Source organism: Eubalaena glacialis, chromosome 19, assembly GCF_028564815.1.
Source record: "Eubalaena glacialis isolate mEubGla1 chromosome 19, mEubGla1.1.hap2.+ XY, whole genome shotgun sequence".
NCBI lineage: Eukaryota > Metazoa > Chordata > Mammalia > Artiodactyla > Balaenidae > Eubalaena > Eubalaena glacialis.
In genome coordinates this window covers 59,074,069-59,145,862 of record NC_083734.1, presented here as the reverse complement: position 1 = coordinate 59,145,862, position 71,794 = coordinate 59,074,069, and the positions used below count along the sequence as shown (strand labels likewise).

Sequence of the window (71,794 nt, the reverse complement as noted above, 5' to 3'; positions counted from 1 at the left end):
TCTATTTTGTTGTTAAGTACTGAGGTGCCATGGTTCTGTTCAGCCTTCGCCTTCCTGATGTGCAGGAGGAGTTATAACTGTGGTGAAAAATCACTCAGGGTCTCACCTCAGTATCTGCACCCAAATGGCTTCAGCTATACATTCTCCAAAACACAGCATCAAGGCTAACAGTCAATGGGCTGAAAGTCCTAAAACTCAGCATCTGTCTTTTTAGTGTCCCATAAATCAAAAAAGGGGGAAGCACAGGCCTGGACTGAAAGTCAGGAAGGGAGCACGTGTTCTCATGGGGTTAGGGCAGGGCTGCCCCATCCTCTGTGGTAGCTCAACTCCTAAAAGAGGAAAATGGTATCACCCTTAGGACTAATCCCCGGAGTATTGAACCACATCATGAAAAAAAATTCCATTGTTCTCACTATCTGAGTGAGGGCTGGGGAGGGAAGGGAATCTAGGTCTGCAGCATGGGACGTGGTCTATTACTGATACATCAAGCATCCTCGTTCTAAAATGTAAATCGGATCATATAGGTCTCCAGCTGCATAGCCTTCATTGATTTTGGATAAATTCCAAAGTCCTTAACACTGCATGTAAGACCTTTTCTGATCTGACATCAGCCTATTTTTCCAGATTTATCTCTCACCCCCAGTAACTCTCTACATTTGATCCACCCTGCGTTCCCAGAACCTGCCAGCTTTTCTCTTGATACCTGGGTCTTGCCCATGTTGTTCCCTCTGTCTGGAACTTATTTGCCCCACCTTCTCTTTCTCTGGCTAACATCTACTGGACTAGAAAACATAGGGCAGAAAACAAACAGTACCAGCTCCCAGCTGAGTTTTTACATTATATTAATACTTCGTTTCTCTGAAAGCTCCCAGAACTAAAGAATGTGCAAAGCCACAAATCAAGCAATGCCATATAGGAAATAATTTTTAAGCAATAAATGTTAAATACAGTTTACAAGTACTTGTACAAGCTTGTCAAAAACATGAACATCAATTACTCAAATTTTAAGGTGCATTTGTAAAAAATGATCCATATGTAATTGGTAGATCATCCTTTTTGAAGTCAGATATACATGGCTTTTCGGTTCAGCTCTGCCACTTATTAGCAGTAGGACCTTGGAAAATTATCTACCCCCTTTTGGCTCCGTCCTCTCATCTGCAAAGTGGGGATGACTTTAGCACCTGCCTGATAGACTTGTGGTGAGGCTCAAATGAGATAATAAGGATAAAGTGCCTAGTGCTATTTACCAGGTGCAATGAACTGAATGTTCCTATCTCCCCAAATTCGTATGTTGAAATCCTAACTCCCAATGTGATGGTATTAGGAGGTGGGGCCTTTGGGAGGTGATTAGGTCATCAGGGCAGAGCTCTCACGAATGGGATTAATGCCCTGATAAAATAAAGGAGACCCTAGAGAGACCCCCTCACCCTTCCCATCATGTGAGGACACAGACGAAAGCTATGAGGAAACCAGCCCTCACCCCTGAATCTACCAGTCCCTTGATCTTGGATTTCCAGCTTCCAGAACCGTGAGAAATAAATTTCTGGTATTTAGAAGCCACCCAGTCTACGGTATTTTTGTTTTCGTAGCCTGAGCGGACTAAGACACCAGGCATGCAGTAGCATTCAACCAACTTAATGACAACAGTCCCCATCGTCAACGTTATCGTTTAACATCAAAATGCTAAAACAGCCCTGCCGCATCTCTCTGTGGCAGCTCCTGGTGCTGTAAAACTTGAGTTGGTACCATTTTGCAGCTACCAAAACCATGTAGGGGGTAAACCTAGCCTAGATCACTCCAAAGATCTCCACCCACCACCTTCACGTTTGGAAAAAGGAAAATGCAGGAGTCTTCCCCCGTGGGTATGCCCAGGAGGGGGGAAATCCCTAGGACATTCTGGAGGGTCTAGCCAACCACCGAATTAAAGAGGGAGGCAGCCCCCTTTTGCAATCCCTAAAAAGCACGTTGCCCTTTCCTAAGGCTATCCTCATTCCTTCGTCCAACCTGACGGAGGCAGGGCAGATATCACTCTTATAATTTTAAGTGAGGAAACTGAGTCCCTTAAGGCAAGCTGCCCAAGCTCACAGGAGTAAACTCTTCCCCATCCCCGTCCCCACTGCCCACACGCCCAGGGCAGCAGCCCCTAAACTCAACATCCTCTGCCCTTCTCAGAGGCGCCACCGCGCTCCTTTCCACAGTTTAACTTTCCTGCTCCTGACAATGGCCGTCTGTGAGCGGCCCTCAGCGCCTGGAATTCGAAATTGTTTTTCTTCCCTCGCTTCCTAAGGACCAGATTGTTCCGAAGCCCCAGGCTGCCTGGCCGGGGCAGGCCTGGCAGGCTGGCACTGGAGTTGCATGGAGGACACGGATTTGTTGTCTCAGGATTGCTGACGAGCGATGGAGTGCTGGCCTTGGCTTCCTCGTGAGAGGTGCAAGGCAGTTAGGCATGCATTTGCAGGGAAGTAAACTTCAAGGATAAACAGAAAACACACACACTCCACATCCTGCCAGCCAAGCCCCGCTCTCCTCGTCCTGACAGGTGATCCATTCTGACTTCCTTAGAGATGCACACCCAGCCGACTGCATGCCTTGAAGCATGGCGGGCGGGAAAGAGGACAAACTTGGATTCTCCACTTTCTAGCAGGGTGGGCTTGAAAAAGTTACTTACTCTCTACACCAGAGGCTCCACATTTGAAAGCTAGTCAGCATTCTTTTGGTTCCTCCAACATACCAGAGTCTTCGCCACCCCCAGGGCCTTTGAATGCACTCGTCTCTGCCTGCGATGCTCTCCCCACGTCCCCCGACTCTCATGAATGGCATCCCTAATCCTTCAGGCTTCAGCTTAAACACCATCTTCTCAAAGAGCCTTTCCCCAGCTACCCTGTCTAAAGGAGGTCACCCTCCAACCACCCCACACCAATTATTGCCTATCTTGGGCATTCATTGGTTTTCTTCAAGTATTTGTCACAATATCGAATACCCTTTATTTGCTTTGTCTTCCTGTTCAAACTTGAAGCTCCTTGGGAGCTGCTTTCTGCTGTGCCAGCACAGTACCTGGAATGTGATGAGGACTCAATCAATATCTGTTTAAATCATAATAAATGTCCTTGCTTTGTCCAGGCTTAATTAGTTCAAGGGAAAGATCAATAACAGCCACCAGAACCCAGAATCCCTGATCCTGTGGGCAATTTTATCTTCAACTGAACTCATGTGAATGATAAATAACAGTGGCAGAAAGATGTGTAGCCCAAAAGGCCAAGGAGACTAATGATCTTGTTGCCAGAAAAGACATCACAAACTCTTTGCTGTGTGTTCTATAATTTGGGTACTACACCAATTGTATAACATTTTTCCCACATCTGTTTGGGAATCCTCTCTACCTGCATAAGTATGGAAGTGTGTTTATAAAAATATCTATCAATAAATCATCGAAGAATTTAACAGAAGGCTGGATGAAAAAATATTATCAGTGACAAGCTAATACATGGGAATTTACAATTAAGTTCTATTTATATGATACAGATTTGTGAAGTGTCTGAGTTATAAATAAATGAATGATGCAGTTCTACACTCAATAGCTAATAAACTTGCTCAGAAAATGAAATATATACTTATGAAACTATTCTAGGAGCCTATTTAAAAAGCATAAAATAGTATAATGAAACTATTTAGTTAAATGCTTTGAGTTAGAATTAGGAAAAAATTAAAAGAAAAGGGTTTTGGCTAAAGTCTTGAAGAAAGTGATTGAATAGGGATTGGCACAGAAAAAGTATAAAGTTTTAGAACCAGAAGAAGGATTTGTTTTATTAGTAAATAGAATCCCCTTATTACAAGTGTTTTTTTTAAATTTTTTTATTGGAGTATAGGTGCTTTACAATATTGTGTTAGTTTATACTGTACAGCAAAGTGAATCAGCTTTACGTATACATATATCCCCTCTTTTTTGGATGTCCTTCTCATTTAGGTCACCACAGACTTCCCTGTGCTATACAGTAGGTTCTCATTAGTACAAGTGTTTTTTAAGTGAAATATATTTGACATATAACATAGCGTAAATTTAAGAGGTACAACATGTTGATTTTATAGATTTATATATTGTAATATGACTGCCATTGTAGCAGTAGCACCTCGATCATGTCACATGATTATCATTTCTTTTTTTATGTTGGGAATAATTAAGATCTAGTCTCTTAAGCAAGTCTGACGCTTATAATACAATATTCTCATCTACACTCATTATACTGTGCGTTACAACTCCAGGACTTATTTATCTACTAGTTGCAAGTTGGTAACCTTAAAGAAACATCTCTCCTATCCCCCCACCTCCCAGCCCTTGGTAACCACCACTTTCCTCTGTTTTTACAAATCTGGCTTCTTTAGATTAAACATATAAGTGATATCAAACAGGGTTTGTCCTCTGTCTGACTTATCTCACTTAGCATAATGTCTTCAAGTTCTAACCATGTTGTCACAAATGGCAGGGTTTCCTTCTTTCTTATGGCTGAATAATATTCCATTGTTCAGCCACACACACACACACACACACACACACACACATATATATATATGTATGTGTACATACATCTCACATCTCCTTTATCTGTTCATTCATTGAATGGATGGGTGAGGGCACTGAGATTGTTTCCCTCTCTTGGCTATTATGAATAATGCTGCAGATGTCCTTTCAATATCCTGTTTTCATTTCCTTTGGGAGAACCCCTTATTTACACGTGTAGAAAACGAGGTTCAGTGGGATTTTCCCCCTACCTGGTTCCTGTAGCAGAGGAGGATCAGCAAGTGAGGAGCCCAGGTGCCCAGTCTTTCCACTACATCATTCTGGCCACTTTAGGAGGAGGTGGGGCAAAACCTCGGCTGAGGCACCAAACTGAGTGAGCAGGATGTGGCCGTGGCCATAGCAACAGGACTAGGCTAGGAATGGAGAGACGTGACAGGAAAGGTTTGGAGGTGAACTGGGGGATGGCCAGTGGCTGCTTTCCTCATAGAACATCCTTATTTTGGGCATGTTGACTTGCTAAGTGGCTCCTGAGTCATCCCTCTCGAGGCTAGGAACCAACTCAAATAGAGGAGCTCATACATCACGCCTTTCACCTTGGGCATCGTGGGTACCCACCAAATATTTGTTGATTTGCTTTGACCATGATGCTAGACCTATAAGCGTGCCACGGGAGAGTCTGCGTGTGCCATGACCATAGAGTGTCCTATTTATCTTGGGAAGGTTCAGAGCAGGAAAAAATAAGTCACCTCATTACTGATAGCAGGCATTGCTCCTATTGAATCAAAATGCTCTCGTTGACTTGAAACAAGAAACAGTTGAGCTGGAAGAATGTGGCAGAGAATGGAAATGTAGCAGGAAGGTACCATTTTCACCCTCCCTCTGCTGATTACAACTACACCCAAGCAGGGCCCCATGGGTGTGGTCCCCTTTCTCTAGCTGGAGAAAGAAACTCCCCAGAGAACTGTGGATTCCAGCTCCACTTTTTAATACCTGTAAAATCTGGGGCATGACGTTCACCCCTTTGAGCCACAGTCCCCTCATTTGCTAACACAGGTAAAGCACTCAGCATGATGCATGGCAAAGAGCAGGTGTCCAGGAAATATAAGTTCTCCTTTCCCTCCAGGGAGAGAGAGCGGGCTGCACAGAGAAAGAGAACAAACTTGTGTGGTCTGGTGGCGGAAGGACGGGAGCTTGGGGAAGAGAGAATACTGAGGAATTCTCAAATCATGAGGCAAGCCTTGAACCTTCCAGAGAAAAGGAAGGAATAGAGACATGGTATGAAACAAAGAGAAAGGTTCCGAATACGTGGATTCAAAGTCCACTTTAAGGCAAGAGCATCTTGGGCAAGTTTGATTCACTCTTTGGAAGTCAGCTTCTCAAGTAAAAATAAGGAAGCTTTAATATTAATCTCTGAGGGTCCTTAGAGCTCTATGGTTCAAAGGTTTTAAACACTAAGATGGCAAAAAGCAAGGGCCTGGGCAAGAGAAATCTCCTCCCTGGTTGTCCTCCCCATCACAGAGCAGAAGCTAAGTAGACAAAGAAACAAAGACATCAGGACTATTTCAGGATAGTAACCGAAAGATGAAGGTGAAATACACTTGCTATTTTCAGCCCAGAGGGTCTCCACTTCCCCTGAGTTCCAGTTACTTTTGGGGGCAGTTGCATGGGAGGGTTGCCAAAGGGAACACTCTAATCTATTTCAAAGGGCTGTAAGATTGGTCAAGTAGGTAAGAAAAATCCATGAAAACCGTCTGTGGCTTTAACCATCCTTGACTGTAAAGTGAGCCCCAGTCCTGAGTGTTTATCTCTTGGCTGCCCTTCCAGGGTGAAGGGAGTAATGATACGAGGATGAAGGAGAGATTCAAAGTGGAAATCCATCCTCCCATACGGCCGTCTCAGCTGCATACTGACCCGTTAGTAATGCGGCCTGAGGCTCGCTTCAAGTTGATTCAGTCCCCTGAAACGCAAACACCCTCAAGATAGGCCAGGCACTTCTGAGACGTCAGTCATCACCGACCGAGAACCTCCCACTTCCCAAGTTGGAAAATCAAAGGACGTATGTGTTCTTTGGTCTGGGGAGGCTGACATTTCTATTCCCGTCCGAAGTATTTGGATCTGTAGAAGCTGGGTGTATCAGTTTCCTCGGGCTGCCGTGAAGAAGTGCCACAAACTGGGTGGATTAAAACAACAGAAATGTATTGTCTCGTAGTTCAGGAGGCTAGAAGTCCAAAGTCATTGTCTGAGCAGGGCCATGGTCCCTCTGAATGCACTAGGAAAGGGTATGCTGCATGTCATTCTCCCAGCCTCTGTAGCCTCTGGTGTTCCGTGGCTGACAGATGCATCAATCCAATCCTCTGCTTTCTCCTCCCTGTATCTTCCTTTTGTATATATATGTCTGTGTCCAAATTTTCCCTTTTTAAAAGGACACCCGTCCTATAGGATCTCAGGCCCACCCTACTCCAGTGTGATGTCATCTTAACTAATTACATCTGCAATGACCCTATTTCCAAATAAGGCCACATTCTGAGGTACCAGGGCTTAGGGCTTCCACATCTTTTAGGAGGACCCAATTCAACCCATAACACTAGACTTCTCTAACTTATGACCAAGAGGCCAAGATTTGAAAGTAACTTTCCCCAAAGATTGAAGACCGTGAACATCTGTTCTTTGCGCCCAATACTCCTTCATGAGAAATGATACATTAAAATGGACACCAATGTAGGCAGCTCCAATGGGTAACTGGCCCATAATCTCTCTCTCCCTTCACCCAACCCACATCTTAAACCTCCATGAGCTTCCAGACACTCATAATGCACTTCAGTTACAGAGTAATACACCCCTCAAATAATCCCACGCCAAAGCTGTTTATGTAACACTAAGGAGACTTGATGTAGCTGCATCCAAGTAGAAATAAACATTCTATTCTATTCAGCAAAGGAAGGCTTCCTGGGGGAAGTGGTCACAGAAGGCTGAGAACAGAAACAGGCATCTAGGAAAAGACATGTATGTGAATAAGGCCCAACGCTGAAAAAGTTTCATATCAAATCGTTACCCGTTTCCCCAAATCCCCACAAAGAAACATTCAAGCTAGAATAGTTTCAGGGGGATAAAAAGCGCACAAAACAACAATTTCATTTACTTCTGCCTGGCTTCAGGTACAGAAAGTTTCAGGGGAGGGTCATACAAAAAGGTTCCCTTTCTCCGTGTCTTCTAACATATTATTTCTACATGAGTACTATCAGGCTAGTTACCCAAAGACTGATGCAGAACAAGAAGCCGATCACATTTCCCAATCTTATTTGCAAACAAGCGTTCATTTCCTGCTTATCAAGGCATCATGCGGGCACTTTGTCTGTTCAAATCATTGTCTTAAGCCAGTGATGCAAACCACTGAGCAAGGCTGGCCCCAGCCAGAGCCCGGACGCTCAATGTCATTGAGCTCAAGGAGCAGATAATTAGTATTGAAAGGTGTGATTGCAGCCCACTCAGCCAGGTAATCAGCCCCTGATTTCTCTTCAAGATTCCAGACCAATTGGAAATCTTAGCCCAAGAGGAGGCTGGAGGGAATTATCCTGGAAGTGTAGTATCCCTTTTCAAATATAAACACTGGACAATTATCCCAGCCAGTTAGCCCTTCCTTGCTCGGCACACGGCATCCCAGGCGGTGAGCGGAGGGGACCATGCTCTTCCCAGGCAGGTCTGCCTCCTGGCCCCGGCTCCCATCGCCCCTCCCAAGACTGTCGCAACCTTGGGATGTCTCTGGAGACTGCGTCTCTTCATCCTGCTGCTTGTTTTGCAAACATTTGGCTGCTTCATGGGTACCTGCCCCGACCTGAGGCCCGAACTCCCTCTTGGCTGGGATGGGGAAGACTTCTTGAGAAGGGCTGATCTCTTTTCCCACTCAGATCCGATGGCTTCGAAGTGAGAGATTGGACTGCGTCTTTCTGTTATTCCTTCAAGGACGGAATTCCACTTCTCCGTTCTCCGACGCCAGCAGCCAACTTTGACAGAAAACTTGGTTAAATATTTCAATGGGCGTCGGCATAAAAACAAAACCTCTAAGCAATGAGTTAAAGCCTCAAAAGAGAGCTCTAGTCTCCTTTCTGACGTAGGTGGGCCCTCCTCCGTGGACAGGGATGCCATCTGACAAGGAAGATGCATATAGAAACGCAGTTGCCTCTCTATCAAAGGATGCTTTCTCCATCCCTTTACAGGGCTTTGCTTTAACCAAACTCACAATGGCCAACATAGTTAGCAAAATAAACATGATCGTCCATAAAATACCGACTCTTCCCGGCTCTGATGGAGGCGGTGCAGCCAGCTACCTGCCCCCAGACTCAGAGGGAGGGCCCAGCATATAAACAAAGTTTGCATGCAAGACTCCATGTATTGTCAACATATCATGTTCAGGTTCCTACCAACCTCACAGCAGGCACATAACTCTACATTATGTAATGCGGAGAGCAGCAAGGTTCTGGGAAAAGAGGCTTTTTGTTCCTTAGAACCTATCTACTCACTTGGGCAGATGTCTTCTGAATCAGGCCAAGCAACTCTCAGGAGCTGAGCCCCCAGAAAAGGTGCTCAGAGCTCCAGGTCACTGCTGTTCTTTCTTGCCTCTAGAAAATGCTGAGATTACAGTTTGTATCGCTGGGCAAAGGCCCTTTTGCCTTCTGCACAAAGCTCATCTTGCTTCAAATGCACCCTATTTCCCCCTACATTCTATTATGAAAATCTCAAATATCCAGAAAATTTGAAAGAATCACCCAGTAACAACCCATGAGACATATTTTTAAGTTACTGCCCTTCTCCTTCATGGCTCTTGTATTCCTACCCTCTTCTCCAAGCCACTTTTTTCAAGAGACTTGTCATGGGAAACCTATGACACGGGAAATCAGTACTCCGTGGTTCTTCAAGGTGATCTCCAGGGCTTCTGGCCTTCCTCTTTCAGAAGGGAGAAGAGCCTGGGTTACCGTTATACACAGATCTGGTTTTTGATCTCAACCCTTCCACTTACCAGCTGTGTGAACCTGGATGTGTTATTGTATTGCTCTGAGCCTCAGTTTGCCTTCAATTTATGATGAGCAGAGAGCTCACCCAATGAACCTAGGCTGAGCATTTATTAGACTCCAGGAACCCTTCCACATGACATCCACTAGCTCAGATGCTCATGAGGCCTCGTGAGAGGGGCCCTAGTGTTGCCTCCCTAGTGTTGTAGAGAATCAGGCTGGACATCCAGGTCCTCTACCTTGTGGTGCCCTTGTAAAAGGAGCCATCGTGAGCATGGCATATTTAGTACAAAGTTTTTACTCACTGTGGCTTTTCAATGACTAATTCAAGGATTAGTATTAGCAGACGTAGTATTTTTAGAAAGGGTCCCAAATCAGCACCCAGTTATAGATGAGAACATAGCCAACAATAAGTGCTTCTCATTGCCCTAGATTCCTATACTCCATTCATTTAACAATTGAGGCCGTTACTATTGCCGGAGCACTAGGGATGCTACCCCCCCTAACCCAGGGTCCCCTGGAGAGCTGTTTTCTGTCTAGCTGGCAAAGACCTTTCTGCAAAGCACTGCTTTGAGTGCTCAGATTTTAAATTCAGAAAACTGGACAGTACGGTTGTGATAGGAACCAGAGAACATTAAAATGCCATAGTTGGGTAAGGCCATGCTGTATCAGACAAATAGAATTCAGACACCAGCACTTGTTAAGGTATATCTTTTATTGGCTGGATCACCTTTTTTTCTTTTTTTAAGTGATGGAAATTTATCAAATCTAAACTCTGTCCATATGCCCTGCTGTAAACATGGCTATTTACATTGTGGAAATATTTCCAGGCGGACTCATCCCTCATCTGTTCAGCCCAAAGATATTTTCCGTGGTGGCTGCCATACAAATTTGAAACCCTGAGAGTTCTGAGGCTCATGCCCCGCAGATGATTAGCTCTTCTCTGTTTCTAGGGGAAGGCATGGGATTCCTTAAGCAAATGGATTGCCATCTTTCAGGCCAAAAAGCTCTTGACAGTTTCCACCCCTTCTCTGCTTCTAAGCTCCTTCACACACAACTCTAACCAGATTCCTCCATAAGGGAGCATGTCAGAGATTGCTAAGGTCAGTCTTCTGGCCTTGGGAAAGGCAAAAGAAGAGTGAGTGCATGCTAACTTTTGATGAAGAACTGCCTTCGAGTGAGAGATGCAACTGAAGCCCAGACATGTGGTATAGCTTTTCTAAAGTCACAGAGCAAGTCAATCAAACAAAAAACAAACAAAAAAAAAAAAAAAAAGAGAGAGAGAGAATTTATGAGTTCTGAATCCAGAGTACTGCTGTGCATTAGATAAGGAATAACGCCCATTTGCATAAGTCCAGAGACTCGAGAACTGAAACAAATCCTTGGAGAACAAGCGTTTTGGAAACAATTGAAAGCACGCTAATGACATTGTCTTTCTCAAAGAGTGCAGTTTCAGATGCACCAAGATAGGACACTGTTGATGAATCTGATACATTTTGCATCAGATGAAAAAGAAGGGGCATCTTCTGAGTCTTCGCCATTAGTAGTTGAAGAAGAAAAGTTAGAGTTTGGCTAAGAGATGCCCAGCCCAGGAGAGAGACAAAGGTCCACAGAACAGATGGACATGTTCAGAAGGAAAGGGACCACCAACTGATCAAACCGTGAAATTCTCCCCAAAGTAGAGTCACAAGCAACTCCAGAGCTGTATCTACAACCATACAAGGGTTCTTGCTAAAATCTAAAGAGAAGGAGAAGGAGTGAGGGGGGGGGGAGGAGGGATGAAATGAGGTAGCAGTGTCCATCAGGGGCCTACACACATTTATGAGAATTATATTTAAGAACTTGCTTTGGGAAGGACTCTCCTGACAAGTCATCTGGGCACATTAATCCTTCCTTGGGCCGTGGAAGTTCACCGCCAGCAGCTGACATGGCCTCGTAGAGAAACAATCAAGGACGGGCGAGAGAAAGTGATGCTTTAGGTGGGCTGGCAGAACAACTTCGTGGGCTGCTGTGTTTTTTAACATACTCACAGAACTATGTGAAGCCAAATGTTCTTCAGGCCGGGCCAGACGTTCTTACCCCACCTTGGGGGTCTGCCAGTTTTTGCTGGCTCTCTCTCCACTGTCAAGCCTTCTTGTGAAATGACTGGTACTTCCTGCTTCCCGTCGCACCCCAGACCCAGACACGCTACCTCTGCCTGGGTAGCCGCCCTATGGTTTTGTGAAACGGAGCCAAGGGGCTCTTGAGGACATAGGAGCCCTGTTCAGATGAGAACAAAAAGGAACAAGGTCATTTCCCCTGCTGCTTCCTAGTTTTCTTCTACCTTTTTCTGCTCCCCCTCCTCTCTGACCATGGTCGCTTCTCCCTGGCTCTAATTCAGCGCCACATTCCTGCTTCTTTGTGTCCCAGCCTCCCAGCTACAAGGCCACGAGATGTTCAGAGAGCTCTGGCTCCAAGAAATTCTCATCTCCATAGACCTGTCTACCCACCTCCCACCTGCCTCAGAGAAACAGCCAACATTCCTTCAGTCCCACAGAGAAAGGGTGTGACTTGGATTACTCAATGAAGCCTCCGAGCCAGCATCTTATGCCCCCAAAACAACAGCGTTGTATTTTTCTTGGACTTGCTTCGTTTTATTTGGTTTCTCCTTTGATTAGCAGGAAGAACTCCTCTCCCTCCCCCTCCTTTTTTTTTTTTTAATCCACCAGCCCAGTTCTTCCGTTCTTCCAGTAGGATCCCAACCCCCAACCTCAATAAGGTGAAGCCCTGGATCATGAACTTGAGTGACATCAGTGAGCTTGAGAAACGCCATCCGTTTCTCCCAGGCTGTCTCACACATGGGAATCATCTCTTGGGAGCCTACAGGCCATCTGTTTGTTTTGGATGCTAATCCCAGGACGCTGGGTGAGGTGTTAGTCAGACTGACCTTTCCCATTTTCTGAGTCAGTGATCTTAGATCACTAAGTCAGGCTCTAAGTGTTGAAAATGAAAATCAATGTGTGGGCCCCGCCAGAGGGAGCCGGGAAGGTGGGAACAAAGGGGTGAGAGGGGAAGGTGACACGTTGGTTTTGGTTGAGACAAACAAACACAACCCTCTATCTGCGATCAAATCCATCCTCATCAAAAAGGCTTCTGAGCGTTTGGGATGAGGCTCATATTACAAAGAGTCTTACAGGGACTTGACCCCCTCTAGACAAGTATTGCCTCTGAAAGGGCTAGTATCAGTCGGAAGTCTCTAGAGAGCTTCCATCCATCCCCAAACAACCCAATCTCCTGGTATTCACGGAATTTTCTGTTTAGTTGTCTATTGAGTTGGGAGGTTGGTTGGGCTGCAAGAGATATTTATGGAGTATCTTACCTCTCACCAGGCGAGGGCATTTAGGGCACCCACCAATTCCACCCCAAGCTTCTCTATCAAACAAATAGATCTAATGGAATAACAATGCTTATAATGCCAGGTGCTTGTTTGGATCGGCTTTTTAAATCCAGCTCTTATCTCAGAGGTCAAAGTCCCTAGTAAGCCTGAGGCAACACCGCTTAAATATCAATGGAAACTCAGACAAGGCAACTTCTCATTTTTAACAGGAGAAAACAGGCTCCTTGAGAGGCAAAGTGTTTCTCAAAAGGTCACACAGCATATTTACAGGAACACAGAGGTCACATTTTTGGTCTAAGGAACCCTGGGTTTAGGATTATTAACGGAAAGGTATATGGAGGTTGCATTGTGTTGGCGAAAGTTAGTTTTTAGGTTTAACCGAATATGCTGACCATCCCCTCAAGCTCTGTTGTATTAGAGTCTTCAGAACTCACCTATCTCCCAAATAGTCAGTGAAACATTTTTTCTCCTACCTAACCAATTCCAGCACACAATCTGGACTTCCTTTCACTTAAACATATCAAGCATAGCAGGTGCAATTCCCTTCAACAAATATTTGTTGAGCACCAATTACCTTCAAGGCATTTGCTCAAATCAGATAAAAAATGCTAAACCCGCTTGTGAAGCAAACCATCCCTTATCACACTCTCTCTCTGTTTCCAAAATTCAGCACCTCACTCTTTTCTTTTTTTTTTCTTCTACCATCCTGTTCTCAAGAAGCGACAACTTGATTATAAAAAGAAAGAAACTATCCTTATTTTCTTTTCTCAGAGAACGCGCATACACAGACACACAGACACATAGCCACGCACGCACATCTGTATAAAATAATTATTTGTCAGTAAGATCTCCCCCGACGTCATGGATGAAAATACACTAGGCCCGTGTAAGCTGCGAGTATGCATTTTTTTTTAAGGCTCCACGAAAAGAAAAAGAGAAAAGGCAAAACCCAACAGGACCCTAAAGGAGTCAGATCCCTTTCTATATTGTCAGGTAATTGTTAGCAGAAATCGGCTGTAATAACAAGCCATTTTAAAGGAATGCCAATTCAACTCACTCCTGCTCAAAGAAGATCCAGAGTCTGCCTTTGTTCCTAACCTGGGCAGTTTTGAGAAAATAACAATACCTTCTTTTAGAAACTGTGGGGAATCTGCAAGATAGGGCTTCTGCTCTCCCAGATAAGGGCTGGCAGGAACGGTGAGTGCTACCAAGGGGAGGCTGGTGTCAGTTCTTGCTGGGGGGCAGCCAGGAGCCCCTGGAGGAGAGGGCCATCCTCCTGGGAGGCAGGGAGGTTTGGGGCGGGGCTGGAGGGGTGGGGGAGGCGGGGTGAGGGTTGTGGCAGGAAGAGAGCATCTTGCTTTCAGAAACTTAAAAAAGGATCTCAACTCCTCGGTGTGGACCGGCCAGCCCAGGCCTCCATAGTGGCAGAAACACCAGTCTCTTCGGAAACAGCTCCCTGCTGACGGTATGTTTGCAGTCTGGGACAGTTTTACACCACTGGTTCCTTCCAAGAGTCTGAGGTTTAGGGTTTGGGTGAGCTTGAGGGTTAGTGTTTTTTTTTTCTTCCCCCCTACCTTTTTATTCACAGTTTCCAATACACAAAGCACTTTATACCATCCATGGAAACCCCTGTGGCCACAGACTAGAAAAAGACTATGACGAGTGTCCGACACACGCGGGGAAGGCAGAGGGCAGTGTCCAGTTATGTGGCACGGATGTGTTGCTTTTTTAAAAAAAATCAGGTCCCCAAAGCGGCATTTCTTTGCGAAAGGCTGGACAGGCAAGGGCTTCAGCTAAGAGAGAAGCACAGCCTGACATGATGGATTAAGAAATGAAGTTGCCTTGAGTTGGTCCATTTGGGTAGTTGTGTAGCACAAGCCAGGCCTCTCTTAGACATTCGTGAAATGTTTGTGGAGTGAATGTGTGATGCTTTTTTAAAGGGCTCTGTGTCATTGTTAGAATGTACTGGATGCTTCCCAGAGGCTGGAGTCCTAATGTTTGAATCTGTCATTGTTCTCATCCCCACTAGACTCCCTGGCTCCCCTGAGAAGGATCTGAGCTCAGGAAACATCAATAAAATGTGCTACTAGGGACTTCTCTGGTGGTCCAGCGGTTAAGGGGGTCGGGGTTCGATCCCTGGTCAGGGAACTAGATGCCGCCTGCTGCAACTAAGACCCGGCGCAGCCATATGAATAAATAAATAGACAAATAGATAAATAAATAAATGTTTTTAAAAATAAATAAATAAAATGTGCTACTAAAATAACTGATCTTTGTTCTTCTCTTGAGGTCTTCTGTCCCTTTCTGTATACTCTCTGGAGATAGTCCTGTGCAATCACCTTTACCCACCTTTCCTTTTTTCCAACCAATTATACCGGAATGATTGCCAAAAATGAAGACTGAGCCCAGTTGAATTCTAATCTGGCTCCTCCATAGAGAAAACACTAGAGAATGGTGGAAAGGACATCATCAGGGAATCTGAGCTCCAAGTCTCCGCAGCACCTGCCCACCCCCCTCTTTGGAGCATGAGCTTCCTCTTTCCTTAAACCAGCATCACAACCCTCTCCCCACGTGCTGTACACCATCAAGTCTCAAACGTCAATCTTTGCTGTACAAATGAAATGTCTTCTCATACAGACCAAGTTTGAACCAGAGGATTCTAATCTTGATTCCTCCCCAAAAGAATGCATTCTTCTCTTACACTGTCCTTCTCCAGGGTCTGGGCAGGAGGGGAGAATGGCTATAAGGCAAACAGCGAGTACCAATGGGAAGTGAGATCACCAGGTTACTGAATCAGCCGTGACTTATGCAAAACGCAAGACAGCCATTTGAGAGTCAGAAATCCCAGCAGCCCCTCTTCCCTCCCAAGCCCTTCTCTTCCACTGACAGCCTTGTTTGGGAACTTTTGTCCCCAAATCTGGGTTGCCTCATAAAACACAGAGTCCAAAGGAAATAAGGCAAGGCCAAAAAGAAACAAGGCTATGGGTAAAATTTCCCCCACTGGAGAAGAGAGATGACAATGGCGTAGCCCATCTGGTCTTCTGAGTTTTTACACAATAAGCATCCAAGCGTTGGTGGCTATTGTTTTCTTGTTTCACTGTTGCTGTTAGTGTGGGTTTTTAGCCCTTTGCCCTTAGAGCTGTAAAAGTTTGGACAAGTGACTTAACCATTCTAAACTTTATCTCTCTCATCTATTAAATGGGGGAAAGGAAGAAGTACCATGAAAGGTTTTCTTGGGGGGATACAGGTGACATATCCAGGTAAAGCCCTTAGCAGATTGCCAAGCACATGGTAAGGGCTCTGCAAACACTTCCTCTTATTAATAAATGACCCAATGGAGCAAAAAGGGACAGGGTGATGACACAGGGCCCTGCCTTCCAGAGTGGTGAGGACTTCTCCAGGATTAGGGGGACAGTGACCTCCCATTTCTGCTATGTTGAATGAAATGATTTTGAAAACCTGGACAAGCCTGGATCAAGATGTAAAAAAGCTGCCACCCAACCCAGAGAAGAAAGAAATCCCAACACACGTCAGAGTGAAATGATGGCTGTGAAACGAAGTCAACAAAGGCACCACTTCTGCAAACCCAGAGAGGTTCTCCTGAAAAGGAAATGAAGAGGAGGAAAGACAGGTCAGATGTGCAAGGTTCAAGTCACACTTTGTTCTCTGCTCCTGTGAGACAAAGGTGGCCAAACCCTGATTAGGGGAGAAGGGAGGAGATAAGATCAGAGACACATTTCACAAAAGGGTAGAGCCCCCCGTCTCTCCGCGTGACCCAGAAAAGAGCCAGAGCCCAAGGAGATCTCCGGGGGAACAGTGAGAACGTGGGGGAGTGGTCTGCTTGGACGAGGCGGCCTGCGGGCCTGGGAGCCAGAGTTCCGTGGAAACAGCGGTGTGTGGCACTCTGCGTGTGTGGGACGCGCCAGGGGAGGCAGATGCGACCCTGGCAACACGGGATCCAGGGACCTGCCTCTCCCCTTAACTGCGTGACCTTGAGCAAGCCACACGCTCTTTTCAGGGCTTCTGTTTCCGAACACGAAAAAGCAGGGAGAATAATTTCTTCCCCTCACAGCGTCCTAAACATGTCCAGGGAATACAGCTGATGAGTGGATGTAAGGGCACTTCAAAAGCAGAAGCAGGAAGCAGCCGCAAGCAGTATTCATTAGCGGTGAAATTATTTTTCAGTAACAGGTGAGAAGGCACAAGAGCCGATTCTTTAGAGTGATGCGTGTGTGCGCGTGTGCGCGTGTGCACGTGTACGCGTGTGTGCGCATGTACACGTGCGCGTGGGAGAAAAAGAGAGAGGGGATAGAGTGTGAACCCCCAGGATTCCTGCCCCGGAGCGAGTGATTCCGCAGCGTGTGAATGGGCGTTCGGAGGGAACCGTGTAGAGCTACGATGGGTGAGTCTGGGTAGTTGCTGGTTTTGTGGGGCGGAGTGATGGAAATCACAGTGTGGATGGAAATGGACACAGTGCACTGAGTAGGGAGAATACGGGCTCTAAACAGACTGGAGGCTTCTCTTCCCCAAGCCGGGAACCCCACATTTCCTACACGGGGTGGCCGCCCACTGGCTGGAAGACAATGCCCATCCTCGACCCCTCACTGCATCACCCCACCCGTATGGCACCAAGTTTCACCCAGGAAGAGCAAAGAGCCCTGACACTTTGACACTTAATAGCTAAATAAATACATGTTGAAATTAACTCCTCCCACCCCGCCCCACCCCACCCTCAAGCCAGTGCAATAGTTCCCAAAGCTCCAGTTTCTCTCCTCCTCCTGTTTCTCCTTGCCCTCTACCTCTCCTTCTCCCCTTCTTCTTCCTCCAAGTTAGTCACCGTTTGGAATGAGGGGCAGGAGTGGAGATGGGTGATTTTGTTTTTCAAGTGCCTTTGGTTGGAGAGGATGTAGGGTGTTAGGTCCAAACATTACCGCAAGAGTCCCCCAAGTCCCTAGACATCGTACATCCACGTTACACACACTTTCATTCTCTCTTTCCCTTTAAATCCCCCCCACCCCCAAAGAGGAGTAGGGGAGGGATTTGTGCTTCTGGGGCTCCTGGGACTGATTAGCCTGCAGATTTCAGGTAGCTCCAGCCACATGTGCAGCCCACATGACACCCCTAATTCCATACCCACAGCCCTCCTTCTACAAACAAACAGCAGCGCCCTTGGCAGAGGAAAGAAAATGCCTTTCTTAGGGGAGCTGCAGAGGAAAGCCAGGTCATAACTGTCTACTCTGCTCTGGACCACCCCCCTTCCCCACTATCCCCGCCCACCATTCATTCGACAGGCAGCCACACCGCGCGAGAGGCTCATCCATGAAAGGACTGTACCTCATGCTTAGAAAAGCAAGCAAGAAAACCAGGAAGAGAAAAATATTTATTATCCTTGTATATTTGGGTAGCAAGGTCTGGGGGTTTTAGAGGTTCTGATATGTTAATAATGATTTCAGTTTGTGGTTTGTTTTCTCAGAACCTGTAAATCCAGGCCAGAAATGTACAAAGATTGTAATCTAAAAGCTTTACATCCATCACTCCAAAAATTCTCCAAAGGCATGTCTCCAACACTCTTTCCTATAGGAAGAAGTCAGAGGGTAGGAAATTTAAAAGAGGATTCCAGAACAAGGACAGACTTTCTTGTGAGTGGCATAGGCAGCCGTCTACGGGACACATTTTGGAGGGGAGCCATAAAGATATCTCATCCGACCAGGCAAGGTGTCCCACCACGTGATTAGCAGAAATCTACCATTAGATATTCATTGCTGTGGCTAAATTTTGGTCATTCATTCTCTAAATGAATCTTTATTTGGCAGATTCTTTGTGGCATATAGACTGGGGATACAAAGAGGATAACACTCTGTACTTGTCCTCAAGGAGATCACAGTTTAACAGTAAGCATATCCACACAAAGGACAAATGACAACACAAAGAGGCATGAACAAAATGTTATAAAAACAGAGAGATAAGAGCAAATATCCATTCCTGGGGAGACCTCAAGTCTTCACAGAGGGGTTAGATCTGTGAAGACCTCGGATCTCTATCTCCTGTTAACGTCTGGCTACCTCTGAGACCGAGAATATACTAAGTATATAGTCATTTACTCCATAGTCTGAATAAGGCTCACATCTTTCCCAAGAGAACAGTAGATGAGGGCAGCTTTTATCTGAGAGAGACACCCTTCCCTGAAAAGGGAGAGGTGTGCTGCCGGCAAGCGTAAGGAAGGCTCCCCAGTCCATGAGAAAGGAAACTCCTGAAGATGAGGGATAAGCCAGTACATAAATCCAGGAAGGCTGGGCCGGTTCAATACATGAGTCATTGAGGAACAACCAAAAAACATGGAAAAGACCTGAGGAATTAGGACTACTCTCAGGAATGAGCAAATGAAGGCAAATCAATAATTCTTTCTAAGGAAATTCCAAGGAAGCTTTGCTTGGGATTTCTTAGAATCAAAAGAGAACCTAGTCTTTTCTCTGAACCCATTCTTAAGTCTCAAATGCAGCCTCACCCTCACTTCCTGGTTTGTTTGACTGAAAATCAAAGTGCCCTTGGCAGAAGTGGGCTGGCGAAGCCTGGGGACAAAGGAAGGGGTCGGTGACCGTTCTTGCCATCCTCTGCCTAACCTGTCCGGTCCTCTTGGCTGATACTAACCCAAGACTTGGCTAAAGCAGGTCTCAGGCCTTGCTGAGCTGAGGAAGTGAGCTTGGAGGCAAACACCTCCACCAATATCACTCTGAAACCCCGCTTTCCTCAGATCTAAGCTCCTGGAGGAGAGTCAGAATCAAGAGAGCCTCCTCCGTGCCAGGAAAATAAAAAGCAATTAGTGACTTTTGCTTTAGGCAGAATCGAAAGGGGAAAAAGAAATCTTGGAGCCTCACAAAACCCCACCTTCCTGGGCCTCTCCGGAACCACAACGTTCAGCCCACTCAGCGTTTGGCCAGTGCCACCCTCTCCTCCCTCAGAAGATTTCTTTGCTCCTGGAAAATCATCTGGAAACTGTCATCACCACTGTGCTGGTTGGCAGATGTCCTCCAAAGAGAGAGTGAAGCGTATACCCCACACTACAAGGCATTTCTGGGCTTGGACCAAGAAAGGGGGGGCGGGGCGGGGAAAATGATGGCTGAGGCACAGGGCAGAACAGCATCAGCGGGGACAGAAGGAGAGAGGTGAGCTCTGGGGGCAAGAGGGAGGAGATGGAAAGGGATTGGACACTGAGCCAGGAGCTCAGGACAACTTCTCCCTCAGCACTTTGATGGAGCAGCAAGGATGGGAAGTAGCTCTCTGTGACCCATGCATTCTTTCAGGGCAGGAAGAGGGGAAATCATGGCAGAGGCAGAGAGAGCAGATCTCAGAACATAGTGAGCCCAGAGGACAAAGCAGGGAATGGGTGGAATTCAGAGGCTGAATTCTGATGGAAACCAGACCAGGAGACAACAACAGCAGGCACCCAATCTTGTCCCCTTTGGATGTTCAGGCACATAGCAGGCCCATCAAGCAATGTCCACTGAACTGATTTACGTGGGAGCTGAGGATGACTAAGGTTGGGCTCTCTGGGGCAGAGATGACAAGGGAAAGAATGACCGGAAAGGGTATGGGAATGGAGAGAACAAGATGTCCCCACTGTGCTGTACTTCCTCCACCCAGAACTGTACTCCACTATCTGGGGTCCTGGAGGCAACACTCAGACCTATGGAGCCCATCCCTGCACAGCCGTCCGGGGTCACCCACACCTTGGAAATTTGCAAGCACCAGAGGCACCTGGTTTGCTGCCCATGATACCTCATGTGTTTAGGACAGTTGAGATTCAAACAACAGCTGGATTCGGGGCTCCTTCCCAGGCCAGGCCTCTGGGGGGGGGGAGCAGACCCTGGAGGCAGGGGGTAAAAGCCAGGATAGAGCATGTGAGCCAAGACTACCCACCCTACCTTCCTTTCCTAGTGGAGATAGAACCCTCCTTCCATCAGACACCACTTTTCTGAGGACAACCTCCCAACCTGTGAGACGTCACCACTGCTCCCAGAAAGGGAGTATTTAAGGAAAAGGTGCCTCCGTTTAGGGCTCTCTAGGACTACCTGTCCCTTTTGAAGAATAATAAATGCCCTGAGATCCGAATCTCCAGTAACCCTACCCTTAAATTATACGGAGAACTGCTATTTGTCTCTTCGTTGTGCGTGGTTATGAAGGCAGGTGAGACTAAAAGGACAGTCCTCGTCTGTCAACCGAAGCTGGCAGTTTTGTGAGCTTTAGGGGCACCGGGGAGGGAAGTCGTTTCTGCCACCACTCCTGCCTCGTCCAGGCTGTTGGGACTTCTCTCATGTTTCCTCCCACCAGGAAACTGGGGGAGCGGCAGGTTCCAGCCCAAGAACTCAGTGAGACAGAAGCAATCTGCACTTTCCTATTGGAAGTACACACGTGTTGTTCTAAAGATGGAGACATGGACACTGTGAGAGTTTTCTGGGTCTTAACGATGTAAAGGCGAGGATACAAAAAACAACCACGACAGCACCAACACAGCAAAACCCCTGTTCTTCTCATCGGTGCCAGGCCAAATCTCACGCTCGTCAAAAAGGGCGGGTGGGGGGGGCATTTAAGAGTTTACTTACTCCTTTTACATCAGTGAAAGGACCTTGGGAGAAAAATGTCATGGAGAGAAGAAAAAAAAAAAAAAAGAAAAAGGAAAAGAAAAGAAAGAACCTGCTTTCTCAAAATGCCTCATCTGCCTATTGGAAGCTGGGAGAGAACAAGAGACACCCCTTGCTTCTCCCTTGAAACAACCCCGAGAGGGAATCAGGTAATCATGCTGCCTGTCTTTCCTGCAGGCTTGCAGACAGCGACGCGGACCAAGAAATTAATTTGAAATAAACAATGACAAGGCAGGAAGCCCAGCGGGTCCCCCGGGTTCCCTGTGGCCCCCACTTGGAGAATCCCCAAGGCTGTTTAACCAGGCTCTTGGTCCGCCTACCCTCTACAGTTTTTGCGACGTCACCGCTCTGAGAACCCTCCGCTTTAAGACTTCACTCCGGGGAAACTCGAAAGTTGGGGGCTGACCTCATGGCCTTGGCCTTCCCGGGGCCCTCGGGGCAGAACGCGCTACCGCTGCCGCCTGAGCTCGGACCGGAGGGCAGGCGACCCAGCTGCGCTCTCTGCCCTTGAGCCTCGCTCACGCCGCTCCGAAGCGGGGCCCAAGTCTCGGCAGGAAGGATGTCCGGCTTGGCCCTGAGAACGTAGAGGTGCCAGAAACCCGGGCGATGCGCTCTGCCCCGGGGATAGAAAAGGACTGCGAGAAAGACACAAGATAATTTGTCTTTAATTCTGACAGTTACCTGCGTGATTGTTCAATAACAGCATTTCTCCCTTTTCGTAGTTGGATGGAAACATTTCCCAGATTCATAAAGATCCGAAATAATCGCCCACCCTTGAGGACATCTTAGAGGGAGCGGCTAAGAGTCCCCTCAGGCTGAGATTAAGTCCTCGCTCTAGAACCCGCCGTCCCTTTGGGGAATCGGCACAAAACTGAGAACCTCAGCTCTTTTCTGTCGGTTCCTTCCCTGGGACCGAACACACCCTGAACCGAAAGGGGACCCGAGGGGAGGCAGGTGAGAATCTGATCTACAGAGGAAACTCCTGGGGGCTGAAGTGAGCGCCCTGACCCTGTGGCGCCCTCGGCAACCGAGGCACCGCTGCGTCGAGCGCTTATTTTATTTGTGTTTTTGAAACATCAAGGCAAAAGCACCTTCAGCTGAAAATGCCTGAGAGATTTTTAAAAGAGGAAAATTGTGGAGGGACGGAAAAACAAAAAAACAAAAAAGCAGAAAACACTCGGCCCAGGAAATTTCCCGCAGGCCGTCCTAGGGATGCGTGGAGGCAATCCGAATGACGCGCGGCTCCCTTGTACCTTGACTAAAAACAGATATTTTCGAAAAAGTAAGGTTAAAAAAAGAGAGCACGCTCCCTTTGGAAGCCAAGCCCCTTTGGGACCGGGACTCCCCCACTCCCACCCCTACGTTCCCCCTCGGATAGCCGGCCAGCCCTGGACTGCCCAGCTCATCCAGGCTCTTGCTTTGGCTCGGGTCCGCGCCCCCGGGGCGCCGCGCTGGGTGCCAGCCGCCGCTGCCCCAGGCCCGGCCGGGTCACCGGGGAGCACACTGACGGCTCGTGCCTCCTTCCCCCGACACCTCCTCCCGTCCAGCTCACCCCCTTTTCTCTTCGAAAACAGAGAGGGGAAGAAAACTGAAATGCCCCTCTCGGCCTGCAGTTTTAGGGGCGCTGGAATTATATAGTCTTGGGTGACGCTGGTCGGTTAATCTCCCAGAGTAGGGCGCCCGTTTGGGGAGAAATTTACGTGGAGAAACATACAGTCACATGCGTTTATGGAACGTGTTGCTGGGAGGTCTGGAGGCCTGCGATGTCCAAAGATCACATTTACTTGGCCGGTTAACAGATATTTATTGCGTACCTAACGAAGCGACCTGGGACTTTCCTCTGCCCTCTTGCTGTTGCCGTCCGGCCCAACGCTTGTCCTGGGACAAGCTTACCTGCCGCTCCTTTTCAAAGAGAACTGGTGTCGGGCGCGAAGAGCGACAGGCAGACAGGATCCACGCCCAGTGAAGAGTGCTAATTACCGAGGAGCGGTTGGCAGCGGAGGGAGGGCCAGGGGACCTGAGGGTCCCGCCAGGGACTGGGGTCTTTGACCTCAAGGGAACCAGGCCAGGGGAACTGGCGCAGAGAAGGGGCATCCCTCGTCCTGGGCACTTATGTAGAAAACGTTGCCCGGGGCTGAGATCTTTGGGAGACGCTGCTGCTCTCACCCCGACCAATTTCCTCCAGGACGTGCCTCCCTGCAGAAAACGGATTTAGACACAGTCCCCACTTTTGCTAAGGAATTTTGTAGAGGGAGGTCGTGGTCCTTAATTCCCCAGGCAAAGGGAACCCATCCGCCCACACCGTCCACCCCATCCGAGACGGAACCCCCCCCAGACCCCCGATGTTTGCGCCAGCCCCCCCCTCTCCCCCGAGCCAGGGAAACTTGCTCAGCGCCAGCACCCCTGGGCTCCTGCCTGGGCTCCCGCGTAGACGCGGAGGGAGATTGGCCGCCCGGGCTGGGGAAATTGAGCCCGGCGCCGGCCCCCGACGCCGAGGAGAGAAGCGGGGGTGGGGGTGGGGGGGGGAGGTATCCCAGACCTCGGTTTCCCGAGGTTCCCCTTGGGATCCGCTCGCACCTCCAAGGCTCCGCTCCCGGCGGCAGACCTCGCGGCGCTGGCTGCGGAGCGGGACCCAAGCGCGCGACTCGGGATCCGTGGAGTGCGGTCCATCGCCTGCCCCTTTTCTTGATCTGCGTCCTTTTCCTCCCTCAGCCCCACTAGACTGTTCAGCTCCCAGGCAGAGCGCTCTGGCTGAAACTGGGCCGACAGCCTCAGTTTCCCGATCTATAAGCGGAACATTGTGAAACGGGTTTCTTTCCCTCGGGTTCTCTCTGACTCAGGTGCTCCGGTCGGGGACTGCGAGCGTTCTTCCCTGGGCAGGTTAGGGAGGTCAAGGGCGACGCGGAAGAGCCCTGGCAGAGAGGTGGAGGAGTTGGCACCCGAGCGCTTGCAGAAAGGCAGGATCGCCCCCGCTGGCTAATGGACGGTGCCCACGGGTCAGAATTGGCCTGGTCCCGGCACGCCGAGCAGAGGGCAACGCTTGGCACCTGGGAGCCCGGGGTCATTGTGGTCTCGGTGTCCCCGTTCTGTGCAGAACAGAAACGTCAGGCATCTCGAACGCTTTTTTTTTTTTTTTTTTTTTTGCCCCGTGCCCTATAGACACACACCTCCCAGTTCCCCTAACTGCGATGCCCAGAGGTGGATCCGCACGGGAGGGAATATCGAGTAGGAATTTCTGCCGAGATAAATCTCAGCAGCAACACGCAGTCCTGACTGAATGGAACACACCAACCCCCCTCCACCACCATCTAAGTTTTCCGCAGTTTCTGTGTTAGACAGTTTCTGGGCTTTTGGCGCCCCCTCTGGATACAGCTAAAAATTGCAGTCCGTTTTTAAAGTCAACTGATTGTTTACCATAGGTTTTCAAAAAGATACAAAAATGCTGGCATCAAACGAACAGAAAAGGGATACACCCCGGTAACTTATGATTTAAAATGCGATATATTACGTATCTCCTATTACATAATTGTACTAAAAATATATTATGTGTACGTATTTATCTTGACAAATATTTAGTGAAATCTTCCAAAATATCTTAAAGTCACAGTCGTCTTCACTGCCTTTATGCCAGTAAACATGGGAATTACAATAAAATGCGACTAAATACAGACGGCCTGGTTAAAACTTCTGCCTGAAGTTCTGGTCTCTGAGTCCCCTCCTTGGTCAGGTGCCTGCGAAGGCACAATTATACTAACAGCTGTCCCCTCCCTGGGATACAGAAATCAGTCCATACTAACCGGGATTTTTTTCTCCTAAGAAAGGACGAAGTTGTTCTTATACTTTCCGAGCGTATTCACGGAGCCATGAATACAAGGCTATTGTATGATGTCTCTCAAACGGGTAAACAAGCTACAGGGTACTAAAGACATCCACTTGTGAGTTACATTCGTTTAAAAAGTAAATATTGTTTAACAGGTTTGTAGCTGACTACCTTCTGAAGAGTTCCATTTCCTGTAACAAATGTTGACTTCTTCAGAAAGACGTTCTTTTAAAACGAGATTTGAAAAAATTCTTCAAGGAAAACATTCTTTGAAACCTTGCAATAGTGTCCGCAATTTGCAAATTAGAAATAAGAAGTCTTTGCTATGATGCGGGCCGATGGACACTAACAATAATTTAATTCGGAGGCGAACATTGGCGAGAGCCAGAAAGGAGTGGGGGGAACGTTTAAAATTGAATTTTCCACAGTTGTGCGTTTATTTGTGATTCTGGAGACATGTAACCCGCAGGCGACTAAGATTTTTCTTCTCTCCCAGAACAGAGCCAACCAAGCTGTAAGCAGTTCGTGTAAACACAAAGGCTGTGCTCAAATCACACTTGAAATACATCAGAGACACCCCCAGCCCCCTCCCCAGAGCTCCCGAACGTCTGCAAGTCAGAAAGGACCCGACTAAAGTCAGGACGACAGGCACTTCACCGCTCCAGGTGTTTTGTAAAAAAAAAAAAAAAAAAAAAAATGGGCGAAAGCAGGCAAGCAGCACGACTCCACCAAAAGCGGAGTGTTTTGTCTGCAGTGGTGCCCATTGGTTTGGCCTTTTCAAACCAAGGCACCGGCCTCAGCCTCGCGGCCCAGGACAGCCACACTCGCAAAGTTCGACTTCTCAAAGCCAGAGCAGTATGCAAACTCTTTCCAGGGGCAACTCTGCTGGCGTTCTGATTCGACCAGAAGTGAAAAGCAGAACCTCCGAGCAGTCGCCCTGTCACGGAGGAGGGTCGGCGGGGTGGGGGGCTGGGGAGGGGGCGGCTGGAGAAGGACTGGTCAGAGTTCAAGGTCGGTGAGGCGCGCGGGACGGCTCCCGCGAGCGCGGGGCTGCGGCGTCGCCGCGGCCGCCAGCCTGAGCGGGGACCTCGCTGTGGTTTTCATTGATTCCCTTGGCAGGAGCGCAGCCGAATCCCGACCAGCCGCACCAGCCCCGGCGAACCAGAGCATGTTAAATCTATTTATATGCATTATTACCGAGGAACGGCGGGCGTTGAGTCACCAAAACTTTTGCTTCGCAAGACAATTTCTAAGCGCTTTCGGCGGAGGCCGGCTCCAGGCGCGGAAACTGGGCTATGATTTAAGTCAGGAGCGACAGCTTTTCGAATACAGCAAACTCCGACTAAGTCCCCGGGACCGCGGAGAAAACAGCGAACAGAAATGCTTGGGGGTGGGGAGAGATCCTAGTCTACACACACACACACACACACACACACACACACGCGTGCGCGCAAAGATTCGCGCGGAGACGGCACCGAATTCTGACATTACCAGAGCACGGCAAACTTACACACTTGGACGTCCCGGGTCCCCCGCCTTCCCCGCAGCACCCCCCCCCCCCACCAGCGGACCAGCGGCTGCGCTCCCCTCCCCGCTCCGCCCCTCCCCTCTCATCACCCTGCCCAGCGCCACAATCCTCCTCCCCCCCAAAGTGGACCCAATCAGCTGTCTGCCAAGCCCTGAAACCTGAAATGCCGTGCTGTGATTGGCTGACGTCTCTAAGGTGAGGGGGTGTATTTATTAAAGAGCCGCTGGGCTGGGAGTTGGAGAGCGGAGTGCGGAGCTTGAAACTGACTGGGAACTTGAGTGGCGCCGCGACTTGCCAGTTTCACTCCAGGAACTTTTCTTTGCAGGAGGAGGAGAGAAGGGGTGCAATCGCTCCCCGCTTTTTGCGCTCTTTCTCCCCCCCTCCTCCTCTCCAATTCGCCTTCCCCCACTTGGAGCGGGCAGCTGCGGGCTGGCCCCCGCGCGCCTTCCTAAAAGCTCGCCGCTGCGGCCGAGTGACGCGCCAGGCTCCCCGGGAGCCGCTCGCCCCGCGTCCGGGCAGCCGAGGGGAGAGTAGCCCGCGCCTCGAGCCCACGAGCCGCCGCGGCTTCTCGCCTTTCCCGGCCACCCGCCCCCTGCCCCGGGCCTGCGTATGAATCTCCTGGACCCCTTCATGAAGATGACCGACGAGCAGGAGAAGGGCCTGTCCGGCGCCCCCAGCCCCTCCATGTCCGAGGACTCGGCGGGCTCGCCCTGCCCTTCGGGCTCCGGCTCCGACACCGAGAACACGCGGCCCCAGGAGAACACGTTCCCCAAGGGCGAGCCGGACCTGAAGAAGGAGAGCGAGGAGGACAAGTTCCCCGTGTGCATCCGCGAGGCCGTCAGCCAGGTGCTCAAGGGCTACGACTGGACGCTGGTACCCATGCCGGTGCGCGTCAACGGCTCGAGCAAGAACAAGCCGCACGTCAAGCGGCCCATGAACGCCTTCATGGTTTGGGCGCAGGCGGCGCGCAGGAAGCTCGCCGACCAGTACCCACACCTGCACAACGCCGAGCTCAGCAAGACGCTGGGCAAGCTCTGGAGGTAGGGCGGGCGCGGCAGGGTGGGTTCCGCGGCGGCGGCGGGGGGCGCTGGCCGGGACCGTCTGTCCGCGCCCCGCCTCCCAGCAGGAGGGAGTTGCCGGTCCCGGAGCAGGCGGGGTGGGGCGGGGGGGAGGCGAGGGGGAGGAATGGGGACGAGGTATAACTTGGCTCAGAGTTTGACAAAGTTCTTGGATTGCTCTTGGGGAAAGGGGGGAGGGGGTAGGTGGAGCGGGGCGGGGCGGCGGGGCGGGGGGGTGGTGAAGATGGCCAGAGGAGGAGAGAACACCAGCAGGAGACTCGGTGGGAGAGGGCTGCCGGCCGGATCTCCCGCCGCAGTGAAGTTCAATCCCAAGGAATTGAAGTCTGCCTCCCCCTCCCTCGAACTGCGCTCCCCCGTGAAGCCCTTCGCCCACGGAGATGGGATGCAGGGTGGGGGGAGAAGCCGAGGCTAGAGGGCCCTGTGGCAGGAAGGAGGGGGGAGAAGGGAGGCTGCTGGAAATAGGTGGGGGCACTGTGTGTGTGTGCAGTGGCGGGGAGTGGGGGGCAGGAAGAGCTCCTTGCAGATTAAGTGGTTTTTCAGAAAGTTTTTAAAGGGTGTTGCGGACGGAAGGGGGGCGGGTATAACTCCAGTAGCAAAGGCCCGGAGAGCGGGAGCCGCGGAAAGCTATTTTCATCTCCAGGGTTTCCAAAAGAGGAGACAAGGAGAGAGGGCGGGGCGGGGAGGGTCCGCTCAGGTCGGACTAAAAGAACGGAGATTTTTTGTTTTGTTTTCTTTTCTTTTACTTTTTTTTTTTTTTTTAAAGAAAAGTTTCGAGTTGCGGTAGTGGCTGGAAAGCAGGGAGGAGGGAGGAAGGGGGGCTGTGTTCGAAGAAGCCGAGGGGTGGGGGTCACCTCCTCCTCCCGCCGACCTGACAGCTCAGCCGGTTTCACGGAGCGCCCCCCCTCTCTCTTTTTGTCTGCTACCCCCCCACCCCGCCCCCAGACTGCTGAATGAGAGCGAGAAGCGGCCCTTCGTGGAGGAGGCGGAGCGGCTGCGCGTGCAGCACAAGAAGGACCATCCGGATTACAAGTACCAGCCGCGGCGGAGGAAGTCGGTGAAGAACGGCCAGGCGGAGGCCGAGGAGGCCACGGAGCAGACGCACATCTCCCCCAACGCCATCTTCAAGGCGCTGCAGGCCGACTCGCCGCACTCCTCCTCCGGCATGAGCGAGGTCCACTCCCCCGGCGAGCACTCCGGTGAGTCTCCTCCCGGCCCCGCCCCCCCGTCCCCCCCTTCCCGGCCAAGCCACCACCCCCCAACCCTGGCCTGGCCACCGCGCCCCGTCTGGCACACCCCCGGGCCCCCAGCCACCTAGTGGGCTCTGCTTAGGGACCTGGCGCTCCCTGGGGAGGAAAACACACTAACCACTACGCCAAGCCCCTGAAAACACACACGCGCGCGCACACACACACCCACACCCCAACCTAATCCCTGCATCCTAACAGTAATTTTTATTGCGGGGGTAAAATGCCTTTACAGCTTTACAGGACTTCTCCCTTTTTCTCTTTGCTCCCCCAGCCCAAAAGCACACACAGGGCTCTTGTACAAGTAGCAATTTGGTCTTCCGGACCCTCCGGGCCTCAGACCCTCCCCTGATAAGAGGAGACTGCCGAGTGTGTACCGGCGAGTTAATCATTCAGCGATTTCTCTCGGGCGCAGCGCGCCTCCCCCGCGGATACGGGACACTTTAGCGGAGGCGGGGGAGGGGGTCCCAGGAGGGTTCCTGAGACTAAAGCCTCCGTACAGCCCTGCTTGATTGCCCTCTGCTTCTTCCTCTTTTATCGCCCTCAGGGCAATCGCAGGGTCCACCGACGCCACCCACCACCCCCAAAACCGACGTGCAGCCGGGCAAGGCTGACCTGAAGCGAGAGGGGCGCCCGCTGCCAGAGGGGGGCAGACAGCCCCCCATCGACTTCCGCGACGTGGACATCGGCGAGCTGAGCAGCGACGTCATCTCCAACATCGAGACCTTCGACGTGAACGAGTTCGACCAGTACCTGCCGCCCAATGGCCACCCTGGGGTGCCGGCCACGCACGGCCAGGTCACCTACACGGGCAGCTACGGCATCAGCAGCACGGCGGCCACCCCGGCGGGCGCTGGCCACGTGTGGATGTCCAAGCAGCAGGCGCCGCCGCCGCCCCCGCAGGCGCCGCCGCCGGCCCCGCCGGCGCCCCCGCAGCCGCCCGCGCAGGCGCCCCCCCAGCCGCCCGCGCAGGCGCCCCCGCAGCCGCCCGCGCAGGCGCACACGCTGAGCACGCTGAGCAGCGAGCCGGGCCAGGCGCAGCGAACGCACATCAAGACGGAGCAGCTGAGCCCCAGCCACTACAGCGAGCAGCAGCACTCGCCTCAGCAGATGGCCTACAGCCCCTTCAGCCTCCCGCACTACAGCCCGTCCTACCCGCCCGTCACCCGCTCGCAGTACGACTACGCTGACCACCAGAACTCCGGCTCCTACTACAGCCATGCGGCGGGCCAGGGCTCCGGCCTCTACTCCACCTTCACCTACATGAACCCGGCGCAGCGGCCCATGTACACCCCCATCGCCGACACCTCCGGGGTCCCCTCCATCCCGCAGACCCACAGCCCCCAGCACTGGGAACAGCCCGTCTACACGCAGCTCACCAGACCTTGAGGAGCGCTTAGACAGAGAGCGACGATGGCCGTGATGATCATAAAAGGAACCCAAGAAATAACGCAACCAACCAGAATTTCCTTTGGACATTTTGTTTTTTCTTTCTTATTTTTAAAGACATGTACGCTGAAGGCAACTCGAACTCAGATTCCAAGACAGAAACATTGACTATCCAAACGCGTTACCACCTTGTTGCGAATCAGTGGCCAGGCCACTCTTGGCTAGATGGACCCGCGGAACCGACGGGAAACTGGACTGCAAACCTTCAAAGCAAGCGTGGAGGATGATGGAGATGCGTGTGACCAGTTTGCTCAGTCTCTCTGCCTGTTTGGACTTTGTAATTATTTTTTAGCAGTAATTAAAGAAAAAAGTCCTCTGTGAGGAATATTCTCTATTTTAAATATTTTTAGTATGTACTGTGTATGATTCATTACCATTTTGAGGGGATTTATACATATTTTTAGATAAAAAAATTAAATGCTCTTATTTTTCCAACAGCTAAACTACTTAGTCGAACAGTGTGCCCTAGCTTTTCTTGCAACCAGAGTATTTTTGTACAGATTTGCTTTCTCTTACAGACAAACAGACAAAAAATAAGTGTGTGTGTCGTATTAACCTACAGAAGCCACAGATTTGTGTTACGTGATCAGTTTGGGGGGTTAGCTTTGCTTAATTCCTCAGGCTTTCTGATTCAAGGAGGAGTTGCCTTAGAAAAATCAAGGCCTTATTTTGCAAATACGGAAGTAAACAATAGTCTAGAGACGATTTGGTAAGCATTTGGTAAGCTTTATCATATATATGTTTTTTAAACAAGAGAAGAACACCTTAAAGCCTTAAAACCATGCTGCTGGAAAATCCTTGTGCCCTCTTTTAGTGCATTTCCTGTTTTGCTCGCTCACCGCAACCTTAAGAAAGAAGCAAAAGGCAAGGAAAGGAGACGAAATCTGTTTCGGGAATGTTTCAGCAGCCAATACTGTGCCCCAGCACACTGCCCCTGGTTGCCTGCCCGGGCCCCATGTGGAACACAGATGCTAGAATCCTCTCACTTACACTGTCACCTGTGCCTCTCTGAAAACCAGCAGTTAACTTCAAGACATTCCATGTGCTAAAATTATTTATTTTGTAAGGAGAGGTTTTAATTAAAAACAACAAAAAAAATCTTCCTTTTTTTTTTTTTTTTTTTTTTTTTAAATTTACCTTCTTTAAAATAGGTTGTTGGAGCCGTCCTCAAAGGGTATGGTCATCTGTTGTTAAATTATGTCCTTAACTGTAACCAGTTTTTTTTATTTATCTCTTTAATCTTTTTTTTTTTATTAAAAGCAAGTTTCTTTGGATTCCTTGTCCTAGATTTGTATAAATGCCTTTTTGTCTGTCCTTTTTTTTTTTTTCCTCTTTGTTGTTTTGTTGAAAACAAACTGGAAACTTGTTTCTCTTTTTGTACAAATGAGAGTTTGCAGATGTAGTGTATCACTGAGTCATTTGCAGTGTTTTCTGCCACAGATCTTTGGGCTGCCTAAACTGTGTGTGTGTGCGTGCGTGCGTGTGTGTGTGTGTGTGTGTGTGTTGTGACTCAAAACAATGCAAGCGTGTGTCATCGATGTTCCCCTACGTGTTCTCTTGGAGAGGGGGAGGAATGGGGAGGGGGGTCAGCCCACTGACAGACCTTAATTCTTAATTCTGTGGCTGGAGAGTGAGGATTGCTTTTTAAAAAAGACAGCAAACTTTTTTTTTTTTATTTAAAAAAAGATATATTAACAGTTTTAGAAGTCAGTAGAGTAAAATCTTAAAGCACTCTTATAATATGGCATCTTTCCATTTCTGTATAAAAGCAGATCTTTTTTTAAAAAAAATATTTCTGTAACTTAAGAAACCTGGCATTTAAATCATATTTTGTCTTTAGGTAAGGTTTGGTTTGTGTTTGTGTTTTGTTTGTTTTGCTTGTTTTCCCCCCCAAACCTTTTGTTTTCTCTGTGAAACTTACCTTTCCTTTTTCTCTTCCTTTCTTTTTTTTTGTATATTATTGTTTACAATAAATATACATTGCATTAAAAAGACAATGGCCTATGGACTTATTCATCTGGTTCTCCTGTTAAAAGGATGGTTTGAAGAATTGGGACACCAAAGAGATCATGACATCCCAATCATTGTGATGTTTTTATTTTTTATGCGCACTTTTGGCAATCCTAAAACCTGCTCTGAAGAAAAGACTGTGTCCCCAAAAATGAAAGCAGAAAAATCTTGAAAAGTGCCACCCCATTAGGTCACATAGAGAATTACATGTCCGTAGCTGCCATTCTGGCAAAGATGTTTGTTGTGGTTTTAACACCCTCATGCTTCAGGGCAAAAGCTGCTCCCTTGAAGAAGTCAGAGGGGGAATATTAGCCCTGAAATCAGTAGCTTGTCAGAAGACAGAACGCCAAAGGGGGTGACTTGCCTGTCTGAATGTAATAGAGCAAACCTTCTGTGATTATGAACACATAGCAAAGAAACGGGGTGTCCATTGAAAAGGCAAAGGAAGCCAAAGTAAAACTGTCCAAAGGAGACCAGGGGGAAATCTGTCCCATTAAGTCTCCTGGTTTATCTGCAGGCACAACGACATGAGATTCCCTCCTTTTTCTGTTCCCTCCGGTTTAACTCATTCTGAGAAGATGCAAAGCCATCGTAGAAGTAATAAGACCTAATCCTGTTTTCCTTGGCCTCAGTTACATGGGAGTTTCCAGGATCAGAGAATCGTTCAGGTCATTTTTCATTAAACAGATGAAATCACTCCTTCCCTCCCACCCCCAACACTGAGACACCCCACCTCCCCCCGACATACACACACCCCAGCTGATTGGGGAAGTGACTTTAAGGAGGCGAGTCTGCATTCTCATCTCAGGCTGGTTTCACTACTGGGCCCATGTCTCTGCCAGTCTTAACCAGCGTCCAAACTTGGTTATTACCTCACATTGTCTGTTTTTGCTTATTGGATTCCTGGCTTGTGTCCCACGCGAGGATCATGGCAACCAGGAAAATGGTAGTTATCAAATCGAGGCAACATTATACTCTCCTCCTTTGCAAATTCCTTCAACAAACACTGATTGAGGGCCTATGACCTGCGGGGTGCTGTGCAACTCCCTCCCTGCCCCCCCAGACGGCAGACTCTGTTCCTTGTTTGTGCCATAGCGTCCGTTCACTCAGGCCCAGAGTCTATCCTCCATGGGTACAAAATCTCTATTTTTCCCCCTTGCCAAAACTCACAGCGTCCTTTTCAAAAGTCTCCGTGCTGTTCATTAGTTCTCGTACACCCTTATGTGCCCTAAGTCTGTTGTCAATTAAAATCAACACATTCCATCCCATCACGACCACCCCTTTCCCCAAACCTCTACTGTTTGTCAGATTGCTCTCTCTTCTCCTAGAAATGTGCTCTTTTCCTCAGTATGTAACCTTTGGCAGACCTTCTTAGAGCCAGAATGTTCTGTTGAGACATAAACTTGCCAGGTGACCTAGGGCAAGTCTCTTACTTTCCTGTTCCTCGGTTTCCCTTTTTGTTAAGAACGTTTATAATCCCTCCCTCATGAAACAGCGTTGTTTTTAGAACAGTTTTTAGCAGGGAGCCGCCTGGGAATTGACCGCATCAGAATTGACCTGTCTCTACAGGACTCCTCCTACATTAGAACAAGAAGGAAAGGGCAGAAAGGTTTTCACAAGCTCCCCAGGTGGGTCTGATACACAGGAAAACACAACAGACACTGGAGTGCAGAGCACGCTTCTGAATCGGCTCACCCCCATCCGCCGGATCTGGTCAAAGCCCAAGATCACCAGATTATAAAATACGTTAGAGGAATTTTTATTCTAAATCCAGAAATGCAGAGCTTATCACCTTGACAACAAGATCTTGATTGGAAACAGCAGAGTCCTCCAGACCAGAAAAAGCTTGTATGCAGATCCAGGGTTATTTGTTTATTTGTACTCAAAATAAAATCTCTCTCTCTTAACTATTTTAACAAAAAGGGATTTTTTAGCAAAATGGGATAAACAAAAGGGAATTGAAAAAACTCATTTAGAATCAGCCTTTTGCACTTTTATTAAAATGGAACTTATGGATTAGTTTGAGCTGTGTGTTTGACTTTCCCACCTCAACGCCGTCCCTTCCCTCTCCTTCCCCTGACTTCCAAAATGAACATTTTTGAGGCACCACGGTGGCACTTTTTAAATTAAATCAATTGATGAACAATTGCTATACCAGAGATGGATTTCCTATGATGCTAAAGAAGCTTAACCTTCACACAGGCTCCTTTGAAGGCCCTGTACTTAAACTTGTATTTTTAAAATTTATATTCTTTTCTTAAAGAGCTCACCCCTCAAAAAAAAAAAACAAAAAAAAACTGTATAAGCTTCAGGCCCCACAAAACCTAGGTCTGCCCCTGACTATAGCTGCTGGGCAGCAAACCATGACATCAGAGGCCGCAAACAAGATGCTTTTCTTTCTGTTCTCAGCAGTGCCTGATACACAGCAGGTGCTTAATAAATACCAACCTTTTATCATATCCACGGACCTGATGGCAATGTCACAGAACACGTTATTGGGAACCTATACCATAGCATTCTACCCCTTGACCTTACATGATTTTCTTATCCCTCTGAGACTCAAATGATTCTCATTTCTCGAATGATACTGTCTCGTGGGCATAATAGAGATTAAATGAAGTAAAGCCCACAAGAAATGTTAATTACCTGTCCTTGCTCATTCTTTCACTTCCCTCTTCCTACTCATTTCTTTTTTCCTTTCTTACACCACCTTTCCCCTGTGTTTTCTTAGGATCTCCCATTGCTTCTTGCAGCTGAAAAAAAAGTTTGCTGGGCCCTGACTGGGCTACTCTGTTTCCATCACTCACAGACTAGAACTGACTCTGGATATCTGAAGAAGAATCATTTTTAGACCAATACAACATGGGACAGGCAATGTCATATGTGCATTTATTTAAAATAACCAGGCAAAATGTGGGGCAATATGAACATTCCCTTGTAGTTTACTGCTAGATACGTTTCTTGAAATTTCAGGACTTTATACTGAACTTAATCCAGTTACCGTAATTTCATGCTGCCATATTCCACTTTAGGAAGATTTATACTCCCATTCTTCTCCTAAACATTTTTGGAACATCTCCTGTGGGTAAGGATTCAGCAGTGAACAAGACAGACATAATCCATGCCCTCATGGGGTTTCCATTTTGGAGTGAAGAAGGCAGGGGAAAACAAATAGTACTCCCTGATATTTTCTTGTTCACGTGCTATGAAAAAAAATGCAACTCATTAGGGCCAGTTGGGAGGTTATTGTAGCCATCCAGGTGAGAGATGATGGTGGCCTGGTCTAGGATGGCAGAGGGTCAAAGTAGATGATGGATTTAGGAATAACTTTGGTGGGACCTTCATGAACTCGCTTTTTCTCTCCTGATCTCCATCCATTTTTCACTGACATGAAATTTACTCTGACCCGATTTAGATAGAGGTGACCCACTCTATCTTAGCCATTCCCTCCTGCCCACCAAGAATAATCTTGTATTAGTCTCTCTACTTCTTGATAAAATACAGATTCATGTATCTCACAATCTTCTTTTTCACCGGAGACATCAAGAGAAGGATCCAGTCCCTGGAATCCAAGAGGGTCTCTTGATCTCCAGAGACTTGGTTACTGCACCCCACAGGTTTATGGAATCAGAAATTTGGAAGGTATGATGAGAAGTCTCTTAGTTTGGTTGGACTCTCATTGCAAAAGTCCTTTATCAGCATCTCAGCTGTTGAATGACTCCTCAGTGTTTCCTAGAAGGCTTGCATTGATTGACAGTTCACTTCTCCTGTCAGGGAGATTTTTTTTTTTTTTTTCAGGGAGATTTTTGATGCTGGAAAATCTTATCTCTGCAGTTTCCATCCAATGGTCCAAGGTGACCTACCTCTACACTAACATGATATGAGTCTTGTCTTTCTTCCAAATGACAGACCTTCAACTATTTGTACAGTTTTCAAGTTTTCTTTTAGTTTTTTTTTTTTACCGTGCTAGAATTTCCAATACATTTTACATTATGATATGGTTCCCAAGCCCTTTCATATCTTGCCATTTTTCTTTGCGTGTACTTCACTTACCAAAATTTCTCTCAATTTAGCATGCCCAGAATTATTTCCAGGACTCCAAATATGGTTTGACTAATATGGAATACAAATAGATTCACCCCTTTTGTCACCGGAAATTGTACTTCTATTAATTGAAATTTAAATTGTATTTGTTGTTGTAGTAGCCAAATCACCAGAAAGCCCTCACCAATCCTGTCATTGTGCAACTGATTTTTTGAACTCAGTTACCAAGCTTTACATTTACCTCTGTCTTGACGGGAGAGTGACATATACAGATTCAATGGAAGGAAAAAGAGGAAAAGGGAATGACATCATTGAGCCCTTACTTTGCCAGGCACTGTGACAGATGTTTTATATACATGATCTCATTTAATCCATTTAATAACCCTTAGAGACAGGTGTTAATATTACAGTTTTATTAAGTAGGAAACTGAGGTTCAGAGAGATTAAGCAATGAACCTAAGGTCACGTAACTAGTAAACATTATAGACAATTTGCATGGACTCCCCCACCCCACAGCCTGTCTCCCCTGCCCCCCAACCTAATCCTGTTTTCAAAAGAGAATTTGAAATAGAGTTTTTAATGGAGAAAGGAGAATAAATTCTTTTGTTGTAGATTATGTTACAGGAAATATCTTTAAAGCAAAATTTGACCTCTGACACACATCCCCACAGCCATAGTTCAAAACCTTCCAATGGCTACTTGGAATAAAATCTAAATTCCTTATCATAGGCTATCATGTCCTACTCCAGGGGTTTGCAAATTATAGCCCACGGACCAAATTCGGCCCACCACTTACTGTCGCAAATAATGGTTTATCAGAACATAGTCACACCCGTTAGCTTACATACTATGAACACGACTTTCATGCTATGATAGCAGAATTAAGTAGCTGCAACAGAGGTCATGGCCGGCATGGCTTAAAATATTCACTAGCTGATCTTTACAGAAAAGCTTTGCTGACCCTTTTTCTACAGAGTCCAGCCTTTGCCTATTTCTGTGACCTCCTCTCTTACCATCATCCTCCTTATTCCCTATGTTGCCACCCTTCTGCCTTCTTTCTCGTTCTCGAATCTGCCAAGCTCTTTGCCACTTAAGGGCCTGTGCACTTGCTACTTCCTCAGCCTAAAGCACCCTTTCATCAGAATTTTCGGTTGTTTCCTTTCCATTTATCAGATCTCACCTCAAACATCACCTCTGCCAAGGGATCTTACCTGACCGTCCCAGATCAAAGAGCCCACACTGCTATCGCCCCAGTCACTCACTCATTTTTCTGTATATTTTTGTAACACCATCACTTCCTGAAATGATCTTTGCCGTTTACGTTCCTCTCCTCTGACTAAGGCTTTGAACTTTGCCTTGTAACCAACTTACCTCTAGTACCTAGAAAAGTGTCTGACGCATAACAGGAGCTCAGAAATTGTTTACTGATGAATTCATTAATATTTCAAGTCGTTTTTATTGCCCTAGATTCTGAGGTAGGAATTGAGAATTAGGGGTTCAAAGGCCAAAAGTCATCAATTACTCTGTAATTAAATCATAAATTTAGTGAACATTGGATGAGCGTTCGCTAAGTGCCAGATAGGATTTGGGGACTCCAAAACGAATAAGAGAAGGAGCTCACAAGGAAAAGGATGGAGGTAAAGTAATTAAACCAACAATAGTGATGAGTGTTAAGTTAGAGGTGTGCACAGAATCCTATACAAACACAGAAGCTGGAAGCAGAGGGAGACTTCTGGAGGAGGAGGAGGTCGATTAGCTGAGGGGAGACATTTGAGACACAGAGAAGGGACTTTCTGAAGCAAGAAAATGGAGATCGGAAACAGATTCTCACTTGGGGACAGCTACAGTTGGTTTGGTGTGACTAAGACTGGATGTGGGTAGGTAAATGGCAGAGAATTAGTTGAGAGATAAGCAAGGGTAGAGTCCTAGGGAACTTTAGGAGGATTTTAACCAGGGTGGGCACAAGAGCAGTTGTGTGCTTTAAAAAGTTGGGGTGGCATCATTCCAGCCCAGACTTTTGACTTTGCTGTCAAAATCCAAGAACGGGGAGACCACTTAGGAGTCTCTTGTTCAGTCTATCGGGGAAGAGTGAAAGCCTGAGCTGAGATCAAGGCAGTGGCACTAAAACTAGAGAGAGGATGACGGCTCTGAAGAGACTCAAGGGGTTGAGGTGGAAGGGTGTGAGAACTGGTGGGATGTAGACACAGAGGATGAAGTCAAGGATAACCTCTGTGCTCTGTCTTCAGTGTCAAGGTGAGAGGTGGTGCCATTTAACCAACACTGGAATATAGGAACATGCTCAGAGATACTCAGTGGGCACTTGGACAGACATGCCAGCTATAATATTGAGCAAACATAGCATGTGGATTGGGATCAACACACAACTTTATTTTTGCCCTTACTGTCTCTTTAGACTTTATTCCAGAGCTGGGATCTTCCCTTGGCCCTGAGTGACCCTTGAGGGTGGAATTGGGAATTGGGGCCATAAGAACGGAACTTTTCCCAACATTCTCAGAAAATCAAAAGTCCTCTGGTTATTTAGTGAAAAAATAAATAGTCTTGTTTCAGTCCTTGAAATGTCCCATCCCGGGAAATACGTACACCGGCTTAATATTAAATCTTCTCCCCTCCTCAACTCATGATTGTTTCAGGATGGAAAGCTGGAGTGGGGAAGAGGGATGGTCCTACTCTTCTCTGCACATCCCGTCTGCTGTGTTCTGTCTGCCCAACAGATTCGAAGGGGATTGGACAGGTAGGGGAGACGAGGAAAGGGAAGGGAAGGGGACTTGTGTCTGGATGGCATCACACTCTTGGGTCCTCGTAGATGGTTAAAGGTGGTATCCCTGGTGGGCCAGGCTCTTGATCAGAGCTGGTTCTTTTTCTCCTGGGGCACTTTTATGACTCCTTATTCATGCAGTTGTCTTAACTCAGAAAGATACACTGCTATTCAAACTGGTAGTTTTCAACCCTTACCCCACTTCTGAGCATGCTCAGAATACCTCTGGCCTCGTTCAGCAGTGAGGTCTCCTTGCGCCTGCAGGAGACTTTGCTAAACAGGATCTAAGGTGACCCCGTGCTTGCTCTCTCTCCCAGAGAACCACGTTAGGTAAGTGGAAACACACCACTTAGCCAAGAGAAGTCAGCACCTCTCACATCTTACCCAAGTTACCTAGACTCTTAAGTCAGGCACCATTTCTCTGTGTTCCCCACCTATAAATACTCATTCCAAAGCTTTATGAGCAACCTCTTTAAAGGCCCATTTGCTAAACTTAGGGTTAGTGAATAACACCACCCCACCTCTCCATCGAAGAGAAGATGAATATCCATTGCATGGCATCGACTCTCCAAAAATCAGCCTTCACAGATTTTCTTCTCCCTTTCTGATCCACCCCTCCTTTATTTTCTAGAGGCAATTTTTTTTTAAATTACATACTATGAAATGCATAGCTCTTAAGTGTATAACTCAATAATTTTTGATAAACGAATACATCTGAACAGCGACCACCCGAATCCAATTATAGAACATAACCGTCACCCCAGAAAGTTCTCTCATTCCCCCTTTCAGCCAATCCCCATCTCCCACAGACAACCACTGGTCTGATTTCTATCACCACACATTAGGTTTGCCTGTTCTTGAACTTCATACGAATGGAATCATATAATATGTACCCATTTATATCTGGCTTCTTCTGCTCAACAAATTTTCTATGAAATTCATCAATGCTTTTGCATGTATTCAGTAGTTCATTCTTTTCTCTTGCTGCGTAGTATTCCATTGTATAAATATACAACTGTGTGTTTATCCATTTTCCTCGTGATGGACATTTGGATTTTTTTTTTTTTTTTTTTTTTAGTTTGAACTATTGTGAATAAAACGAATATAAATCTCTCTTGGGCAAACACCTAGAAATGTTATTGCTGGGTCATAGAATAGATAAATGCTCAGCTTTGTAAGAAACTTCAAAACCATTTTCCGAAGTGCATAGATCATTTTACACTCCCACAAGCAACCTAAGAGTAGTCCAGTTCCTCTACATCAATACCAACATTTGTTGTCAGATTTTAAAATTTTGACACCTGTTTTTGCAAGTGTGAAATGGTATCTCATGCTTTTAATGTGCATTTCCAATGACCTCTCTTCCTCCAAGACCTGTGTAACTCCCTTGCACGTTGTTTTGCGTTACAGAATTCATATGACATCAGATCTGATGACCTCCTACTCTTTTGGAACCCAGATGTTTATTTCCTTTCACTGGATGGGAAGAGTTTGAATATCCATTTTTCTTACGACTTTTCATTTTTGCAGCTGCCTCGGCACTGTATGAATCCAGCTAGAGCCGTACAGGGCATGCCAAGCACTGTGAGGGAGCCGATTGTGCTGGCTTTCCAGGTCCATCTGGAGATTAATAGGGCCGGGAATCCAGGAGCACCTAATGGGGGGCTCTTAGCTCCTTTACAGGCAGCTTGGGAGGGTGGAGGAAGTCAGGATAAGGGAGGGAAATGTGAAAACCCAAATAAACGTCTGAACTTCTAGGTGGTGCTTATTCAAATTACCCCAAATTCTCTGACCTGTGGGGAGCTAACCCACATCTATGCAGATAAGGGGCCTTACAGAAAGACGGCGTTTGTGGGGCTTTCATACTTTATAGCTTAAAGCCCCTAGAAAGGGTGAGATTTGCTCCTTTTCTGAGTGTCCCACGTCTCCGTAAATTCAGCAAACAAGAGACGCTTCTTTTCTAGGGTCCCCCAAAACAGAGATAGGGCAAGGAGTCTGGAGCCTCATTTCCCCTTAAGCCTGAGGCCCCTGAATCCCAGAATGATCAAGCTTTAGTCGCTGTCTGCCCAGTCAACGGCTCTGCCTCTCTCCAGAACCAATTTTGAAAGTCCCTGAAATTTCTGAAGCCGTCACTGAACATGAACACACATCTGACCTCTGAGTTGATTTCATCACCCAGCTGGCCCCTGTCTGAACCCCTGCCTCCATGGAGAATTCTTGAAATCCATCCTATTCTCCACCTGCAGCTGTTTTCTGGGATTTGAAAAAAAAAAAAAGATACAGCATTTTTAAGTCTCCCCAGTGTCCCTGCTCCTTGATCTCCTATTCCCACCAAGACTCTTTCCACTCCAATTTTCAACTGTGTTACCTGGTCATTTCGATTCAATCATAGTGCGAGTGGTTAACTCTTTATTTATTTATTTATTTTGGCTGCGTTGGGTCTTCGTTGCTGCGCGCGGGCTCTCTCTAGTTGCGGCGAGCGGGGGCTACTCACTGCGGTGGCTTCTCTTGTTGTGGAGCATGGACTCTCAGCACACGGGCTTCAGTAGTTGCGGCACGTGGGCTCCGTAGTTGTGGCTCGCGGCTTCTAGAGTGCAGGCTCAGTAGTTGTGGCGCACGGGCTTAGTTGCTCCGCGGCATGTGGGATCTTCCTGGACCAGGGCTTGAACCCGGGTTCCCTGCAGGGATTGGCAGGCAGATTCTTAACCACTGCGCCACCAGGGAAGTCCCAGTTAACTCTTGAAACCAAGCCTGCACCTCATGCCAGGCAGCAAAATTAAGATGGCAGGAAAGTAACTTGAGCCAACAGAGCATCCAAAATCAGCCATGAGCAGTAGCGGATCAATGAACGTGAGGCCAAATGAAATTCAGCTGTCCAGCTAGAGGCCAGCGCCCACAGCGATTCATCAAAACAGCCCTCATGGGCACAGAGTATAGAAAGAACTGTCTTGCTCTGGTCTACCCAGCCACATTGCTCAAGAGGTCATAATCGTCGAGACAACAAATGTTTCTTTCTCATTTACCACCTGACAGGCTCAATGCTAGAAGCCAGTGGTACAGAGGGACCTCACACCTAGTAGGGAGAGATCCCCATTCAACAAGGATATTTAATAAATTATGGAGAGTTATGTTCCTGGATTAAATTTAGTCCAGGGAGTTCAGTGAAAAAAAAAAAGAGCTTAGAGTCAGGAGTTCCCTAGTTTCTAAATGTCTTCATCCGAATGTGTATTGCTTTTAAATACCAGATGAAAAATGAAAGATTCTTTAATCCATAAATAACTTGATTACCAGAAAAATAAAATCAATATCCTGGTTTGTAGAGCCATCTTCCATTTGATGGGCATTTAGATTACCCTATGTGGCCTACGTGGTCACACGTACCCTCCGTGTTATACTTTATTACAACTTTAGTGATTTAACGGAAACTCTAATTCCCGTTCATGACCGAAGGTGGAGTGGCAAATTCCTCGCTTTCCCAGAAGCTCCGTCTGGTCTCGTATGAGAGCTACACTCTTCCCCAACGTTGCCACATTTTCCCCTCTTGATTTCTGCCCAGCCCAAAAGTCCCTCTGGAGAAACAGTCCAATAGCTTTTGACAGGGAGCCAGTGATTATGACTAAATGTCTTTTCTGCTTATTCAGTGTACCATCCTGGTCAATCGTGGACAAAAATGACATGGTGTGCCAACTTGCTGTCAACTTGATGTGCCAAGACACTGACAAAATCCAGGTTTCAACAAAGTTGGGGGATTTATATGATGTGGAAGAAGGAACAGCCGCCCTGCACAGTTAACTACCAGCCTCAGTGAGGGGGCTTCTTTGCACATCTTCTCCTGATACATTAAAAGGTAATTCCATCTGTCTTGCAGTCTGGCTTGGAGAGTAAGGAGGGGAGGAAGGGCGTAGGGTCGATCTGATGACCTGCGGGGTGGGCAACAGCTATGCTGAGGACATTATTTTGGGTGATGCCCGCCCCGCCTGGGAGCAGAATCTTGACAGACTGCAAGCCCCTCAGGCGAGGACCCACCCCACAAGCTGCTGTGGTCCTGCCACAGCTGTTTCCGTTTTTTATGACGATTTTCTCCGCGTTTCATTTTTCCAGGCCAAAAAGAAGCTCAGGGGGGCCCATCTGTTTCTCTCTTGTGCTTTTCCCCGTTCCCAGGAGCAAAGCAGACGCAGGCACGTGTGCACACACACTCCACACCAGGCACCTCCAACTCCTCTCCGGACAACAAAGAACGGAACCAGCAGTGAACTCTCTCCATCCACCCTGACGACACTCCAGGCACCTGTGATGAGAGGCACCCCTGGGAGAGGAGGTGGTGTCCTCAGAAAGCTTTAAAGGAAGAGTGTCTGTTGACAGCAGCCTCGGATGCAGGAGCAAACCTTCCCCTGAAAACAACCTCTTTTCTTCCTAGGAGAACTTGCAGCTTTGTCTTGATTTTACTTTAACTTTTCTACTAAAAACAAAAACAGAAAAACGAACAAAAACAGGCCTAATGGTTTAAGCCCGCAGTGCAAATTCACTCAAATTCCAGAAAGCCTAAGAGAAATTATGCCATCAGGTTTAGGAAAAGTTAGAAACGAATGGAAAGACCAACTTGCCCCTCAAGAGAGAAAGGAGTAGTGCCATCCCTGAAAAGGGCACTGAAAGAGCTGGGCAATGTCTCTAAGGCCCCAAGGACAAAGCTAGGGCTTTGAGGATGTCGTCACACTGAAGTACCCAAACCGGACTTTTTATGACTATTTTTCCTTCACTCTGTGACAGGAGGATATCTCCACGTTCTCCACCTAGAAGAGCTGTTGCCTCTCATGCCGAAGTTGGTAGAATTCCCTTCTCGCTTCTGCTGTCATCAGAGTTTTCTGGAGCACTAACTTTCTTATGTTTCTGGATCGTTCAAGAACCTCCAGCACTGGATCCTAAGAACAATCTCAGCCAAGTAAACCTTTAGATTCTTTTAAGCCCCTCTCCTCCTCCTTTCCCGATGGATCCATCTCCAGTCATCTCTCTGGATAATCTGTCCTTCACCCCCATCACAGTGCTGGATCATTCATCCTTGTACATCGGGGTTTCTCAACCTCAGCACTATGGACATTTTGGGGGTGTGGGGGAATGTCCTGTGTATTATAGGGTGTTTAGCAGCATCCCTGGCCTCTAACCACTCAGCTCCAGTAGCATCACTCCCCAGCTGTGACAACACTTAATAGTCACTAGATATTGCCAAATGTCCCCTGGGGCAGGGGAACAGTTGCCTTGGTCTAGAACCATTGCTGCGGGTCTATGTTCTTGTGATTCTTGGTCTAGAGCATACTCCTACTACCTCCCCTTATTTAAATCTTTGAAGACTTGGTTCATGTCCTCTGAAGACCTTGAGTGAGTCACTCCTGAGCTGGTGTGTCCTATGCCTTTTCCATGCTACCTCGATAACACCCAGGTATTTACTTGCATTTTACTTTTACTTTGTCATTGATTCCCAACTGTTTTATGTGGATTTGTTTATTTTTTACAGCAATAGTTTTCAAGCTTATAGATGACTAGAGTTGTGCCTTACATTTTTTTTTTTTTGGAATCACCTGTAGCACTTAGCAATTAATACAGTGTTGCATTCATCACAGAGTACATGGCACATAGTAAGCCCTCAATAAATATCAGTGAAAGGAAAGAAGGAAGGAAGGGATAAAGGAAAGAAAGAAGGAGGAAGGAAGGAAGGGAGGAAGGAAGGAAGGAAGGAAGGGGAGAGGGGAGGGAGAAAAAATATTTAGTATCTTCTTGTAGAATGAGAGAATGAATGGTATTTCTTAATTATCTTACCCTTGCCAAGGTATTCCTTTGTCCCCTTACTAGTAACTGCTTGCCAAATCACTGAAATCATCATCAGAAAGCTGAAGTCTGGGTAGCCCTGACTTTGGGCTTGGATGCAAATAGGACCCTGCTTTCTGATAACTTCTGATTTGAAACTTCCCCAAATGCAACCATCTTAAACCAAAAGTGATAGCATGTGTAGTTTTGTTTTGTTTTTCCATCGGTGAGTGCACTTAGGAGCTCCTGCTGCAAGTATGGTCCAGACCTTGGGTCTCCTCAGCACAAACTCAGAAGAACCTCCAGATGGTCTATGAAGGTGGATCAGCGGTGAAGATAAGGAAGGCATGAAAACACCTGAAAACCAAGCAACCAAAATGGACAACCACTGACCACACTCTTACAAGACCCGTGCATGTGGATTAGAGTTAGGGCGAGGTCTATCCAAGCTTGAAATGGGACTGAAGGGAGAAACTGAGCTGGAGAGTAGAAGACAGAGTCATCTCATTGATGACTCCTAAATTGCCCCCCTGGAGGTTGCAGATAGGAAAACGGAAGCAAACAAACAAAAACCCAAGATGTGTTAGCCTGGGTCTTCTGAGAAGCAGATGCTGAGATGGGATGATGTGCAAGGACGTTATTAGAGGACATGCCTTTGTGAAGGAACATGGGTGGGGGGGGTGGGGAGCTGGATGAGCTGGGAGAGCTCTCAGACCACCAGGCAAGTCTGACCCCAGATGAAGCAGAGGTAAAAGCATCCTAGGCGGCCGGGCAAGGCCGTATGGGAATTATCCAGCCAAAGTCGGCCTTCACAGGAATGCTGGGTCTCCCAGGAGCAGGTCTCCCTCAGCATGGTATCCTTGCTGGGCTCAGCCCTTGGCCAGAAGCAGCCTGAGGGAGGCGTGGCTTCGGCAGCAACATGGGGCCGGGTTTCAGAGAGCAGCCGCCAAAGCCTTTGTACAACTACACTCCCTGTAGGTGGAGGTGCATTCTCATGGGAGACAGGGAAGGGGGACATTCAACTGAATTAAAGGAGATTGTGTGCATCGTTGGTGAAGAAAGGGATGGTACTGACTCAGCCCACAAGCTCAGGAACGCTTAAAAACTCTGGTCAGAGCCATTGCCTTTTCTCACCTGCTCTCTGAGTGCAAGTAACAACTCCTCACATGGTGAGCTACTTGGCTGTATGCAGAGTAAAGATCCTTCATTTTCTTTACTGCTGTGACATTTAAATTTTTCTTTTTAACTATAAAAATGCCCTGCTTGTTGTGAATAATTAACAAATTGCAGATGTGTAGAAATAAGGCGTGGAAGGGCCCACACTCTCCAGCTTCCAGTGGAAACCTCTGTTAACCACTGCACGTGCCCTTCCATTGCACATGTGTCCGGTAAGTGCAAGAATGAAAAGCAGGGCAACGTGATTTACTGGACTTCCATCTCTCTAGCACTTTGTGCTGAACACCTGTCTTTTTTGATCCTCCTGATGACCCCAGGAGGTAGGAGGGCTCATTAGCCCCACGTCCCAGGTATTTGGATGAGAAGGCAGCAGTCGGAGGAACCAATGAAACACTGAGAGGCAGGTGGGCTGAGAGTTAAACTAGGGCCAGAAAGCAAGGAGCTGACAGCAGAGAACCACTGACCAGATTCTCTGTCATGACTCTGAGCTTCCGGGCAGAGAACCTGCAGCTCATACCAACGCTGATCCTGTTCCTCTCTCCCAAAGATTATGCTAGAATTTCTCTCTCAACAAGATATCTTATATGAACTCTGTGAAAGGTTTCCCCACTCTCCCTGGGAGACAGATTGGGTGTCTTCCTTCCATGAGTGTCAAGACTGCATTTTGACCCAAGATTCAAGGGGGAAAAAAAAGATCTGTCCATTCATCTACTCATAATAAATTGCCTGTCCTACCTTTCAGAATAAAATACCATAGAATAAAATAAATACCATAGAATAAAATACCATATCAGGGAAAAGTTGATTCCTGAAAATGCTGCAGAGCTCTCATCCCTGTAGCATACAAACAGACTATTCCATAACCTCCAAATCTTACACTACTCTCAGCTGGTTGTACATGCTTTTGAACAAGCAGACGCTACCCCAGAAGGAAAGAAAATAATACCACCAGGGTTGCTAAACTTGCACCATGTTTACATTTGATCATCTCTATTTACAGGGCTGTGAGATCTGCCCACTGGGCTTTATTTTCTACCTAAGGGATGATTACCCTGAGTTGCCGGGGCTCTTGAGTTCCTCATCGCCCCCAGTGGTCTCAAGTCATAAATTCCAAGTCGCTGTTAACGTGGCAAGACAGATTTTTAAGACTCCTATAGACAGCAGACAATTAACCATCTCCCATCAGCTGGAAAATCAGCTCAACGGTTATTCAAGTTCATGTCCAAACTCCTTTACATTAAGGAAGGCTTAGTAAGGTTCCTCCAGTTTCAGAACTAGAATCCCTCTGAAGCTATGGAGACAGGAAGAAGTCCAAAATGGGAGCCAGCCATGAGGAGGAAGGGTTATGCAAAGTCCTATGTGCATGTGGGTTGTAAGTCAATTACCATAGTCACTAGTTGCTTTCTTTTTTACCCAAATCACTTTATTGGAGTAGTTGTGCAAATAAGTCCTACAAGATAGCAGCCTATACATTTTTTTTTTCCAGTTTGCTCTGTCACTGGAAATTTATGTGCAAGTGTGTATTTACCTGGGGCAATTTGTAAAATGGCCAAATGGAGATGCTTGACAGTGGCTGGGGCACCAGCATGGATCACAGATCATTCCTGCAGGGAAGCAGAAGGAAATATTGGTGCACAGAGCAAGTCTTCCACCCTCGGTATTGGGGCGCTGGCCACCAACTCAGAAGGGTGGTGCCATAATCAAGCACCACCAGGAGGGATGCTGAGAACAGATTCCTGTGTCATCCCAGGGAACATGGCGGGCAGGACTGATTATTGCTTGGAAGACCTCATGAGTGAAGATGGCAGGGAACTAACACAAATAAGACAAACAAGTAAGCCTTCCGTAATGTGGACTCAATTTCCATTGCTGACTTGATTTCTCAAGAGTCTCCTTTTCAACCGTTCTATGCTCCATGAATGACCGAGTCCCCTCCCCAATGCCTTTCCCCATTGCTGTATATGCAAATTCTATCTGGAGTTCAAGAACCATCTCGAATGTTACCTCCTTCACAAAGCCTTCTGTTAGCCCTCCTTTATCCCATTTTATGGCAAGTACGGCTTGGGGTGGTACTCTTGCCTAAGGAGTGGTCATTTTAAAACAATTCTGACTATACCAATCTCCTACGTTAAAATATCTCAAAGGCTCTCCTTGTTTATAGAATAAAGTCCGATCTCTTTTATCAAACCTGGAAAGCTCTTTGTGACCTGGCCTCTCTCTATTCTGAGCAGCTTTATCTCTGCCTCTCCTGGCTTTGTTTGCTTTGCTCTTTAAGTGAAAGAAATACCATACTACTTGTCACTCCTCGCCGTTTCTCATAACTGTGCCTGGACCTGAATGGGTTCTCTTAGCTGATCTCTTGACCCCTTCACTTGGGTAACTCCTACTCATCCTCCAAGCCCTAACTGGGAGTCACCTCCTTCAGGAAGCTTATCCTCCCCTGAGCTGGGTCAACCTGTTCTCTGTACTCTCAGAGCATCTTAACACCCCCTCTTTGCTAGCATTTACCACACATTATATTGCAATGATCTGTTGCCATACACGTTCTTCCCATGGGATTGAAACTTCTGTGAAGATGATGTCAATGTTTTATCTGCAATCCAATACCTAGAGAGCATTTTTTTTTTTTTTTTTTTTTTGTTTGTCACTGCTGTGAATGTAATTGGGGCAATATAAAACTTTGGTGGAATGTTTTATTTCCTAATCACTCTGATTCCCATTCCTTTGACAGAGTCCCAAGGAAAACAAAGCTCCAAGAGGCGTCAGGGTTCTTGCCCACCTGGTACCTATCCTTGTATCTGGTTCCTCCTGGCATTATTGGGGTTGTTGATAGAAACTGTCTTAGTCAGTTTGGGCTGCTGTAATAGAATATCATAGACTGGGTGACTTATAAACAACAGAAATTTATTTCTCATAGTACTTGAGGCTGGAAAGTCCAAGATCACGGTAGAGGACCATCTTCTTGTCTTCTTGCTGTGACCTCATAAGGCAGAAAGGGGCTAGAGAGCTCTTGGGGGGGTTGTTGGAGGAAGAGGGGCCTCCTTTGTAAGGGCACTGATCCTCTTCAGGAGGGCTCCACCCTCATGATCTAATTACCTCCCAAAAGCCCCCACCTCCTGATGCCATCACATGGGGGTTAGGATTTTAACATATGAATTTTGCAGGGAAACAAACATTCAGTCTATTCAGAAATATATCAATTTCCATGTACCCAGGCCAAGGAAATCTTATTATGAGATGACTTCATTAGTGACACAGCATTATTTTAACCATATTCAAAACTTAGGTGTGTCAAGAATTAGAAAGTTAAAAAAAGAAAAACATAAAATAATAATTTTAAAAAATCCACACTGAAATTTCCTCTCATTAAGAAGGAATTTCAACACTCTAAAAACTAGAAAGTAACGTTAGGTTGCAATGATTTCCATTCCCAAGCCTGGAAATGACAACGGTAACAGTGAGATCTAACAATTCAAAGATCTATGAAGGAAAAATAAAATATTACTAAGTCTTGAAATTCCTGTAGAGTGCAGTCTGGGCCTTGAACTTGTACCTTTTATGGGAAATCTATTTGAATGCAGATTATAACTTTCTACCTGGGGTTACTGATCTGTTTTGCAGCCAAATCAAATAAGACAGGCTTTTTCCAAAGTGGGGCCTGGGCAGGGTTTGAATTTGTCATCCACCTCTTGTGCCTCATTCTCTAGGTCTTTCTTGGTGATGGCTGCTCTAATGGCCACCTCTCCTCCTGCCCGCAGCCCAGCTGTTCAGGAACAAAAGAAGTGGGGCATATTGCATGACAAGAGTGTGAGGAAATGAAGAGCAGCATCTGGGGAGGATGAAGAAAAGCAAAACAAGTGTAAAGTCTGGAAACAGTTAGACCAGAGTTGTCTTCCTGTCTGCAAACGGGAATCAGTTATTATTTATGCTGTTGTTCAGCTAGATTTTATCTGAATCTGTATCACAGCCTGGTGAATTGATAACAATGTTTCTAGGGGAAAAATACATTCTGAATTCCAAACAAGGTTGTAAATGAAGGTTTGGAAAAGAGTCTGTTCTTACACTGGAAATGACATGTATTTTTATTCACAAATCTTAAGATTGGAGTCAATATTTTTAGGTGCTTTCTCAAAACTCTTAATTCTTCCTGAGCTTGTCATTAACCCAAATATCTCTGTTTATGCCCCCAAAAGTGATCGCAATTGATGGTTAAAACTAACATTTTCAGGACTTTACTTTCGACCCCGTTGAATTTCATTTGGCTTATTTGGATCCATTCCTGCTAACTCTCAGATCATTCTGAGTTTTGATTGGTGAAGTTATCAACATTAGTTATGCCTTTCAATTATTGATCACAAACACGTCACAAGCATTTCTTTTTTTTTTTTTAAATTAATTAATTAATTTATTTATTTTTGGCTGTGTTGGGTCTTCGTTTCTGTGCAAGGGCTTTCTCCAGTTGCGGCGAGCGGGGGCCACTCTTCATCGCGGTGCGCGGGCCTCTCACTGTCGCGGCCTCTCCCGTTGCGGAGCACAGGCTCCAGATGCGCAGGCTCAGTAGTTGTGGCTCACGGGCCCAGTTGCTCCGCGGCATGTGGGATCTTTCCGGACCAGGGCACAAACCCGTGTCCCCTGCATTGGCAGGCGGATTCCTAACCACTGCGCCACCAGGGAAGCCCACAAGCATTTCTTTTAAGGCTTCATCTAATTTTTCTTGATTAAAATGTGGAACGGGACTGAGGCAAAGTAGAATCCAAATGATCCTCCTCTGGAGATTTTCTGTCATGTTAACTCCCATTCAGTGTTGAACAACTGAAATATGTTTATGTGAAATGGCCATCTTGAGCACAAGAACAAATTGGTTTTATATCTGTTTCAAGTCCATTTTTTAATATTATTTTATTTTTTAATTGAAGTATAGTTGATTTACAATTTTGTGTTAGTTTCTGATATACAGCAAAGTGATTCAGATATATATATCTAAATTTATATATCAATTAAAAATTATAATATAATTTATATATATATTTATATGTTTTATATAAATTATAGATAGATAGATATAGATATAGATATGTATATATAAAATTCAAGTCCATTTGCTAATGTCATCCTGTCTTGGGTACCACTCAGTTATGATGCTAGAGCTTCATGAGTCAAGACCGGACAGTTGGTTGGTCCTTCCATCGCGCCCTCTAATAAAGAACTCACAAAAAGTATATTTTAAATTACCACCTCTTTGCTTTACATCTAGTGAAAATATCTATTTTGAAATATTAAATTACAGTATAGGAAATCAAATATTGATATTTCTCGAAACTGAGCCTCAGTTTTTTTAAAAAGTGTGAGAAATGCTGCTAAAGTACCCAAGACTCATCCTCCAAGCCAGTGGATAAGCCATGTGCTCCTTACTGAGATGCCCTATTTCTTCTCTGCAGGGACACTGTGGGGCAAAGCTAAGCAACTCAAAATTACTTTTAGAAGCAGTCCTTTCAACTCTGGCAATCAAATCTTGTTCTGGGGAGGAGAGAACACTTTATACCTTGAGACACATTGTAGATAAGCCTTCTAGAACTTGCAGCAACTGCAGTAAAATGAGTTAGTTGGGCTCCTCAGCTACCCTACTAGATACAATGTGACCAAACCGGGACAGTCCCTTCCCAAGGGCACTATGTGCTCCTGGGCTGTGCGGTCCCACGGTGGTGGTAGTGGTGGGGGACAGCAGGGGAGGGGTGAGGGTGGGGCTGTCAACATAATCAGACATCTACCAGCCTAAGGGGCCACCTGGGTTATTTTCTAAAGGGACATGGAGACAATGGAGGCCACTGAGTGGGAGAACTAAGTAGAGGAGAGAGGAAGGATGCTGACACCTGACACTTATGGTCCTTACAGTGAGCCAGTGGTGTTCCAAGCATCTTCCCTAATGGGAAGAGACATTAGGGTATCAATTATACCTATAAGGATACTGGGGCCACCAAGACTTAAGTCACAGTGCCAAAGTCAGATGGCTGGTAAAAAGCAGAGATGGGATTTGAGCCCAGGTATTCTGGCTCCAAACCCTCCCCTTGAATTCTACAGCCTCCTAGCGTGCAAGTGAGGGAAGCAAGACTGAACAGCTGCATGGTGCTACATTTTAAGTCCTTCTTCAGGGGAGCACTGATGAGAAAGCTACAAGAGAACAGCTTGCTCTGAAATAGATGTCCAGGTGCTTAAATCAAGTCCAAGCCCCTTTTGTCTCCATCCTTTCCCCTGGACCCCGCTCCCACCCCAAACCTTGGTATCTTCTGCCCCACCTGCTCCTACGGCAGCTTCTCCCCAATATCACCAATCCCCAGGAGGTTGGCAGTCTTGAGGATCTATTTGGTTTTTAATTAAACTACGCACACTCACACTTCCTTCTTGATCATTTTGTAAGAGGTGGGAGGGAGAACAAGGGTCTGGGGAGGTGTTGAAAAACATTTCTTCCACCTCAGAGGACTCTTTCCATCCCACTAGGAGTGCTGGCCCCCAGGGAATATTCCTCTGGGTGAGGGATGGATGGGGGCTTCCCGCTGTGAGAAGGAGGAGAGGGGGAGGAGAAAAGGGGGGGAGGGGAAGGAGGAATTGGAGGGGGAGGGGGAGGGGCAGGAGGGAGAAGAGGAAGAGGAGGGGGAGGGGGGAGAAGAGGGGGAGGGGGAGGGAGAAGGGGAGGGGGAGGAGGGAGAGGCTGCCTCCTCAAAGGAAGACCCTTTTCCCATGGAAATGCACTGGGGCTGGTGCCATTAGCATCCCTATGCATAATGAGGGTTTGGCCTATTGTCATGCAAATTAATTCAGATGACAACACTCTCTCCTGGACAACACACCCCAGCACAGGAAGTTTCTCACACTGCTGGGCCAATGCTAACCGGTGGCCTCTACACCATCTTTCATTAATTATTTTCCCCCCCTTCGCTCCTGCAAGGTTTGTTTTCAGCTACAACCCCCTTTACCTCCCAGCTGCGGCTGCCTGCTTCTCATTCTGGAGCCATCGAAACATCCCCACAAACAAAATAACATGTAAGAACAATAAATAAAAACGAGAGGAAGATCCGCATTTCAGTTCAATCCTGGAGAAGAAGGGTTTGACTAAACAGAGAGGTGGAGTTCTTGCCAGGTATCCACGGAGCACAGGCTCCTTTTTTTCTTTCTCCCCTCTTCCACTGTGGTGAGCTTATCTAAGCAGTATCTCTTTTCCCCAGTGAGCCCTGTTCTCCTGTTGGTCGTTCAGGGCCTGATAAGATGGATTCTTTGGGTTTCACTATAGAGGGGCTGACTCATCCTTGCCATTGTTTGGCCTGCCAACCTCTTTCTCCAGGCCACTGACCAAGTACTTCCCACTTCCCACATCAGCAGACTTCAGCTTGGGTACTGCCACAGACTGAGACCAGTTCTTGCCCTGAAAGGAGTCCACTGTCAAAACAAAGAGTAAACACCCGTGGCTTCTTCAGATGATGCCAGAAGAGAACAGAGTGAAAGCAGAGCTACAGTGTATTCATGCTGCCCGTCTGGGCTCTGCAGCCTCTTTCTACCTCCTGATGCCCCCCCAACAGGTCCAGACTTCTTGTCCCCAGCCCTCTGCTGGCCGGAGGATCTATCCCTGCAACCTTGAGTTCAGAGCTGGTCCTCTCTCTCACCTCCAGGACTCTGCCTTCTTGTTCTGTACACAGCATAGTAGACTAGTTCCATCCCAAGTCCTGATTCTGTCTCTTTTCAAGCTGCATGATCTCAGGCAAGTTACTTATCTTCTGTGGGCCTCAGTTTAATTATCTAAAAAATGGGGATAACAGCCATACTCACCTTGTAGGGCTGAGATGGTGATTAAACACATAATCCATGTAAAGCACTGAAAACAATGCCAAGCACACGGTAAGCGGTAAGCACGCTGTATAAGTGTCAGCTACTGTCATTAATTAATTTTCCCAGACTTTACTTTTTGTTGGCTTATCTGGCTAACTCTCCCCTTTCTAATTCAGCTGAGTTTGCTCCTCTGCATATTGCTTGCAGCCCTCCAGGCAACTCTGTCCTGGTTTCTTCTGCTGTCCAAGATGTCTTGTGACAATAAAATGCATAGTGACATGCAGCATTGCTGACACAGAAAGTGTGTGACCCAGGGACTAACCTTGTCCCCTGAAAGTCCAGACATTTCCACCCTATACCTGAGTAGACAGGGTGAGGAAGGACAGGGGAGAATGGGACATTCTGGAAATCAACTTTAGCTTTGAACAACAGACAGGCTTTGTAGCTGGATGCAAATGGTATGCAAATGATATGCAAATCTGAATGTAAATACTTGGGGCCTGGGGAGAAAATCCTTGCGGAGACAGTCCCGTTCTCTTCTCCTCTACTTCCCAAGCTGCGTTTTGTTTCTTGATTGGTTAGTTTGGAATTCATTATGAAGATTCAAAGGTGCATATGGTTCTCCAAAGCAGTGTTTTTTACCTGCCGGTCAGGGGTCTGAGGCTGAAGAGACCTTGGGAAGCAGATAGTACTGAAGGGAGATCTGTGTCTACTCCAACACGAGCCGTGAGAAAGAGGAAACATCCATGTCATGGACCACAAGCCAAGGCAACTGCCAACGTCTCAGGGGCCTCCAGCAGGTCTGGGGAGGGCTACTTTCCCAGGGCCACCGGGCTGCCCCTTCCTGAAATACGGTCACCAAAAAACACTCTCACCCGATGCTCACTCTACTGGGGGCTGGTTCACACTATTCGTTTCTTTAAGCAGATTTGACAGGAAGCACAAACCAGCTTAGTTGGGGGTGGGGACAGGGAGTGGGAAGGGAAAGAAAGAAAACAGAACTACGTTATTCATTCATTCAACAAAATTTTATTAGGTGCCTCCCCAGCCATTACACAGAGGATGTCACCTAAGTTCTCAGAAGTAGACATTCCGCCCATGGGAAAACTCGGGCTTACAGAGCATCCCTGGCTCCAAGTTTCACATCAGTACAGTTTCTGGGAGAAAATCATATAACTAGACTGTGGTCATTATAAATGCATGATTCCCTAACCTCAACTGGGCCCTCAAAATGGCCAGAAATTATGTATGTTTCTTTAGTCAGCTCGCTTTCCAAGTCTAGGGAATGGCTGTGTCTGATCTCCACCTTCCTTAAGGCTCCCGTTTCCCTTCTGCGCCATCATTCCAGAGCGATAATCATGCCTCATACTTCAGAGAAAGCAGAAGTCATTCCACTGAGTTTACAGATAAACCCACACCTCACCTGTCCTCTCCTCCCCTAGGGCTCAGAGGAGGACACAGCCCTTCTCCTCCAAAGACCAGTTGCTCCGGATTCTCCCCAAGGACCCTGCTCTCTCAGTTAGACCTCTCTCTGGGACACCTTCAAATTCCCCTTCACTTCTTTTGCTGGCTCTTAGCCTTCAAACAAGTCAATAAATACATTAAATGGATGACTTCCATCATGCGCTCAGAATAGTGCCTGCTATGTAGCAAGCATGTCTAAGAATTTGCCCTAATTATTCTACAAAAAGCAGGCCCAGCTCAGTAGTATCAGAGACATGCATCCAAAACAATGAGATCCTTTTTTTTTTGGTCCAAGAGTAGCACGGTCTAGTAGAACTTTCTGTGATGATGGAAATGCTCTCTATCTGTGGTACATAATACGGCAGCCACTAGAGCCACGTGTGGCTGCTAAACATTTGAAATGTAGATGGTGCAACTGAGGAGCTGAACTTTTTATCTTACTTCATCTTAATTAATTTTAAACAGCCACACGTGGCTAGCAACTACTGTATTTGATAGCATGGGTCGCAATATCTGGCAAAAATGTAAAGAGGTGATATTATCCGGAGTGTGTGGGAGATGGGCACCCCCATACGTGGTCAATGGGCCATGTCAATAATGACAGCCTTCACAGGGCAACATGGCAGGGTCTGGCATTCTAAACGTGCCTGCTTCAAGTTCTCAGGATCTAGACTGAAATGAGCACATGTGCCCAAAATAAGGGTGGGGAATTGACAGTTTGCAAAGATGTGTGCTGGTCTCCAGCTTTCCAGTAGTGCAAATCATGCTGTCCTATACATCCTTGCTCCTCTGTAAGCTGAAGATAATCATCATACCCAGGGGTGTTGAGAGGCTAGGAGCTAATTTACCTAAGAGCCTAACATGGGTTCTAGTACAAAGTAGATGCTTAATAAATGGTGACTATTATTAGTTAATAGTAATAATAACTAATTACAGAAGTAACATTGATAGGGTCAGTATTGGGATTATAGCCTTGTGACCCCATTTTGAAAGCCTCCCAGTTGTAGGGGTGAGCAAAATTCAGGGGGTCCCGCCAGCTTGGTGGAAGCAGCGCCCCGGGAAGAAGATGTGTTGGAGAAGCATCAACTGTGGATGGGCACGCAGCTCAAACTCGACAGTCAGCTCAGTATTGGGGTCAAGGGGGCAGAGCGGTGGGTCTCATCCTGGGGCCTGTTTGCCCCCAGGGGTCATCTGGAAATGTCCGGAAACATTTTTGATTATCACGACTGGGAGAGGGTGTGTGTTGCTGGCATCTAGTAAGTAGAGGCCAGGGACTCTGGCTTCCCATCTTCTTTCCATCCCACCTAGAATCTCTGGTGGAAATAGACTGAGATTTGGGAAGGCCACCAGACTTGGTCTACAGGCTTGCCTCATTTGGTGGGCATAAACAACCTTGACCTGTCTTGGTGGGGGTCTCCCAGCTTTGAGAATTCCTCTGGCTTCAGTGGGTCCAAGAATGGACTTCAACTCGGTTGTCCTTCCCTCTCCTCCACGGATGCAATCGTCACGGTGGAAATTTAGATTCTGGCATTCTTTCCAAAAGCCATTTCCTTACCAAATGCACTTTTCCCAAGGCCAACCTTCCACTGTCTCCCTCTTTCTTCTTCCCCTCCACCCGCCACCATTTCACAGGTAGGGGATGCATGTGATACCTGCATCTCTTGCCTGCTTCTAGCTCTGCCAGGAGGATGTAGAGTCCCATGAAAACCTACCACAAAGGGGAAGAAAGCAACCATGGAATCTAGACCATGGGGATTCTTCCCCATCTCAGATTTCCAATGGTCGCTTTGCCGGCTTTCTCAGACTACCTGAGCCTGTTGAATAGCGCCCATTTTCAGCGATGCTCCTTTGTGCCATCGACAAAGACAAATGGTTGGATCCACTGGCCACCTTCCATATGACTTCATTTGCAAAGTCCAGGGGAAAGGACTGGGCATCACATCACATCCCCTCATCAATGTGGGGATGGGCAGGGAAGGCTCACTGGGCAGAGCGAGGGAAGGCAACCCTGAAGGCAGCTCTTCCACCAAATGCCTCCTGCTTTGGATTGTGCAGCTCGCACAATACATCTCACCACGCCTGCCAATCGCCCCGGCAGGGGAGTCGGGGGTAGTTGGTGGGGGAGAGAAAAGCAAAGGCACGGTTCAAGCTGCCTGCCCCTGGCCCGTCATTCCGTCTGTGCGCGGACTGTGCTTCTCTGTTCTCATAATTCACTTCCCCGAGGCGTCACGGTGTGAAGGGCTGAGGCATGCTTCCTCATGGTTCCCCTAATCTGCCCGTGTCAAGTAACATATGCATCACTCCCTCACCCTCAACACAGTTTTGGCAGATTCTCCACCAACATCTGTTGCCCGAGGTCTGCCCCATGCAAGCTTCCCCCTCATCGAATGACAGGGCCAGTAGGCAAAGCTTGTCTCTTCCTTCCCCTTCCGCCAGCTCGCAGCTTGGGGTCCCAGGGTCCAGCACTGTAGCCGTCAAACAAGCCTGGAACGGGCCAGGAGGCGGCGGCGGTCCCAGGAGTGGACCACCAGAGACATCTTCCTTCCCATCCCCCAGTAGAATGACGCCTGGTGACCTCCCCAACTACATCAGTAATTTGTCTTGGAGAACCGCCATACCTACAGCAAACACAGGGAGGATTAGGACACAGCATATGCCGTGCGGCAACAGAAACGAGCGAAGGTCCTTCCTGAGTCTGAAGGATTACTGAGGGGGAGGAAAGGGAGAGACACAGAGCGAGAAAGATGCATGTGGCATCAGCGAAACCCCGTGTCTTTATCCAGGATTGAAAGGAAATGGATGCCTCCAAACTGGGTGTGTTGAGGTCAAATCCGATATGGGCTTTGAGTTGCAGCCGCTTTAAAGCCCGTTGGTGACAGATGTGGACTTTTGCCAAGTCAACCACAAAATAGGATCAAAGGAAGTTGAGAAACAACAACAACTGGGACCCCCCAGCTGAAGTTTTTTGCTGCCCTTGGAATGTTAGCCCCGTGGACCTGGTCAGGAAGCGGAAGAAAGCCCGAGGACTACATTCAAATGAGTTGGGAAAATATAAAGATCCAGAAACCAGGCTGGTGCCTCGAAGGATGTGGGGTGTTCTCCATTGCAGCAAAGAAGCAGGAAACACTGACCGGGGTGAGGAGGGACACCTAGAGCCAGCACTGCTACTTGGAGAGGAAATCTCTTCACCTGCGTTCAAGAAAAACAACTGTTGAGTCATAATTAATGCATTTTAAAGGTGAAAGGGACAGGAAAGTGAGCCGGGCTTCAGCTTACTGGCTTTGAGGTCATACTCGTTGAGCTCAAATCCAGGTTTTGCCACTTCATAGCTGTGTGACCCTGGGAAAGTCACTTACCTCCCCTGCGTTTCATTTTCTCATCTATAAATAGGGTTGATGGTAGTACCTGTCTTGAAGGGTTGTAAGAATTCAAGATATACATAGAATGTTCTTAAAACTGTGCCTGGCAAGAGCACAAAGTCAACAAATGCTAACTATTATTGTGACCTTTATTTGTAAGAGTAAATGTACATCTCGTAGAATGTCCGCCTTAGGGAAGATGAGAAGATCAAAAGCACTGTGCCTGCGTTCGCAATCCTAGACTCAAAGAGTATCACGTGACAGTAATTTGAAAATGAAAATTGGGTTGTACAAGCACGTGTGAATTTCAAAGAACTCATTCTTCACATCTAAAGCCAGGCTCAGCCACCCATCCAGTGAAGGTTGAAGGCAACTAAAATAACAAAAATAATTGCCTTGAGAAGAAAACCATACCCCAGAAAGGGTTAACACATTTGCAAGAACTTCCTCGTTGTGGCTCTCTGTTCTAACTTGTTCTTTAGCCAACGAGGAGAGTTAGAAACATCAACCACTGTTTAATTATCTGGCTGCTCTTACCGCCAATGGAATATCACGCCCTGTGTCCCCCTGTCTTCCAAATGGGCTCCTCCCTATTCTCACATAATCTAAAGATCTGGAATTCTCAGGTCCTTTCAGCCCAGCTCCATGGGATCAATTCCCCAGGTGTCACGCTTAGTTATGCTGGAGCCCTGTGGGAAAGGGGATATGCTCTCATTGCTAACTCTGGGGCAAAGTCTCTTTAGGCAAGACATCCATCCTATTCACCAACAAATGTTCCCAGCTGTGGGAAAAAGAGTAGGGGCTTTCCACGTCACCCACCGGCTATTCCTCTCTGCAGAGAAGCTGGTACCTCGCCTAAGAGCATCTCCAGGCAGGGCCAGCTGAATGCACCCCAGGCTAATAATCGCAGATTTGGGGGGCACATCCCATACAGTCTCTGACTCTACAACTTAACAGAGACCTTTTGGTGGGGAAATGGGGGAGACTACGTTTGAATGGAAATTTATCATCTTAGAAAAAATTAGAATTTAATTGAACGAATAGTGTTCTGGTTTTTAGATCTATTCAAAGAAAGCAATGGAAGACGTCTGTGACAGGCGTGACAAATAAGTTTCATCACATCTCGGCAACCAACCCTGATGGTTTGGTAATAGACTCTGGACGCGCTCTGCTAAGATGGATTGTGAAACCATAAGCCAGCATTAAGTTGGCTCTGATTGATTAGCAATGTCTGCCATGTGCGTGGGAGGAAGTGCACGGTGATCAGTTAGCAATGTCTGTCCTGAGGGGTGGCCTCAGATATGCACCTCAGATAGTACAAAATAAAATTCCTAGTTTTTTTAATATGACCATTCCAAGGAATATTTGAACTGTTTCTTAAAACTCCTGGGCCTTCATTTCCATTTTTGTAGACTCTAAAAAGGAGAGGAGAAGAATTAATTTTTTTTTTCATGTTTGAGTGAACTGGTGTCTAAGGTCAGTTTTTACCTATACATGTGAAAGCAGATATGAAAACCCTCCTCTCCAAATACCAGGTCCAGTCCTAGACAGGTTTGTAAAAGTTGATTTCTACGTCTGTAACAGTTTTCATTTTTTGCCTCCCTATAATAATTTATTGATAAGCTTGACTATTCAGCCACCTACCCCATTGTGGGCATTCTTGCATTGCCACGTGAGAATCTGAAATATTATCAATGACTGAGGTGCAGGACCTCACTGGGAAAGCAGGTATATTCACAGCAGGCGATGTTAAAGATATGGCTGGGGAATAAAACAAAACAAAATAAACAAACAAAAAATATTAGCTTACGCTGACTGAAATAGATCAAAATACCTCTCTCTATGTCCTGGATAATCCCTCTCTCTGTCTCTGTCTCTGTCTCTGTCTGTCTGTCAATCTGTCTCTCTCTCTTCTCTCTCTCTCTCTGTGTCTCTCTCATCTTTGGACGTCTCCTTTTCAATCTATAAGAGACATACCAGAGGAAAGGAGGAAAACATAACCCTAACCTATAGTCTAGGGTTCCCTCTACAAGGAAGTAAGGAAGAAGAGAAAGATTCCAGAAACATAAAGGAGCCCAGAATTTGGAACAAAATGTAGATTACATTGGCTTTACCTGAAAATAATTGTTCGTCCTGATCTATATCTTAAGATTGGCTTTTGTCATCCTGATAAAAGGGACAGATATCTCTAGTGCTATTAATTTCTTCCTTCTTCTTGCCTTGAATGCAGATGTAATGCCTGGAGCTGCAGAAGCTGTTTTGTGACCATGTGACAATGTCCATGAGGGTGAAAGGCCAAGCTAGGGAAGTGTAGGAAGGTAGAAGGAAGCGTGGATTTGGGGGTCATTATTGAGTGCTGAACCAGCCCTGTGCTACCATCCTCCAGACTTCCTTGTGAGATAATTAAATGCCTTTACTTTTGAAACCATCCTTATTAAAGTTTTATTATGGCAGCTTGAAGTATTTCTATACAACTATTTACCTCAGTACTATAATTCGGTATTTTTTTTAGGCATTGGACCAATATTGATTTCTACAACTGCCTTACATTGGACCTCAAAAAAAGAATGCTAAAGATATAAATCTAAATTGTCAAGGGGTCACAGAGAAAAAGTGAGTCATGCCAGCTAGCATACATGGGGGTGTGGGAATCAGGGGATGGGGGTCTATAAGGAGAGGAAGGACAGAATTTCAGTCTGATTGAGTTTTCTAACATATTCTAAATGATGAGAACACAGTCTAGGCCATCTGCCAACCCTTTCTAAATAGAGCATTTCCCAAAGCTGTGCCCTAGGTGTCAACACCTTTGAGACGTGAGTCAGAGAGAGAGCCATCTGTACACACAACCTCCACCCACCTTCAGCTTATCCAGTAAGCAGAGAATAATTGAGTCAGCTCCCAGCACCTGTGTTAATAATTTGGAGGGCACACAGCCTGCCTTTCTCTCTGTACAACTCACGAGAACAACCCAGCAAACTTCTATGGCTTTAGAAGTCAGTGGCCAGAGCTCGTGGGCAGTACCATTCTGTGCCCTTATCCTTTCTAACAGAGCCTGGAAACACAGTCACTGAAGCAGTCAGAAAGGGCTCAACATGAGCTAACAGTCTCTTTCCGAACAGCTAGATATTACTCATTTGCCTTGAGAAGGTCAGCAAAGAATGCAAATGGCACCTCCTCATCTCCTGATTTATCCAATTAAAACCATATGTGGACCATCCCGCATCCTCTTTTCCTGTGGGCTCTCAGAAACAACTAGCAGGCAGGAGGGGTAGGATTGAAAAGTGAAGGGAACATTTCTTGAGCCTCTACTCTGTGCCTGGCACTGTGCTGGTGGGTACTTTCCTATGCGTTATCTTATTTAATCCTCATAAGAATTCCAGAAGCTAGGGGATACTGTCCCCATTTTATGGATAAGGAAGTAAGGTTTGGAGGGAACTGGTGATTTGTCTGAGGCCCACAGCTAAGGGTGTACAGCAGAGATCATGAGCCTTCACCCACATTTCTGTGCATTTCTACATTTCCCAATCTTCTTGGCAATTGTGTCGATCATGTTACTGAGTTCTAGACGGAAGCAAGGCACACCCCCTCTCAGCTGGATGACTAACCATCTTGCACATTCTTGCACCTATGAGTGGAAGCAAAAGATTCCAAGATGGCCGACCCACAAGATAAAAGGAACCAGGATCTTTGAGTCACCACTTGGAGGAGAGACGGCTGTCATTCTGGATCGTGCAAACAGATATTCTTAAATTAGTTACTAAACCACGATCTATCCTACTTTGTCTTGTACGAAGGTCCCATTTCAAAGAGGGTCTGATACAATACTCTATGGAGACGTGGAGGAATCTTTGAAGAAATGGACACAAATATTAAACAGGTCTGTGGTGTCCAGTACAGCAACTGAGCAAGTGAAATGACCCCAAAATGAGTCAGAAGGATTGCATGTGGACAGATGTATTATGGTCTCTCTAGAGCATATGCGTGTCTGCTTCCCCCCTCATCTTACATGCACACAGACATAATCAAATCCAGAAAATACATGTTGAAGCTAATCCCTTGCCTCAAGTCGGGCTTGAACGTGGTGTAATAGCCCTTGGTAAATTCCTTTCAAGGTTCATGTCTCAGTTTCTTCCTTTCTTCAGTGGAATAAAGCCCATGGGTCTCCTTCTGGAGTGTTCTTAAGGTATACGAAAACCGCAAAGCAGACACTTGGTCAATCTAAAAGGAAAGAAGCCCAAGAAATCCAGGACATTATCAGCAGAAATGACTTAAAGAACCACATGCATGTACAATTTCTCACTCAGGTACATATTCCAGGCAGGGTTAAACTCTGAGAAGCCAAACTAGTGATTATCCCAAGGAGATCAACTTCTTTTAAGAAGCTGTCAAAGAAAAGTAGGTGGAGAGATGGATTAGTGGAATGGAAAGGCACTGGAAGCTGCTGGTGAAAAGGAACAAAGATTTCGAGGAGAGGATTTTGAATCCTTAGACCTCCTTCTCATTATATAGCATCTTCCATGGTATGTGACTGTTGATAAATATTCATTGAAGGGGGAATGGACCTAATGTAATGCAAATCACATGCAAAGCAACATGTAAATTGGAACCATTATATGAAGTCAATAGGTGAGGTACTATGCATATTAAAAGTACAGGACAAGAGCTCCAAAAGCCCCAGAAGAGGCCCGTACGTAATACTAACAGGGGACCTTCCATTCCCAAAGGAATCTGATGGTCAAAGAGAGAGCCTGGCTATCAAAGAATGTCACCAAGCATGAAGTAGGGACGGTGAGGCCAGGACAGAGGGAAACAGGGACGGGGACAGCCTCCTGCCCTGCTCTCCCCATCCCTTTCAAAGCTGTATTCAAAACAAGTTCCCCTTCATCGCCTTCCCATACCGATCAGACCTGATACTGATTGATTGGTCAAATCCACTTAGTGACAGGGAGGCCGTCTGATCTGCTTGTCCATTCGCCACGCTATTCAGGATGGCTCCGGCAAGCCTTCCAACAAAAGAGCAGGGGACCCTGAGACTGCCCGTGAGGCTGGTCACTTTGAACCCGTTGGCACCACAGGCAAGACTTTTACAAGCTTTTATATCCCCCCGAAAACGCTCTTCCTGTGAGTGGCGTGTGCTCCCGCGCATGCGCATTTGGCACAGATTTGCACGCCTCTGCAGAAAGGCCTCAAGTACAAAGACGGGCCCAGAGACTCTCAGACTTTTCCACCTAAGTCCTAAGGGAGTTGCAGGAGTTTGACCATCGTGAATGATCTGAGCCAGGGAAGGTCACAGGCTGTTTCTGATTGGAGCCCTCCACTGTGTTTGCTTTCTGTGCCCCCATGGACCTCCTGACAGGACTGGGGGACATGGAAATAAGTCAGGGGTGACCCTTCTGGTGACCCATAGCCTCGCCAGCCAACTCCTGATTGCAACCTTCTGGCTTCAGTAACAGCCTTTAATTCGGGCCTTCTGGCTCCACTGAGGCCAGAGCTGCTGCAGAGCTGGTGGCAGTAACCACGGCCAGGCTCGGAAGCTCCGTGCCTTCTCTCCACATGTGAGACAAGCCAAGGTCGGTGGGATGGGGGGCACCATACAACGGGAAGGAGCAAAGGCAAAGGAAGACGGGAGAAGCTTCTGAATTCAGCGGACACTCTCCCTTTGGCTACTGTGCACCCTTCTGTCTTCAGTATGATGCTGGTACCCAAGCTCGGACCTGCTGGTGTTCAAGTCAATGGATGCAAACCTCATAAGACCGCCTGAACAATTGCCGTACAAGTTCTGCCTTCAAATCCCTGCTTCTCTGACATTAGGTTGTAGAAGCCCTTCTCACAATTCCCTGATGATATAATAAAACACAAATGTAGATGCTGACACCGCTTTCTATACCCACGGCACACACATCGCTTATAAGCGGTCCCCCCTGCCCTCACACACAAACCTCTACATATGGCACAGTCAGGGCAGCACTGTACACCAGGCACACGTGGCTTTTTCAAAAAGGATCTCATGTTAAACAATTGACATGAAAGGGTCAAAGCAACCTCCCTGTTATTTGCAACCTTACATGTGGGGCTTTCTCCCCGACACAGACAGGACATCTAATAGACTCTGAAATTGATAACTCCTCCCATCCAATTGTCTCCATTTACAGATGATAGATCTGTAAGAAAGAAGAAGTGACCTGATCAGAGTTAGTCACACTGCTGAGTCATGAGGACAGCAGGGCTGGAATCCCAGGGACTGGACTCCCGGCCCCGTACCCTTCACCACCACACGCATTCCCAGATGGCTGGCCAGTGTCTAGTACCTCCAGCCACTGCTTCCACAAGCCCTCCCCATCAGAGTCCCCTCTCTCCTACACAGGACTCTTGCAGGAGTGTTTACAGCAGCCAGATCCTAAATAAATAGCAGTGATGACCCAAAGAGAGGTCCAAGTAGGAAGCAGAGGTGAAAGGCAGTAATCCAGGCTGGACCTCCACTGGCCAAGAGCCCAGGTCTGATCCAGGTATGTCTGATAGCCAGGTGCCACCCCCTCCCCCAGCTTCACAAATCCAAATCCAAACATATCCTATCTTTTGGAAAACTTGCTTTTCAACTCCAAGGTCCTTTGAGGGTCAAGGAGTTCAAAGACATATAGTATAAAAAGATGAAAGTTGATGGAAGGAAGTCCGCGTTGATAAGCAGTTCTTTACAGGGGTGTAAACCCGGCTCCTCCCTCTCTCTAGGGAATCAGTAGGATTGCCTTTCCAGTCCATTCTGTGGCTCAGCCCCTCCCAGCCCAGCACAGAATATCAGGCTCCCCACAGAAGAAAACTGGCTGCTTAAGACCCCTGCTGCTTATACACATTGTAAACCCACTCTGTCAAAGTGATACGGGCTTAGCATCTCACCTGCTTTCATTTTTCTTTCCTTTTGCAGTAGTGGTGGTATTTTTTTTTTTTTTAATTTACTTCTTTTGAAAATTTCAAAATGAAGCCCGTATCACATTATTTAAAAAGTAACTGGCTAATCATTTTCAGGGTTCCCTTTCAATGATTGGCATGGTGTTGAGCCTAAATGCTCTTTTTTTTTTTTTTTTTTTAGTTTTTTAAATTATAGTTGATTTACAAGGATTCAAGTGTTATTACAAGATATTGAATATAGTTCCCTGTGCTATACAGCAGGTCCTTGTTGTTTATCTATTTTATATATAGTAGTGGGTATCTGTTAATCCCAAATTCCCAATTTATCCCTCCCCCCCTTCCCCTCTGGTAACCATAAGTTGGTTTTCTATGTCTGTGAGTCTGTTTCTGTTTTGTAAACATATTCATTTGTATCTTTTTTTTTTTTTTTTTTTAGATTCCACATGTAAGCCATGTCCTATGATATTTGTCTTTCTCCGTTTGACTTCCTTCACTTAGTATGGTCATCTCTAGGTCCACTAAATGTTCTTTCAAATGCATGCTTTGCTTTTAAAAAGTGGACCCTTTTCTGTACGTTTGTGTGGAAGCGTTATTTAATCAAAGCCTGAGACTCAGACTCACATTCAGGAAGGGCTTCAGAGGAACTCCTTTCCCAGAGTTCATGACCTTCAGTTACCAAGTCACCACAGGATTAAGAGTTTCTAAGGCATCATCTCCTTTCTGAAAGGAACTTTTAACCTTTTCAGTCCTGGGTAGTTTATTAGAAAAGGACCCCTCCTTGAACCCCAGATTGGAAGGCTGAGCGGCTGAACATGAGGCTAGGGTAGTTTTCCAACTGCAAGCTCCCCAAGTCATCCATCCATCCATCCAGTCAATCAACAAACATGGTGGGCAGATAAACATAACCCCTGACTTCAGAGAGCTCACAACATAGTCAGGGAAACACAATAACCAAGGGCCAAAATTGATGGAGCTTAGTTGCCAAGGAAGGGAAGGGTACAAGTTGAATCTGAGAGTCAGGCAAAGGCTCATTCCTCAAGGCCAGGAGGCCCCAGAGGCCATCGTAAGGGTTTTGGTGTTCAGCCTAGAAGAGTGGGAGGCCCTGGGTCCTGCTTCCTCCTTTCTCCTGCCCTCATGCTCTTCCAGAGAAGACACACCCTTCTGCTTTGCGTTAAAATTTTACTTCTATCCACACTAAAAGTCTCTCCCCCAAACCAAAGAGTACTTTTCATGTGATGCCACCCACAAGAGCCCCAGACACCGCAGGCCCTGCATGAAGAAGACAGAGAGCGGGGTCAGAGTCTGAAGATCAGTGTTGAGAAGGCTCAAAAGAGTGGAGGTTCCCAGACTTGACCAGAACTTCAACTCAGCTGGAAAGCAAGTGTAAAGGTGATCCAGTTGTAAGCTGGCCAGACTCTCCTGTTCTGTTTGGAAACGTGTCAAGATGGTGTAATAGTAGTGTTTAGAAGCCGAGATGGGTCACTGACCATCCCATGGTGGGGCTAGCACATGCTCACTCGGGCAATGCCAACCATTCCCTGCAAGTTCTGACACAGGCAGCAGGCTCCTGCCCTATGGAAAAGTGGTTTTGCTAAGGGTCACCCTTCCCAGTTCCACAGGAGGCAAAATAAGCTGCAGTGTAATTAGCAAAATGATGGGAAAATATGTAAGCAATTCAAGTACCATTACCTTCCCGCTAAGTGAACACATGAACAGCATTCAGTGCATGGGTGAAGGGGAAATGCAACTATCTGACCCCGCTGGACAATTTTGCAAAGATCTTTCAGAAATCTTTAGATTGTCTTCTTTAAGAATCCAGCTCAGAAAACTGGTTGTCACCTATTCCTAAATAGGATGAAACTGTCATCGATATTATCTTTTCCTGCTGGTCTTCAGAATGCAGGAGCTGCTTAGAATGGTTTTAAAGTCAGGCTGGTGGCCAGACTGAGTCTCCAAACCTTTCCTCTCTGAGTAGCAGAGGCCCTGCACCTAGAAATAGATGTTCTTATTTTTACACATTGTCTGATTTATATTCTTCTAAGGTATAGGAAGACTTGACTTTGTCTAGGAAGTGGTTTCATTGGCTGGGAATCAAAAAGAAAAAGGGACTGGACTTATTTACAAAGCAGAAACAGACTCACAGACATAGAAAACAAACTTACGGTTACCAATGAGGAAACAGGGGCGGGGGAGGGATAAATGAGGAGTTTGGGATTAACAGATACAAACTACTATATATAAAATAGATAAACAACAAGGACCTACTGTATAGCACAGCGAACTATATTCAATATCTTGTAATAACCTATAAAGGAAAAGAACCTGAAAAAGAATATATATATATATATGTATGCACACACATATATATAACTGAATCATTTTGTTGTGCACCAGAAACTAACACAACATTGTAAATCAACTATACTTCAGTTTTTTTAAAAAAGGGAAGAGAAAAATAGGAAACAAGTCAAGTCAACTTTCGATCAGTCCCTGACGTTTGGGGTTGAGATCACCCATCGTTTTCTTAGAGGAGAAAGGATATTATATAAAACTTTCCCTAGATCTGGAGTGACTTCTCAGTAGGAACAATGGCCAGGAAATGGAAGAGAGTCCAAGATGTGCCACCAGCCAGTGAAAGACAACATAGTCATTTTTTTCACTATTTTTCTCTAAAGAAATACTTTTTTCCCTTCACTCTATGTCCTAGTTAGTGATACCGCCAGCCATCAAGATGATCAAGCCAGAAAACCAGGCACCATCTTAGATCTTTTTCCTTATTTCACTTCCCAAAGCTAAAAGTCCTGTCAATTTCACCTCCTAAAATTTCCTGTCATCTCTCCCTACCATCACCATCTAATTTGGGCCATCCTTATTCTCATCAAAATATTTGTATAGTTTCCCCCAAATGTTGCCATGGCTGGATCCCTCACTTCATCCAGCTCTCTGCCCCAATGCCATGTGCTCGGAAAGCACTTCTCTGGCCACTCGGTCTAAACTGTGACTCCCCATCGCTTTGTATCCTTACTCACTTCAGTTTTCTTAACAGACCCAACTCCCACCTTTCATCATATCACACATACATACATATATACATATGTATCACATAGTTACATATCACACATTTATATATCATATATTTAGTTGTATATATGTCATATATTTCTTGTTGGCTTTCCCTTCCAAAAAATAATCTTGTCTTGTTCACTGCTGTATCCCAGGACCTGGAATGATGCCTGGTGCACCAAAGGAGCTCTATCAGTATTTGCTTAAGGAATGAACGAACCAGGCTCCCTGCTTCCACTCTCACGTATCCTCCATATCGGTGAGACTTACTTTCTGAAACACAGATTTGACCACATTATTTGACTGCTTCAAATGCTTCCATGCCGTCCTGTTGCCAGCATGTCACCATGGCAACCATAGTAGCTGTGGCCTGGAGCCACCACTTCTACAGACTCGTTTCCCATGCCCACCTCCAACTCCCCAGGCCTTACCCACCCAACATACCAGCCATGTGCAATGACTATGGGGTCCCCAAACATGCCATGCTCTTTCTGCCCTCAACACCTTCATGGGGGACTGGGCCTTGACTCCCTTTGACTGCTGGGCAAACTCTGAAAAGCCATCCCTCATCCCCTGCTGTATCCTGCACAATACTGCTATCACAAGTTACAGAACCTTGCAGGGTGTAGAGTGTGCACGTGTGTCTTTGTCCGTATCCTTCCTTGGTTTAGGAGCAGAGGCCATATCATAATCATATTTTGGTAGACAATTTTTCTAGCATTGGAAAACTTCTTTCATGTTGGTATCTCTTGTGAAATAGGACAAAGCTTTTGAAAGAGAAGAAGAAAAACTCTTTCAATCTCTCAACTCTGCTCTTTTACATCCTTCCCCTGAGATTTCTTTTTTATTCAGAAAAAAAATAGAGAGAGAAATCACAAAGAGGAAAAGAAAGGAAAAATAAAGAGAGTAGTGAGAGGTGAAATTTTCAGCCAAGTGAGAGAAAAAAAGTAACTGGCTTTTGCATTGCATTGATTACATAACTGAAGCCTGAACTCAGATGACAGAGAACTTGGCAAAATGACTGTCCCCACCAAGACGAGCTGCCGCGCAGGTCCAGTGAGTGAAGACGGAGAGAAGCCAGAATGGACCGGACATCACTTTGGGCTTTGACTTTTCTTTCTCTGGAGTGACGGGAAGACTGAGCTGGGAGATCAGGGTGCCTCAGATCCAGCCCAGGCTATACTGCCCCCGCTACCAAACCTGCGCAGGCAAAGCTGTTACCAACCCGACCCGGCCTGCTTCCTCCCGCTCAGCTCCTCTCCTCCCCACTTCCCAGCTTTCCTGTGAAAGCATTCCGTCCGTCCCAAGACCAGTTTCCTCTTCTTTGCTCTGTTTTCTTTCATGAGCTCACGCTGAGTGCAGGGGGGCAGCTGGGAATACTGACCGTCAGTGAACGTGTAGGCACTTGAGTCACCATTGTTACCTCTGCTTCCACCACCCAGAGGAGTGAAAACAATATACAAAAAAATAAAACATAAAAATACACTTCACTTCAGTGAAAGGGAAAGTGCACTAAAGATTTAAAGGAGAAAAGAACCTGGATTGGAACCCAGTGGCCGTGGGCTGTTCCCTGAAGGAGGATAAACTTGAGGGCCGTCTTCAGCTCCAGTCTCTGGTAAAGCAAGAGGAGTTGGGTGGGAGGGGTTCTTGGGGTTGAGAACCCCCCCCAAGAAGAGGGACCCTGGGGGTGATCATGCCAATTTGACTCGAGCATATTCCCTGTTCCATGCATTTGAGCGGGTAACTCTATCTTCGAAACTTGAATGTAAAGATCTCTGGTTTGACCCCTGTTGCCAGGTCTCCTAGAAAAGTCTGGAAATGGGGCAGGTGGTATCCCTAAGCCTCCAGAAAATATTTTGGCAGGACAGCCTAACCCAGGAGGGACATCCATTCTTTCATTCAAAAAATATAGTCACTATTATAAGCTCTGATATATGGTGAAACACACCCTCCTACACACAATTCTTGCCCTCTAGGAACTTATTTTCATTTGTGGGGAAAAGAGAATAACAAAATTTTTTTAAAAAAGAAATAGTTCAACTATATGACATGCCAGATAGTGAGGGCTAAGGAGGAAAATAAAATAGAGGGAGGGTGTGTGAAGTGCTGGGTGATTGATTGACTTGGGTCCAAGAGGGCTGCCCCGGGGAGGTGCCATGCGAGGGACCACATGAGGGACGGTGCAAACCTGTAAAGCAAAGGTTTGGGGTTATAATTAAGCTTCCTGGGTGTCTCACATTCTGTCCCACCCTGAGGCATGAGGAGCAAATAAAAACAAGAAGGGAGGAGGAGAACCGGAAACCACGTCACCCACTGTACTTGTTGCCATCTGGTGGGCCCTGGAAATCATCAGCGCATTTGGTTACTGTGTTTACACAGCCGGCAGGACACACATTGCTTGCTCAGGGCTCCCCAGAGCGGCCGGAATGGTCCCCGCTTCCCCGGATTCCTGAGGCCCCCGCATCCGGGCGCCGGGGCTCCACCCCTCACAGGGTTTTAAAATCCCCTTGGGTTGTCCAAAGACAGGGGCCTCCAGGAACTCCCCAGACCAGGTTCAGATCTTTATCTGGACCAAGTCCTGCGCCTGGGGGTCAAGTTGTGGAGGAGGGCTTTGGAAGTCGTTTGCTCAACCAGGAAGGGAGACAAGGCTGGGCTGAGCGGGCCACTGGGCTGAGGCTAGGAAGTGAATGAATCATGTGACATCTACCTGCAGTGCCTGACCCGT

General features: G+C 46.9%; 1 protein-coding gene across 1 annotated transcript; it reads left to right on the top strand.

Moving 5' to 3' along the window:
- Positions 1-27,146: 27,146 nt before the first annotated feature.
- On the top strand, positions 27,147-30,978 carry SOX9 (SRY-box transcription factor 9). The gene is made up of 3 exons (XM_061175093.1): positions 27,147-27,925; positions 28,907-29,160; positions 29,756-30,978. The coding sequence occupies exons 1-3, from the start codon at positions 27,495-27,497 to the stop codon at positions 30,595-30,597; spliced, it is 1,527 nt and encodes a 508-aa protein (XP_061031076.1). The 5' UTR covers positions 27,147-27,494; the 3' UTR covers positions 30,598-30,978.
- The last annotated feature ends 40,816 nt before the right edge of the window (positions 30,979-71,794 follow it).

Excerpts from the sequence above, each read along its gene's own strand:
- SOX9 (XM_061175093.1), top strand. The coding sequence starts at position 27,495 with ATGAATCTCCTGGACCCCTTCATGAAGATGACCGACGAGCAGGAGAAG. Across the intron at positions 27,926-28,906 it reads ACGCTGGGCAAGCTCTGGAG|ACTGCTGAATGAGAGCGAGA; the intron begins GTAGGGCGGGCG and ends CCCCGCCCCCAG. Across the intron at positions 29,161-29,755 it reads CTCCCCCGGCGAGCACTCCG|GGCAATCGCAGGGTCCACCG; the intron begins GTGAGTCTCCTC and ends TATCGCCCTCAG.